Source organism: Malus domestica, chromosome 15 (genome assembly GCF_042453785.1).
Source record: "Malus domestica chromosome 15, GDT2T_hap1".
Classification (NCBI taxonomy): domain Eukaryota; kingdom Viridiplantae; phylum Streptophyta; class Magnoliopsida; order Rosales; family Rosaceae; genus Malus; species Malus domestica.
The window spans coordinates 35,794,204-35,854,454 of record NC_091675.1 but is presented as its reverse complement, the minus strand read 5'-3'; the positions used below and the strand labels follow the sequence as shown (position 1 = coordinate 35,854,454).

General features: G+C 37.9%; 1 protein-coding gene and 3 long non-coding RNA genes across 4 annotated transcripts; 3 read left to right on the top strand and 1 right to left on the bottom strand.

The window, feature by feature from the left end:
• Positions 1-29,936: 29,936 nt before the first annotated feature.
• On the top strand, positions 29,937-32,622 carry LOC139192332 (uncharacterized). The gene is made up of 3 exons (XR_011576415.1): positions 29,937-30,860; positions 31,480-31,537; positions 32,430-32,622. It is a non-coding gene; the product is annotated as an uncharacterized lncRNA (long non-coding RNA).
• Positions 32,623-32,759: 137 nt separating this feature from the next.
• LOC139192331 (uncharacterized) lies at positions 32,760-39,109 on the top strand. The gene is made up of 3 exons (XR_011576414.1): positions 32,760-37,347; positions 37,967-38,024; positions 38,917-39,109. It is a non-coding gene; the product is annotated as an uncharacterized lncRNA (long non-coding RNA).
• Positions 39,110-41,346: 2,237 nt separating this feature from the next.
• On the top strand, positions 41,347-44,782 carry LOC103445655 (L-ascorbate oxidase-like). The gene is made up of 5 exons (XM_008384672.4): positions 41,347-41,754; positions 42,758-42,850; positions 42,989-43,207; positions 43,308-43,496; positions 43,598-44,782. Exons 1-5 carry the CDS (start codon positions 41,455-41,457, stop codon positions 44,552-44,554), a joined length of 1,758 nt encoding a protein of 585 aa, XP_008382894.3. The 5' UTR covers positions 41,347-41,454; the 3' UTR covers positions 44,555-44,782.
• A 996-nt stretch (positions 44,783-45,778) lies between these two features.
• On the bottom strand, positions 45,779-48,808 carry LOC139192328 (uncharacterized). The gene is made up of 2 exons (XR_011576412.1): positions 48,001-48,808; positions 45,779-47,755 (listed from the first exon to the last, which is right to left on the bottom strand). It is a non-coding gene; the product is annotated as an uncharacterized lncRNA (long non-coding RNA).
• Between the last annotated feature and the right edge of the window lie 11,443 nt (positions 48,809-60,251).

Genomic DNA, 60,251 nt, shown 5'->3' with positions numbered 1-60,251 from the left:
TAGAATTTGGAGACATTACTTCCAAAGACTTGTTCATAATGTCACGTTCTTGTTGAGCCATCATTTCTTCTCTAAGCATCTCCCTTTCTTGATTAAGTCGTTCTCTTTGTCTCTCATTAGCTGCATCATGTCTCTTGGTAGCTGCTAAGATTGCTTGCATAGTGGCAGCTTTAGCCTCATCTCTAGCCGCGTCCCACGCCAAGTTTAGTTCACTTTGGCGAGCAAGTTCTTCCAAATATTTTGAATACTCACTCTTGGAAGAACTCCATTTTTTCTTTGCAACCCTTTTACCATGAGGCCTTAGGGATTGACGAGTTGATTCCGGCACTCCTTCAGGGGTCGCTTCCAACACCTCAAATGTGTCGCCTTCTTGTTGGTGTGAGTCTTACTTCTAGTGAAGAGTGTAGAGGGATGCCATGCATGACAACTTCTCAACTGAGTGGCACAATTCTATATTTAGGACAATGTTTGACAACATTCCAACATTCCCAGCGGTTGAATGATTTGTTTTTATTTTTCACATTGTACCAAACTTGTGCTTAAAGTGTCTATAAAATGCGGGAGAAGACAATATTATAATCAAACTAATTAATGTCAATTTGGGTGTAATACAAATAAATAAATAAAAATATTGTCACCTGATCTGCTAAACTTTCACCACTACTCTGATTAGAAATAGCTTTAGCGATGGCATTTTTCCAACTAGTAAGAGATTGGTTGATGTTTTTCTAGCGACCTTGAAGACTTGTTCCGTTCTTCTGCCGCCAAGCTTCTCACAAAACAAGGTACGAATCGTCTTCCAAACTTCTCACAAGTGCATCTCATTACTTGTAATCGGGTCATGAGTAGCTTGAACCCAGCATTCACATAACGTAACATCTTCGACGACCGACCAATTCAGACATGCTTCATTAGCCATTTTTCTGCAAACAAAAGTATATTGAAATGTAGTGTAAGGTGGAAGATGATGGTTAGGTATTTATAAAAGAAAAAAATAATTTTTTTGTTTTATTAAGTTAATTTTTATAAATTTTTTATAAATTAAAAACTAGCCGTTGGAAATCCAATAGCCATCGCCACGCCACGTAGCCCAAGTCCCACGTCCTCTTAGTGCGCTTGCAGCGCAGGCCCTCCCCTCTGCACGCTGTCGGGAACGCGCGCCCACGAGCCTAACGCAAAAAAATAGTCTTCACATGGCTGACGTCAGCGGGTATTGGATCAATCAATTTTCAGTTAGGTAACTTGCTGGCCTCCCCTGGACCCCATTGGATATGGTGGGGTGGACTGGGTTTTTTTTGGGGAGGGAGGGGAGGGGAAAAATGGATTGTTGCCCAGCTAAGGATGGGATGGCTGGACTTGCTCTTAAGAGAATGGGTGATCAAATAAAAAGGGAAGGATTGAAAACTTATAGAATAGGAGAGGACTTGGCTGGAACTACAATCACCCTTTTTATTTATGCAATAGTAAATGTATAGCTAAAAAAACATTGGCCTGAATTGAAAGAGCATTATTGCACAATCAAATGCTTATAAACCCCTTTAATGCATCAGTTTTGGTTTGCAAACAAAACTAAAATTAAAAATTAAAAAAAAATCATCAGGAATGATATTAACATGATCAATAAACTCTTGACTGATAAGTTGTATTTTCTATTTTGAAATACCGAATAAAAAATTTCCAACAAATATCAGGTGGTTTCCTAATCATTTTATATTCTAATTCATGTCCCACAGATGTGCAAAGTCGGAATAAGAAAAATTAATTCCTTCTCCAAATATGACACACCCCGATCCTAGAATCAAGGCGTGCTGGCCGTCACGTGAGTGTGACGTAACCAAAAGTGCGATGCGGAAGCAAAGGATATGAGAAATATGAAGGAATTTAAAAGAACTACTAGCAATAATATCCAACTAGCATGCTAGAGTGAGTTTAAGTGTGCAGTATATAATTTCAGAGCATAAAAACTAGGTGCAGTCAAGTAGGACTATAATTAAATTACAACACCTGCAGGTGAGTCCTACATGTAGGAAGTCTGTCATAACGCCGAAGAAGACCTCGTGAGCCACCAACTGCTAACTAGAACCTGGAGGAGCATAAAAACAAAATTGAGTGGGTCAGTAAAACCAAAGTTTTCCAAAACATTTCATTTAAAACATTTCTAACCCCTCACTGTAAAACCTGTATACTTTGCCAGAAAATAACATAATAGTATATAAAACCTCATATGTCACAAATCACCAATCTATCACAAATCCAGGAATATGCCATGCCATAAATGTCAATAATAAAACATGGATGCATCAAAATAACAGGTGACATAACGAATCAACCGGAGACCCTGCAGTTGGTCCTGTACGGTTAATTCCATAGCTCAATATCCAACCCAGCCGGAGTCACCATGGTGACCTGTTCGGCACTACTCTGCACATAAGTCGGAACTACCTGAAGTAGTCTGTACAACAAGAATGGTGTAATGATACGCTCTAGTGCTTCTCTCATTAATCATCTGCGCGCATAATCTAAGGTCACCTACTAGTCGGAACCACCTCTAGTGATCTGTACGACTAGCATGTCGGAACCATCTCATGGTCTGTACGACATGCACCTACTTGGATCCAAGATGAGCGTGCGGTGCGGTGAATAATATAAGCACTAACACCAGGGGTGCAGGTTATGAGCTCTCAACACAATTCACATCATCAAGGATTCACATGAGTAACATAAAACTCACATGATACTCTCCTGTGCGTCCACAGCACCAATTCACATATATATATGCATCAATATCAATTCATATAATTCATAGTATGCATGCATGGCATTTGAAAACATACTTTCATATAAATTAAATTTATGGGAAAATCAATAGTATATAGGTATATACTGAAAACAAAACTGCCCACTCATTGGTAAGTCGATGGGTCGTAACCCCCGTGACGTCCCTAGATGCACTCGTCCCTAGATGCCCTAAGCATGTAGTTTCACGTTATACTACTTTAAGGCTCTAAAAACCACAAAATCTCACCGAAGAAATTCCAAGAAAACCGGCCAAATTCGAACTCAGTGATCCCGACGTCCAAAACCTTTAAACGAAGCACTCCGAGCTTCCTTGGGACCTCACTAAGCTCACTACAAGCTTAAAATTCCCTGAAAATCGACATATTACGATTGCATGAATAGTGACATAAAATGGGGGTTCGGGTTTCACGTGATATCGAGGGTTCCAAGTTCTAAAAACTGCACCAATGAACTCACAAGGTTGCAAGGATTCCCAAACTTACCTTTTTGACGTCGATCCGTGAAAGTTGGAGGGTTTTGGTGCCTCGTCCGTACGAGTCGAGAGGGAGAGAGGAAGAACTGAGAAGGGGAGAGAGATAGAGGGCACGGGGAAAGGGACAGGGTGTCCCGTGTGTGTGTGTGGTCCCTCAAAACCATTCCACCCTTATTTTCCTAACCACATAAAGTACAAACCAATTTTAATCCAACTTAAAATATTTTCCAAAAGCTTGAAATATATGAATTTAGTCCAAATAATATGTCACACACACACACACACACCTTAATACCCGTCAAGGGTAATTCCGTCATTTCACGTCCCCGATATAAAGAATCCCGGGACGGGATGTGACAAAATATTAGGAGGTTTCCGAATCTATTTCATAATCTAATAGGGGTGTGATATCCACACACCCCATTTTACTTCTCACACACCCTTCTAATTTTCGACCGTCGGATCGGATGAATTGAAGAAGATCAACGGATAGAAATTAACAAGGGGTGTGTGAGAAGTAATTTGGGGTGTGTGGATAGCACACCCCATATGATATAGCTGACTACCTTTGAAAATCCATTTTCTAAGAAAAGTTCATTTTTACTACCTCTATTCATTAAGAGACTATAGGTTGGTTTGGGGTTGTGGTGTTTCTAATAAAAGCAACTTATTACAAAATTTGGAACACCAATTGTGTTTGGTATGTTTGGAACACCATTTAATGAAATTTTCAAATGATAAGTATAACTCCGCATATTTTACAAAATTTTAATATATCTCTGCATTATTCTCTTTGACAATTATTATATCACATTCATACCATATCATTTATATTCATTTAACATATCCACAACGATTTTATATAAAAGTTTATTAAACACTCATCCACTATTTTTTTATAGCACTTTTAGAAAAGAAAAAAAAAAGTTTACAAACACACTCTTACAGCACACCAGAAGTAATTTTTTTGTAAAAAGCACAGCACTATCAAACTAGTCATATATATATATATATGATTGTCATATCTGGAGGCCTAAAAATTGTATTGGGCTATCTTTTTTATCCTTTAAAATATTTTTTAATTATCGACAGTAGTACAGGGCTATATATTAGTAGTTCATTGTATTTAGAGAGAAGGCTAAATCGCGAAAATGATCCTTAAGATTTGTATAACACATCACTTTGATCCTTGAGATTTCAAATCAATAGAAGTGGTCCCTGAGATTATCCACCATCCGTCATATTCGTCCTTCCATTAAAAACTCCGTTAAGTGTACCGGAGTTCTTGGTCGGAAGTTTGGGCAATTTTCAAAGCTTCATAACTCAATCGTTTCTTAACCAAATTTGACCCATATATCAAAATGAAGATAGGAAAGTGTAGAATAAGATTATATCTATTTGGAAGCCCAATGGTTGCCAGATATGGCCGGAAAATAGCCTTAAAGTTGACTGGTACGAGGGAAAACTAGAAAACTCGCCAGAAACTGGGTAAATTATAAACATTCATAACTTCTTCAATACTCAACAAAATCAAGTGATTCAAAAACAAAAATCATACTTCTTGACGAGACAAAGAGAATGGTACCTTTTTTAGGGGCTAACTCGTTGTGGTTTGGCCAGAAAACGGCTCAAAAGTGATTGTCTTGATCTTGAGTTAGCCACTTTCGAGCCATTTTTCGGCCAAACCACTGTGATTTAGCAGTAAAAAAATGTACCATTCTCTTCGTCTCTTCGAGAATTATGATTTTTGGGAATCACTTGATTTCGTTGAGTATTGAAGAAGTTATGAACGTTTAAAATTTACCCAGTTTCCGATGAGTTTTCCAGCTTTTCCTTGGACGAGTCAACTTTGAGGCTATTTTCCGACCATCTCTGGCAACCATTGGGCTTCCAAATAGGTATAATCTTATTCTACACTTTCCTATCTTCATTTTGATATATTATGGGTTAAATTTGGTTAAGAGACAATTGAGTTACGAAGCTTTGAAAATTGCCCAAACTTCCGGCCAAGAGCTCCAAGACACTTAACGGAGTTTTTAACGGAATGACCAAAATGATGGATGGTGGACAATCTCAAGGACCACTTCTATTGATTTGAAATCTCAGGGACCAAAATGAGGAGTTATGCAAATCTTAGGGACCATTTTCGCGATTTAGCCTAGAGAGAATGATGCAGGACGAGCTAGCAGGCAACAGAGCTTGCTCTATATTCCTAATCGTCGATTCACTCAATACTAAACAAACCAAACGCTTGTTTAAAATGAACTCTTCTCAGATTAATCCTAACTTCCTTAAATGTGAAGCCCTTTAAAAATGGATTAGGGAGATACCTTACAATTATATGAAAGATAACTATAACTAAAGATAACAAATTATAGTTACAATGCAGCCTAATTTAGAAAACTGTAATCGTGTTCTTTGAAGACTGAGAAGTCACACCAGTCACCATACATTCATGTGACCATATTAATTTATGACTGGCTCTATCCCATTGAACATGTAGGCCCTTATGAAATATTTATATGCCTTTTCAGAAACAAATCGCTGGCTTTTGCTTATCAAATTTGTCACAATGTTCCCCATCAGTGGGTCCCGATGGTATACCAATTGAAGTGTGGAAGGTCTTGAGAGAGACGGGTATATCATGGTTCACAAATTTTTTGAAAATGAAGAAGATGTCAAATGAGTGGTGAAAAAAATACATTGGTGCATATTAACAAGAATAAAGGCAATATACAAAATTGGATGAACTATAAGGATATTAAGTTAATAAGTCGTATAATGAAGCTTTGAGAGATAATTGAGCATAAGGTGCGGCAAAAGACACATGCTTTAGAGAATCAATTCGGTTCATGCTAGGGTGCTCGCTTATGCAGGCAATCTATCTCTTACGAAGATCTATGAAACAATATGAAATATGCAAAAGGATTTGCCTGTGTTCTTTATAAAATTGGAAAAAGCATATGATAGGATTGCAAGAGAAATTTTTTGGAGGATTCTAGAGAAGAAAAGAGTACGAGTGCCATATGTCCAAGCAATAAAAGATATGTATGATGGAGTAAAGACTACAGTAAGAACTCATGAAGGACAAACCAAAAGCTTTCCTATAACCATAGGGTTACACCAAGACTCAGTTTTAAGTCCTTACCTTTTTGCCTAGGTAATGGACAAGTTAAGGCGACATATTCAAGACGATATCTCTTGGCGTATGCTTTTGCAAATGATATAGTGATGATATACGAAACACATGAGGAAATAAATGCAAAGCTTAACCTTTTGGCGGGAGGTGTTGGAATCTAAAGGTCTTCGCCTAAGTAGGTCGAAGACAAAGTATATGAACTAAAACTTCAATGAGAATGGTGGTCTAAATTAGATAGTGGTGAGTATTGGAGATCAGAAAGTAGTAAAGAGTTAATGATTTTGTTATCTTAGATCTATCTTGCAAAAGAACGAAAAATTAGATGAAGATCTAAACCATAGGATTCAAGTGGATGGATAAAGTGGAAGAGTGCATCAGGTGTATTGTGCGGTCGTCATATGCTACTAAAGTTCAAGGAAAATTTTTATAGGATGACAATACTACCAACATTGTTTTATGACACAAAATGTTGGGCAGTCAAAAATCAGCACGTGCAAACAAGGCGTGTAGCAGAGATGAGAATGCTTCGTCGAATATGTGGGCACACGATAAAGGAAAGAATTAATGACGAGGATACCTAAGGTAAAGCAGGAGTGACTGCAATTGAAGATAATATAAGAGAAAATTGGTTAAGGTGGTTTAGACATGTGAATGAAGACTTATAGATGCTTCAGTTAGAAGTTGTGGCTATGAGACGGAGGCTATTTAGGGTAAAAGAGGTAACGGAAGACCTAGAATGGAGCTAATGGAAGTGTTGGCTCAAAATCGAGCACAATAGCGTTCTAAGATTCATATAGTCAACCCCACTTAGTGGGATAAGACTTGGCTGGTATAGACCAACAGTTCTAGCAATTGACACCCTTCTTTCAAATGGTTGAACATTATTAAGAAAGCACCAAAAATAAATTAGGGAAATACCCCAAAACGAGACAATTTCTTAATCTTGAGACAAAAATAGAACAAACCAGTCATGCACAAGGCATGCACACCATGCACAAAATTGAAATTACTAAAATACCCACATATAAATACTAAAAATCCTCAGCTCATTTCATCACTATCTCATTTGCTAGAAATGGACGTCGAGAGCTCTGTGAGCTCTAGGTTTATAGGTTGAGCTCAGATCTCTGAGCTCCAATTTTGAATAGAGGGAAGTCAAGAGTGAAGCTTCAAAGTGAGGGTTTCTCGTTTGCATCAATGCTGCATCCTTAAAGATATGATTTTTGTACCAAATTTTGCATTTTGGCTGGAAAATTCCATTATTTCCAGCCAGTGAAGCTTCAACAGCCATATTTCCACTACCATCAGGTTCGTCTGTCTGTCTCTTATCTCTTTCTCTCTCTAACTCGGTCATTGTCTCTATTTCTGCAACTAATTACTTGTTTGTTCAATTAGGTTTTTTTGGACTTGCAGAGCTGGGAAGTCAAACAAAAGAGGGATAAGGAAGAGAGGGCTCGAAATGTGTTATGGAAATCTTTATGGGTTTTGTTATTTTAGATTTCTGGCTTTTAATCTTAGAGTTTTGCATTTTAATTGATGCTCAATATTTGTTAATTTTGTTATGAACTTGCAAATGTTTGTGAATTCGATCTCGAATCGGTGTTTTTTTTTTTTAAGTTTGTGAATTAGAAGCCTTAGTACAATATGTAAGAAATTATACACGAAATGCACACTACATACACACGGAATACACAATTATCTTACTTATGGCATTTGTGTTGGTACAATTATCTTACTTGAGCCAATCTCTTTTGTGTACAAGTTGGATGAAGAAAGTAGGAAAAGGGAATGTCAACAATAAAGTTGTGGGATCTTAGTGTTTAACCCAGTTTTGAAATCATGCAGGAAAGATATTGTCGTGCAGTTTCCTCTATTGTATATGTTTTTGCTTACCTGTACAGTTTGTAGGCATATGATTTGAATGTTTTTATTTTTGTTTCCCAACTATGATGGTAAACATTATAGTTATTACTAGTGAGACACTAGAATTGTTAGTCTTTTGTTTACATAGGCAGTGATACAATTGTCAGTCTTCCATAAGATGTTGTATCTTTCGAAACCAACTTTATGTTCTGCTGAATTTGTCCATTTTTCACGTTGCAATTATGTTGTGGTTCTTGCTGATTGTGATAACTTGCATGTTTGAAGAAGAGAACTTGATGATCTCTTAAGTAAGGTATCGCTAAATGGTATTTCGCTACTGGTACTACGTAACGAGACTGACAAAAATGAAGATCCGTCTAAAGAAGGTTTGTCATAAGACATGTAAGTGAACCTTTTCATACTTTATATGGAATACGGTTGCCCATTGTGGTGGTTTACTTTGAATAGATCAATGTTTGTGTTATTTGTTACATATGAATGTGTTTGTTTTACATATAAATTATGTTATTTTTACATACAAATTGTGTGTTGACGAACGTATTTTGCTGTTTAGGGATCTGAAATCCATCACCGATAGGGAAGTTTGTTGATTCATGATATCCTCCAAGAACTCTACAAATATTGATAGTCATTGACCGATTTGTTAAGGATTTGAAGTCAAATATTTGAGTGTTTTCTTGTTGGGACTGATAATATTACATTTCCGAGAGTGGATTTCAACAAAGTTATCGAAGTGGTTGTTATTGTTTGCTCAGATGTATTTGTCGATATCTAACCATCCATGATTGTCTTCTGTTATGTGGTTCAGGCAAACATATTAGGGTTGTTGCAGCAGCCATATGTCAATGTTTTAGTTTACACGTATACATTTTGACTTTGTGAATTATAAAGTACACATTACTGTCGTTACACATGATATGATTATTTTGGTTGACGAATTTAACATTGTGAGTTGTGTAATGTGCAAATTGCAATCTTTTGGATATATGTGATCTTCGTGGATTATGTTGTAATTGTATCCACTATGCGAATAACATGGAGTAAATGGTGTCTTATAAATGGTAGAAACAACTCGCTGCCCAATATCCAATTTTATGCATAATATGTGCATATAGTGTATATTTTTTGTTCTTGTCATGTGCATATAGTATATATTTTATGTGCTTGACATGTGCATTGTATGTACATGCCATGTGCATATCCTTTACATGACGTGTGCACAGTGATATAGTGTTTATGTCTTCTACATTGTACGTACAGTGTATATAGTGCATATTAACATATTTCATACTCTTCACATTAAGGTACTTTAGGACATGGAACATGACTCAGATAACAAACACACATAGTCCTTATTGTTTATTATCATATAATAGTTAGCAAATACTTTCCACAATATGGTTATCACCGTATTATAGTTAGCAAAACGAGGTTGTACCACTATTTTAACTCGGTGTTAAAACCTTCAGTTTCATGTCTCTACTTGGAAATTATGTGTTGTGAATTGTTTTGGCTATCTGAAAAGTGGAATGCCTTTTTAGCATGATTTGGATCAAATGTTGTAGGAATCCGTAGCAGTGCTTTTTTGTCCCAACTTCAATGTTGCTTCCAATTTGGGGAAAGAAAAAAGTATTCCCCTTCTTTACCTTAGATATAAGGTAACATATCACTAAGTATCCAAACAAAACCCATTACCTTTATATTATTATTGAGGGACCTTTATAGGTTTCCCTATCTTTGTACATGGTTTTTCGGTTTTGGAAAGAACCCAAGTTGACAATAAAGGTGACGAGACATAAAGGTGAGGTGGTTAAGATAATCCCTAGGCCCATAGCTCATTGTTCCAAGGTTTCCTTGTTCTACCCATTTTTCTCCCTCTTGTTTTTGCGTTAGCAGAAGAAGTTCTTCCATTGCCAAACATAAGAAATTCTTCTGCCGACTAAAATTTTATCTCTTCTGACGACTGAAGGTTTGGCAAGCACATTTATTCTCAGTTTTCGAGGGTACTGAGGTAGGGTGTTTATTTCCAAGTTTCTATATCAATAATTTATGGATATGGTGGGTATGTTCCAATTTCTGTTTGAAGTGTTGAATTCCATAGATTTGATTTTTCCATGGTGTGCATATGGTGTGTATATGTTGAACATATTTTGTGCATAGTTTGGGCATATATTGTGCATATGGTGTGCTTGTTTGTACTTTAATATCACAATCACGATTGTTTACTAGTTCTAATGCACCTATGCTATGTGTAATTTCAGGTTTGTGGAACAAAACATGGGGGAAGTACTTGTAATGATTTGTCATAGTGGGATGTGGGTTACATCCGATAAGGAAAAGGAGTACATAGGCGGTGAAGAGAAAGAAGTTGTTGTGTCTAAATCTATAAAATTGCTGAAGTTTTTAGAGATTGTTTCGAAGATTGTGTGTTTTGGTGCTGACATGGTTACTCTTGGCTACTCAATTCCAACAGGGTCCCATGCAAACAAACTTGTGTTCATTGGGGACGATGGTGACATGCAGTATTTTTTGGAGAATAGCTTGGTAGTTATTGGTACGAGGGTGACACCTATATATGTATCCATGCTCCACATCTCATGCAGTATGAAAAAACCTTCCACTAAAGTCCCACTATGGTCGGATGAAACGTTTGAAGTAATGAGTACTTTAGCTGGCAAACAAAGGGTTTTGGGTACTACAGATGTGCCTTTTAAAGATGGCGATGACATAGATTGGGTTACCATGGTGGATTTTGAATCGTGGCAGTACAGATTTGATTCAACTGTCATGACCACTTTTACAACTCAAAATGTGATGTCCATGGCTAACAGTAATGAGGTACAACCAAATGGACGTGTACGTGTCGAAAATCAGAAGGGTAAGAAAAGTACGGTTGCGGAAGACATGAATGAATCTTACCGTCAAATTTTATGTTTACGTGAAAAAGCCTAAGCTATGGAGAGAAACATGGATTAGCAACCGTATTTTAAAAGGGGGTACCTTTTTGCCGACAAGCAAGATTTATTGAGAAAGCTTCAATTGAAATGATTAAAGGGAATTTTCAATACAAGGTTGATACATCTTTGAAGGGGCATCTCATTGTTAAGTGTAAGGATGCCCGATGTCCATGGAGAATTTTCGAGGGAGTTTAGGATTGCCAAAGATGAAGTCTTCCACCGGTGTGATTTGGCTTTGTTGAAAGACAGACACCCGCAAGTCAACACACGGCTTATTGGTCACATGATGAGGGAAAAGTTCAATGATCCCAATATGGTGTACAGCGCCAAAGATGTTGTGGGTGACGTTAAAACCACTCTCAGGGTCACAGTTAGCTAGAAGTCAACATCTCGGGCTAGAGAACTGGCATTGGCATTGAGATTTGGTTTACCTGAGGACTCATATGCCAATCTTCCTTCCTATTGTGCCGAATTTGAGAGGCTAAATCTCGGCAGCAAGACAGTCATTCTAACCAATGAAGACCATCGTTTTTGGTACTTCTTCTTTGCAATTGGTGCGTCAGTCAGAGGTTTCTTTTCATGGATGCGGCCAGTTATTGTGGTTAATACATCTCATTGAAAGTCAAAGTACAGAGGTTTCCTCTTAGTCACGACAACGTTCGACTGCAACTGCAACATTTACCCTTTGGCTTTCGGCATAGGCAACACAGAGAACAATGATTGCTAAGAATGGTTTTTCAAGAAACTACATGGAGTGATTGGGGATGTACCGAATTTGGTTATAATTTTGGACCGCAATGCAAACATCGCAAACATGGTCGATAAGGTTTTCAAAAAAGTGCAACATGGTTTATGCATGTATCACTTGAAAGGGAATATTAAGGCCAAGTTTCGCTTAAAAAGAAGGACAACTTTTTCTACCACTACCACAAGGCAGCTAAATCCTATTCCTATGCTGAGTTTAACACACACTTTGTTAAGTTGAGAGACTTGGTAGCAGAGTGCCTAAATGATGTGGGTGTAAAGAAGTGGTCGCGGGCTCGAATGAATGGGAAGAGGTACAACGTAATCACCACTAACATTACCGAGAGCATTAATGCTATGTTATGCTTTGTGAGGGGGTAACCTATTCTGATTCCATATACCAGATATTCCCCGCTCTGTATTGGAATGCAAAACGTGTAGCCAAACGCACGTTAATCTTACCTCTAACAAGGAAGGTACTGGTCGAGAGACCAAAGAAATAGCGTATCTTGTCTCGAGAAGAAGATATAGTCCATTGAAAATGCAAGCGTTGCCGGAAGCTTGGTCATAACCAACGGACTTGCATGGAACTTATTGATATCCCCAACACCACATGATTGTTTCCCTTGCTTGGGGTATCCCTGTAATGTGCATGTCATCGTATACTTGGATTAAAGTATTTTTTTTTAATGGTAGAAACAACTCCTTGTGCATGAGTGGTGCATATACTGTACATCCATTTAGTCGTGCATTTGTTTTGCAAATAAGAAGGATATTCAGTTGTCATGTTTATAACCCACACTGAATGGGATGAGGTCTATGTCAAAAAAGGATATTTATACAAGTTCACCATGATGTGGGTGAAAACCCTTTGGGTCAAGTTAAGTGGCCAAATATAACCCTAATTAAAACCTTTTTTTTTTAGAACATATTATTATTAAAAATTTATGAGTTGACATGAGAAGAAATGACATCTTACACATTTACATGGAATGCACACCTCACGTAGATTAGGACAAGACATAGAGGTGAGGTCATGTACAACACATGTACAATTCTTCTACCTTGTCTTATTAATCAGGTTATGAAGCCAACCAATAAATTTGCAAACAAACCATGGAAGCCAACTTTTGCTAACCAATTTCCACATTTTAGCTTGGGATTTACACAACTATGAGGATGGTGCCTTTTCTAATAAAAGAAACCTTAAAATAATGGGGTAAGTATCATCCTATTTACCGCCAATTGTTGAAGAGAATCCAAAATCGTACATTACGTTGCTCTTTAACACATTTTCTGTTAAAAAATTGGGGAAAGTATCCCACCAAGGTATTTTTTGGGGCCATGTATCCATCCTTTGTTTAGGGAACTAGAACAATTTGCTGGCGCCATTTTTTACCTTTTTAATAGGCAATCATGTCTTTGTTCACCTATTAAGTCACAACATTTCACAATACTTACTCCACACATGCACACACACACATACACACACATACACACACACACTGAAATAGTTCAATAGTGTATGATTATACGACACTAACTGGGGAATATGACCACGAGAACGAAGTCACTAGCAACTTTGAGTTCAATCCGGCAAACCTCGTGGCTAGGGAATAAGCCGCATTTTTCAAGACTCAGATCGCCGACATTGAAAAGGAAAATAGGCATGTAGGGCATGAATTGAGCTATTGAAGTCTATCGATGATGGCCACAGACTCTGAGCTTTGAGGAACTACTTCAAGGTTAAACTCCAGAAACACAAACTGAAACAGCGTTTGTATGAGGACAGTGTTAGCTGGTTCAAGGTCTCCAAGGAGCTCGAGATGAAGAAGAAGAAGGTCTATGAGGGAGGAGTTGAGTTGTTTCAGGCATACGCCAATCTTCACAGCGGCTCCAAGGCCAACAAAGATTGGCTTAATGTCGACGTGACCGACAAGCGCAACCTCCTTTATAGGCTTTTGTTCTAGGTGTGGTATTGGTCATCCTTTTTTGTAGACTGTGAAGGTCCTTTTTTTGTGTAGTCTTCCAAAGTTGAAACTTACAGAGATTTTCTCAACTTCCTGCACCACTGTCCTTCTTCTTAAATTAGGACATTGGCACATCAAGATAATAGTTTTGATCACTTTGATGTAATATGCATTGCCGCTTGTTGTAGTGAAATGGGATTAATGGCTACTTCCACTTCTGTTTTTCACCATTTAGTGTACCATGCTTTTAGCTATCCTTAAAAGAAGTTAAGAATTTTTTGACAAAAACTAAAGAACTTAAGAAAATATACGAAATTCTATGTGGACAATCTGCATATAATGTGCACATCATGTGCATACCATGTACATATTATGTGCCTAGGACGTGCATTTTATGTGCATGGTACATGCATGGAAAACTCATATGTACTATGCATGGGACGTGCATAAAATGTGCACAAAAATTATAAATACTAAATTTTCACATTTTTTCTAGGCGGGAAATTCAAACCACAGCCAAAATTTGGGGCCCAATTTTTAATTTTTGGAAACGTACGAGACACCTCATTTTTTGAATTTAGTTGTCCTTTGATTTTGGTGATTCTGGTGATTTTGGGTATATAATGAAACACAAAACACCCCGTCCTCTCATCCCTTTAACGATGAAATTCATACCACAGTCAAGCAATGAAACATTCATCTTCCCGTTCCCACCCTTAGTCCCCTCGCACTTCCCCCCAGAAATCTTCTTTTTCCTTTTCCCACTCATGCTCACCTCCCTCCTCCCCCCAAACGGAAGACATAGTCTTGTTTGAGCCGCATAAGCTTGAAACAATTGTGGGGAGGATTACTAAGCATAAGGAAGATCACACGAAGAACATCACTTCCTTGAAGTAGAATTTGAAAAGGGCACGTCTACCTGTGAAGATGTTAACGGCAAAAGAGATCGAGAAGTTCATGTCATCCGAAGTGTACAATCATGCCATGGTTGAGCAATACAAACAAGGCTTTCGGTCAGGACTTAGTGTAACGAACCATCCCGGATTTTTACGAAACACGGAATGTCAAGGGCAATTTTATAATTTTACTTTGGTTAGGATATTTATTTTAAATTTTGTCTTTGGTGGATCTTGTTTGGTGTGCCAGTAGGGGCAACCCATTTGTGTTGGTGTCCCAGTCCTTTCCGTTTCTTCCATTAGGCCTTTCTCTTCTCTCTATCTGTTAACTTTCTTTCTTTCTTTCTCTTTCTCACTCACCTTCCCTCCCTCTCCAAGAACCACCACAACTTGTTGTTTTCGCGAGCACCTTCGCCAACCACCACCACCACCACCTTAAGGCCTTCTTAGTCATGATCTCGAACCCAGGCCAAGGTCGTAACACTCGACAGTGGCTACCACTGTTCACGTTTCCTCCTCGATGAATTTTGGCGTGTTTTCATCATTTTTCACTTGGGACATTTTTGAGTAGTTTTGGTTGCTGTTAGACGCAGAAACAACTCGAGGGTAATGAAACCAGTTGTCGGTGAGGGATGCCATAACTTGTAGGCCATTTTCGACCAACTCTGGCCACGACACATCTCCAAATTGGTACGAACCTCTTCTTCTCATTCTAAGCTTCAGTTCCATAGCTAAAACGTCAAAATGGTGAAGAAATGAGCTCAAATGGAGCTCTAGAACCTTTGCCCAGATATCAGCCAACCAACGGCCTTAAACCAGGTCGACCTGACTCGCAACCTAAAACCGGATCCAAAACCTAACTACCGGCCCGAATTCGACCTGACCCAAGCCTGGTTCCCATATTCTGAAGCTCGGCACCTAGACCGTGCATGAAGGGCTATCATAGCCGACACGTGGTTACACGTGACTCTGCCAGAGGTATTGTGCTTCACCACCATCCATGGCGACGCCAACGACTTTCCAGCCAACTTTTTCAATGACCCATCGTAGCGCGTGGCGGCACGTGGAGGAATTCGAGGTCTTCTCTTAGGTTTTTCAATGTCCTGAATCTGATTATGACATTCGTTTTCCCAAATTCAATCATTTTAGTATAGTCTTATTAATTGGTCCCTTTATATGCTTGGGTGAGTTTGTTGTAACGACCCTGTCGTCTCTAGTTTGCACGGTTCTTCGACGACGGAGTATCTGTGAGTGGACCTCTTCCAAAATACATGATTTAATTACTAGAAATGCATACATGAAAAGCATGATTTTTATGACTATGTCTTACGAAATGTTTATAAGTAAATCAGATTTACGCTTTATGAAATATCATGCTTTATAGAATTTATGTTTATTGAGATATTTATGAATATGACTTATGATATGATGTTTAAGCTATTGAGCTCCGAGGAGATATATTTTGGGAAGACTATGTTAATGGTTTTACTTGCTTACTTAGTGGATATTCATTTATATATGCCTTCAGGCGGGTGATATAGGGCTTTTGGGCGAATGATACTTATATATGCCTTCGGATGGACAATGTAGGGCCTATAGGCAGAAGATATATATATGCTTTCGGGTTGGTGATGTATGGCCTACGGGCGGAATATTTATATATGCCTTCGGGCGAGTGATGTAGGGCTTTCGGGCGAATGATATATATTTATGCCTTCAGGATAGTGATGTAGGGCCTTCAGGCGAATGATACTTATATATGCCTTCAGGCGGGCGATGTAGGGCCTTCGGGCAATTATGATACCACTACTAAGCACACTATATATGATATATGTTTTACGAAGGTTTTATGGCATGTTAGGGTTTTCGAAAAACCTATTACTTATTATGCTATATGAGTTTTCTAAACTGGGGGTTAGTACATTGAAGAATAATTGTTTTACTGGTACTTATATATAAACTTGGTCCACTCATGCTTTGTTTTCCATCCCCTTCAGGACTTAGAATCGACGGATACAATCCTGGCGTCAAGGCATTCCCGCATTGGTATCTTCGAGTCTTCTCAGTGTAGGACCCATTCCTTTGTTCGTGCCTTTTCATAATATTCCTTCCACGGTATTCTTGATTATTTGTATGCTCTAAACACGTTCCCACAATTGTGTATTCATATTAGTTAAATTTACGTGTTTTTATTTACATTCGTTCTTTCTTCATAACATGCATACATGTTAATATGGCTTCATCACATTCGGGTGTCGGCCAGCAAGTGCCTACCCTGGTGCTTGGAGGATATAGGGGCCTGGCATGTCAATTTGGTATCAAAGCATGGTTTGTTCAGAGCATACTTAGGATCGTCTCTTACTCTAGTAGTTTGTCGACCTTGATATCATTTGGGTGTCACGGCTTTCATTTATTGGTGCTTTTTCGGCATAATTGTGTAATCTTCGTGTCGAGATTATGCCTCATCAGCGATGTAATTGATTAATGAATGACTTTCAACAATGGACCGATACTCTGCGACATGCGTTCCTTAGGAATAACGGGCACAGTCGGATTTACATTGAAATGATGTGACACTGGAAAATCTTAGTAGAATAGAGTTTTGATAAGACCAGAAGATCTAAATCGATAATGATAATCTATGACTTGCATTCCCTAGGAATGGCGAGTAGAGTCATATCTATATGAAGATTGCTCGAGACATCTGAAGTTCGTGTTGGAGAAAATGAGGAAGCATAAGTTGTAAGTGTAGTTTATCAAGTGTCAGTTTGGTGGGATCGAATCAATGTTCTCGAACTTGTTGTTGCTGCTGAGAGAATTCGTGTGGACCCTTAGGATATTTCTCTGTCATTATCTTATCAACAACATTCTTGCTTACTCCAACAACAAGGTCAAGATCACTAAACATCGACAATCAGCTTTACACCAAATTCTTCAAACATTGTTTTTATTTAGATTAAATACTTCTCTTAGGAGACTCTTTTGTAGCAGACGTTGTTCTTATCAATTTACAAAAAAGTTACGACTGTTGAAAATTTAAATCCTCACAAGGTGTTGTGAAATAGGAAATTTTGGTGACGAAATTTTCTTAATGGGGGTAGATTGTAATGACTTGTCCCTGATTCTTACGAAACATGGAACGTCAAGGGAAATTTTGTAATTTCACTTTGGTTAGGATATTTATTTTAAATTTTATCTTTAGTGGATCTTGTTGGTGTGCCAGTGGGGCCCACCCATTTGTTTTGTTCTCCTGGCCCTCTCCCTTTCTTCTCACTCCCCGTGAATCACATCCCTTATGTCTCTCTCATCTATCCCTTTATTAACTCTCTCTCATTCTCACTCACCTTCCCTTCTTCTCCTAGAACCACCACAACTCATCGTTTTGGCAAGCACCTTCACCAACCACCACCACCTTAAGGCCTTCCTAGTCACGATCTCAAACCCAAGCTAAGGCCGTAGCACTCGACAGTGGCTGCCACTGTTCACGTTTCCTCCTCGACATATTTCGATGAGTTCTCGTCATTTTTCACTTTGGTAAGTCTTGAAAACCATCTAGATCTTTGTAGATCGTGTTTATGAGTGAGTTTGGGACCTTTTTGAGTAGTTTTGGTTGCTGTTGGACGCAAAAATAGGTTTGGAGTAATGAACCCAGTTATCGGCAGGGGATGCCGTGACTTTCAGGCTATTTTTCAGCCAACTATGGCCACGACACAGCTCCAAATTGGTACAAAACTCTTCTTCTCATTCTAAGCTTCATTTCTATAGCTATAACATCGAAAATAGTGAAGAAATGAGCTCAAACAAAGCTCTAAAACATTTTCCTAGATTTTGGCCAACCCACGGCCTGAAACTGGGTCGACCCGACCTGCAACCCAAAATCGTATCCAAAACCCAGCAACCAGCCCAACCCCACAACCTAAAATCCAGATCCTACCTGACCCGAACCCTATTCCCAGATTTTGAAAGTCAACGCGTTGAGGGATGTCATGGTTGGTGCATGGAGCACACGAGCCTCCACCAGAGGTACTGTGCTCTGCAACCGTCCACGGTGGTGTCGGCGACTTTTCGGCCAACGTTTTCAATCATGACGTCTGTTTTCCCAAATTCAGTCATTTTAATAAAGTTTTATTAATTGGTCCCATTATGTGCTTAGGTGTGTTTGTTAGGATGACCTCATCTTCTCTAGTTTGCTCGGCTCTTCGACGACGGAGTATCTGTGAGTAGACCCCTTCCAAAATGCATGATTTAATTACTATAAATGCATACATGAAAATCATGATTTTTATGAAAACGTTTTATGAAACATTTATGAGTAAATCGTGAAGGGAAATCTATGAGATTCATGTGGGATTTCTAATGACTAGCATGCATATACAATTCAAAATTTATATACGAAAGCAACGGAAGCATGTTATCAAATAATATCAAAGCTATAGTCATGCAAATCCCCTTCAAGGTTCATAGGTTTATATATGATGCATCAAAACATTTGAGTAAAGAACAAAGTGTAGGAATAGATCTATACCTCTTGATCTAGATTTTAGACCAAGGATGGACCACCTCCAAGCCCTTTGTTCCTTGAACTCCTTGAGCCTAGCCTCCCTCCTTGCCTCCTCCACTTTGTTAGTATGAGTGCTCCTTTGGTTCTCCTTTAGTCTCCAAAGAGAAGACCTCTAAAGATCCACACCCACTAGTGTAGTGAGATGGATGGAGGAATGACCAAAAGGGTGAAAAGATGATTAGCTAAAATCACCCTTAAGGTGGCCGGCCTTTGGTGTTGAAGAGAGAGTAATTTTCTTTTTCTCTTTAGTTGTTTTGAACACACAAAAACCCTAAGTAAAAATATCTCTATAAAGTTCCTTATATAGACAAAAAGAAACCTAGTCAACAACTTGACTTTCACTCTCTCCCTTTCCCTTTAAGTGACCGGCCTTTAGTGTTTGGTTTGGGCTTTGGGCTTTTATTATTTCAAGTCATCCTATGCTTGAATAAAAGCCCAATGGGTCTAGGCCCAATGGGCCCAATTAAACCCGAACGTTTCTTTAAGCCCAAAATGATCTTATATCGCTTTTATGATTTCATTAGACTTTCTAATTAATCACAACACTTAATTAATCCAATTAATTATACCCATCATCCATTAGTGGTATCACTACAAGAGTGTATCGGTGTACAATCATTTTAGGTTCTAATTAGCAAGGCAGTGAGGTGATTGGCACCAATCTAATTGATTATATTTAATCCAATCACTTAGTGAATTAAAACTTCCTTTTAATTCACCTTCTTCTTTGACTACTACATTTAATCATCTAGAAGAACTCACAAGCCATGAGTGACATCTAACCATATATCATGGCTACCCAAGCTAATGTAGAATTTGTTCGGAGAACCTATTCAGTTGGAATTACAATGTAATTCGATCCTTCTCTAAAACAATACTCTTAATCACATCATTGGGGTATGGATATATTATGTCAAACCCCTAATGTGATTACTCCTTCTTATATGATTCAATTGAGTCGTATAGGAACGCTTTCCTTTATTACGCTCGATACTTCGGCCGAAGATTCCAGAATCATATCTTAGAGTATTCTTCCTCTCTTAACGAAGATTAGAGATTCCTTGTTGCGCATTCACTTGCCTTCACGACTAAGTGGCTTAACCCCAACTATGCCGTGGACACCCGCGAATGAGGTGACTTTGACATAATCAAAGATTAAGTACTTAACCACAAGACAACGACGATGCCTCAGGTCAAATGATTACTTACATTATTCCAACCATAAGAGTTACTTGCTTGACATGTGAGTAGACCTCCATGCAAGTACTCTCGTTCGATTGTGTTCAGTGAACTCATTCCCTTAATGAGCACCTACATACTTGTCTTAGTGTCACTACACGAATGGGATGAGACTTTCCATCCTTCCAATTGAAGCGGACATAGTATGTACCGGTCTATGCATTGTCAGTTTCCCTCCGACAATCCTATGACCAGGAACCTTTTGGACATGATGATTATGTGAAGAAGGTCTCTGTAGTCTAACATCATTAGATTACTTCTTCAATCGATCCATTGTCCATGGATTCACTATTTAGGACATATATCGTTCATTGAGATAGTCCTAATTAGTATCTTTGCCATTTGATGTATAAGAGTCATCTATACATCCATTCATTTGTCCTGAAAGGTTTCTTCCAAAGATTGACTTTCAGGGCATATTTCCAACAATTCGGATTTACGCTTTATGAAATATCATGCTTTATCGAATTTATGTTGTCTGTGCTTACTTAGTGGATATTCATTTATATATGCCTTCGGGCGGGTGATGTAGGGCCTTCAGGTGAATCATACTTATATATGCCTTTGGACAGGTGATGTAGGGCCTACGGGCGAAAGATTTATATATGCCTTCGAGCAGGTGATGTAGGGCCTTCGGGCATAAGATTTATACATGCACAACAGATCACTCGATTCATAGAATTCACTTCCCTATAAGAGGAAGGTCATGACACAAAATGAATCCATACTCAATCCTTATCTTAAATCATTTCCATCTCATGAGATTAATCCGAATTACTCCCGAGACTTGAAGTTCTTGGTCCAGTATACTAGTTTGGATGAGACAATGGAATTGGAATGAGATTATCATTGATGAAGTTTTCACTCATATGGTAGCTATCGACTTAAATGAAAAGTGAAGATATTGAATTATCACCGTTGATTAGTGACAACGTAGAACTGATTGGACAACTGAAATTACAAACCAGGTTAAGCCAAAGTGTGTTTGGACATGTAGTTCCTACATTTCCCAAGGTAACCATGTTGTGTTTGTAATGAGATGAATGAAATAGTGTGATATGATGCACGCTTTATGGTGCAAGATTTCTTTCAAACGCTCTGTGATTGATTGCAGCATTATGAAATGTGGTTAGTGTTTCTCCATAGGGGATATTAATATGGAGATCTACATGTAAGTTCTTGAAGAATTACATGGACTGGTTTAAATAGTTCCAAACCACGGAACACTTTCTCAACTTGTTTGAGGCATTCACTTACGGATTGAAGCAATCTGGCAGATGTGGTATACCCTTCTAAGTGATTATTTGATTAGTTAGGGATACAAATTATGCCCTTGCGTGTTAAACTATGAAGTCTTATTTTGAATTTCTAGAGTTATAGTTTATGTCAAATGACATAAATCTCACAAAGACTCTAGAAGAGCTTGAGAAAACTGTCTCGCACCTGAAGACGAAATTTGAGATGAAGGATCTCGAAAAAAACTCATTTATACCTTAACCTGAAGTTCAAATTTTGTTCTTACGGTACTTTGATCTACTAGTCGAACTACACCCCGAAGGTGTTACCTTTTGATTATACATATGATCTTCATACGCTATATGCAAATGAGACCCTTGAAGAGGTTATAGAATCCGAAGTTCCATATCTGAGTTCAACTTTGCGCTTTGTTATACTTGGCTCATTGTATTAGATAGGACATCTCCTTCGATGTTGATCTATTAGTAAAGATGCAGCATCGCTCCTACACGCATCCATTGAATTGGTATTAAATACGCTTCCAACTACCCTTAAGTTACTATGGATTTCGACTAATTACAATGCATCTCGAGTGGATCCGACCCCCTTGATCATGGGAATGATGCTTGTCGTGTTTGTTATGTTGACGATGGTTACTTACCAAACCCGCACAAAGTACATCCCCGAATGGTTATGTTTTTACCGTGAGAGATATCGCAATATCTTGAAGGTCCACGATATGACCTTAGTTTCGAAATCTTCGAACCGTTCCAAGACTCACCTCTTTTCACTTCGCCATACATGAGACATGGTTGAGAACTCTTGTTGAGCATATTCGAAGTACTTGTTGTTTTCATCCATTGTTGAGTCCCGACAATGATTCATGAACACTATGCCGCATGTATTCACTTGACCAAGACATGATACATCAACGAAGTTAATGCCAAGACATATTGCGTCTACATCACATCAGCAAAGCATCAGGAAATTGAAGTCATGCAAGCCGATCCCAAACAACCTTGCCGACCTCTACATGATGTCACTGCTGAAGTTAACCTTCCAGAAGCTTGTTTGAGAATTTGGTATGCCTAACTATTCATATGCAATGCTTATAGTTCTCATTTGGAAGTTCTGTCAAATTCAAGGGGAGTATCCAGAAGTATACTCACTTGATCTTAATGTACTCTTTTTCCCTAAGCTTAGGAGCATTTTCCCACTGGGTTTTTGTTACCTAACTAGGTTTTGACGAGGCACCCATCCAGGGCTGGTCATACCCTTGAGAGCTTTCTACTTGCATCCAGAAGACGTATAGTTTTGACTTAATACAACTTCTCACTTTTCTCCTTAGTCTATGGGTTTTTATCCCACCTTGGGTTTTACCATAGCGAGGTTTTGTGAGTTTTACCTTTTATGCATTCTTTCGTTGATTTGAGACTTACATTCACTCATTGTGCTGATGACTTCATCAACTGTACTTACTTCATCGCTGAAGACCTGATATGTGATTTAGTTGAGTATTTACACACTCAACGAGAGTGTTGTAGTCCTATTAGATTAAAGATGTGATTGTGTAAATCTTAACATATCTAGATATCCTTATGGGATTCTACCATATCGCTTAGACTAGATATTATCCTATTAGAGTTGTAATCATATTGGGGTAAAGAATTTACCTTCCCTACTACTATAAATAAATGCACAATGGGGTGATATAACACACACCTCACAATTACACATCTCTCTCTTTCTTTCTACTGTGCTGCACCCCCTCTCTCTGTGGCCTCCATAATTGTTCAGTAAATTATGCCTACAACATAAACAACAAAAACCATTGCTTCTAGCTAAATTTCTTGATGATTTAACCAAATTTTGTAAAAATATATGCTTATGTAAATATATATATATGAATATACCACCCTAATAATTTTTTTGCTCCTAATTTTTAAGACCTCGGACAATCGCCCAGCTTGCCCTAGGCCAGGGTCAGCACTGGATTGAAAGAGTCCATGTGGAGTATGTGTGTGAAATCCATTAAAAATGCTATGAAAATATTATTTGAAACCCTGTAACCTCGTTCTACACCCAATGCAAATTTTTAATTTGCAATGTCTTTATTACCTTATTGTACAATTACCATCAAGTACAAGATGAAACCAACAATAAAAAATGTTTATCAATAAACCCACACCCAACAAGATGATTAACAATAAAAAGTATTTATCCATAAACCCACACCCAATAATCAAACCTAACTATCGTGTAGTCTTTCTTCTACGTTCTATTTTGACAAAAATCATAAGATGCTTTCTTAGAGAAAAACAAGCTCTTCTTGAAAGACAGATGCTGATTTTGAAGTTTTTGATCCTCCAACTAAGGTATGAGCCACTTAATACTACAGTCTAGTGGCATTCCTCTTCACTTGTAAGTGAGAGGTCTTGGATTCGATTTTCGCCAAAGACAAATTTGAACCATATTATTGCTAGCCCATTGTGAGCCTAATTCCAACCCCTCCCCCTTATTGTAGATTAAATCATTTGTTGAAAAAAAAAAACCTAAAGTATGAATCGATTCATGCAAGTTTTTCATTTTTTGGTTTCAATTACTTTATGAACCCTAAGAAAAAATGTAGCCAATGTCTAAGAAGCTTTCTTGCACATGTTTCACTCAATGTTCTATCGCTTAGTGTTAAAAGCTTTCACTTTAGGAATTTAATTTGTCCTATTATTTGTATTATCTCTCTAATAAAAGTAGAATTTACCAACATATGTGGGTCCCAACTCTATTAGAAAGATAGTATAAATAATGGTGCAAGTAGTTGGTGTTCAAGTTCATTTCGAGTGCAAATATTAGGATAATATAGTGGCACAAGTAAGGGTGTCAAACCTTAGGGACTGATAAACAACTTAGTAAAACCTTTGACTCTTACATATTAGCATCAGTTAATGACTCCTATTATTTAAAATTGGGGGGTTTAAGTAATTTTGGAAAAGAAATAAAGACAAAAAGAAAAGGAAAAAAATTAGAACTATCTAAAAATAAACCAAAGACATGAAATAGGTTAGAAACATTTTTAGGACATAAATCTGACTTAAAATGAGTTATGGCGTTCCCCTAAACATTCATGAATCAATGAGATGATCTTTTAACTTATCCATTTCAAATGCACAACTAAGATGTTCACATATCTAGCATGGCATATAACTAGATTGTATGAATCCTCACCTTCTTTGCATGTTAGATGCATGGCATATACATCAAACTTATATTTGTAAGTGCAACCTAGCATGGCATATACTCAGATTTAGCACCTAGAAACTCGTTAAGAACGAAGAGGATTATGAACATCACATGAACCCTGGAACATGACATTTATCCTAGATTTTCATGGAATCAACTACCTAACCACATGTTGCTAAGGAATGAAAGAAGATATGGCGGTCATCTTTATCATTCTCAACAGAAAGCAAACATAAACAAGGTAGCTAAGCTTGAAAATATGTGCTTGAAACAATTGAGACAGAAAACTGATTCTAGCTTGCAAATGAAATTGATAAACTAAAACTGCATCATAACATTAATTCAATCATGTCTAGGGCTTCAAAGCAGCCCTAAGTATCCATAACCTAAATTAAAAATATAACAAAATACATAAAAAGTTAGGAAAGCTAGAACCTAGAAACGGCTCAAGGTGGAGGACTTCTCCTCCTCTTTAATGTTGTGTATCTCCTCCTTTTCCTCCTTTAAATTCTGTATATTTTTCTCCTATTAGAAGGCTTAGGAGTTTTCTAACATCTGACACATTTACATCCTTAAATAGATTCTCATTTATAGCTCATTACAATCAGCTTTTAGTATAGGAGTAACTAAAAACTACAAGCTGTAAAGACCATCAGAAAGAAGACTTCCAGGGCTTTCCAACCATATATGGCCCATTTTCTAATTTGTTCTGAGAACTTCGGGGTAAAGCTCGCAAGTTGGCTGTTCTGCAAGGGCCTTTTCTGACGGATCTTGGGCCACTTGTGGGCTATGGTTTGGTCTTGGGTGAGTAGGGCTTCAAACTATCCATTCTAGGCTCTTAGACCATCTCCAACAGTTGGGCTAAAAACCAAATTTTCTAGCCCGAAAAATTTAGCTTTTAGCCCAGAAACAGCTTTTCTACTCCAACCCTTATGGCCTAAAATTTTAGCCCAGGATTATTAAAGAATAAACTTAGGCTATTTTTTTTCTTAAATTAAATTTTTTTTAAATAAATATCTAGACTATCGTAAATTAATTTTATGAACATTTTAATCTAAAAATATTTAAATTCAGATAAATATTGAAAAATCACTAAATTTTCCACAAATCAAGCCTTCAACTTTCACCAATCTTTCAAACCTGGGCTAAATTTTCGCTAACAGAAACTCATGCCAAGCACAAAGCAACATCTTCTCACATGTCCAATTACGACCTCTAATATGCTCTCTTGCCATGTTGAACATATTTGGACATGGAAAGAAATGGTAGAAAGATAAATTGGAAGAATTGTAAGAGAAAATTGAGGTTTGTGTGGATGTTTGAACAAATACATAGGTATTTATAGAGTTTTTGGGTGAATTTTGAGTTAAATCATTTTTTTAATTATTTTAGCAGTTGGATTTAAATTTGGACCGTTAGATCTTCTTTTTTTACCGTTAGATTTGATTATATTCGATCTCAGCCATTGGATTCAATGAATTTTAAAATAACATATTCTAAAAAAAATGAAATTTGAATCTGGACCGTTGGATCAACCAACGGTCCTTAAAGCCCAACCCTTGGATGTGAATTATAGCCGTTGGGAATATGCGGGTGGCCGACACACAACCTGACAACGGGGCCCACTCTGTCGAGAAACCCTTGCAAGCCCACCGTGTAGGGCGTGTTGGCGTGTGGCCAGGGCGAGACTGGCCCAAGTGCCAACGAGTCCACTCGCATGGGGGGAATTTGGTGGGGGGGGTGATTTGGCCCAGCTTTAACATTTGGCTTTTAGGCCAATGTTTTAGCTTGGGTTGGATGGTGTTTGGGGGGAATAAATAGGGAAATTTGGCTTTTAGCCCATTGTTGGAGATGGTCTTAAAATATTCAAAATAAGATTATTCCTTCAAGCCCTTACTTTCATCCTGAAATACAATACAAACAACAAAATACCTTGTGATGCATAGAGATTTTAAGTAAAAAACCTAAGAAAAAGAGGGCGTAAAATTATAACTTTATGCACTCAACAGTTGGTCAATTAATTAAAAGTAAAACGACAGGTGAGAAACTAATTTGAAAAGGTAATGCTAGGGAAACTAAATTTGCAAACTAAACGATGTGTCACCAATGGAAATGAACACATATATCAACGCTTAAGTAATGATTCAATTATCAACTTTCATATCATTTAGTTTACAAAATTTAGTCTCCCTAGCATTCCTCATATAATTTCACCAATAAAAAATACTGAAAATATGACTTTAGCTCCTGAAATTTAATTTTTTCCACATAAAATCCGACATAAGTTTTTTACTCGAATAAAACCCATTAACTAGATTCCACATCAGCAAATTCATTAATTATATTTGACTTTACACATTTAAAAAATTTTTATGCCCAAAACACCCCTATTTGAATGTTTGATTTACACAATTAATTGCATACAAATTGTAAAGGAGAATTAATGATTCCACAAAAATTAAAAAAATAATAAATTCATTGCCTAATATATAATAACAATAAAACATGCCTAATAATGTAGTAATACAAGCTTAGTTAAGTCAATAAAATTATATTTTACATATAAATGTAGGTAAATTATTTCACACACACATATATAACAAACAAACAAACAAAAAAAAAAACATGCTTGATATACAAAAAAATTCATGCAAAAATACTTACCTACATAATAAAGCAAACCCAATATATGCAAAGTACATGCAAAATAATATACCTACATAAAAAAATGTTATTATTTTATTCAATACTAGTTTACCTATTATTTGTACATATAATAATAAAATGTGCCCAATATATATATATATATATATGATGATACATACAAAATAAAATACCTACATAATGGAGATATGTTATTTGATTCAAAATTAATTTACATACAAAATAAAGCAATTGTATTTTATTCAATATTAATTTACCTATTATTTGTACATATATCTTAAAATAATAAAATGTGCCAAATATATGTAATAATACATGGAAAATAAATTACCTACAAAATAAAAGAATATTATTTGATTCAATATTAATTTACCTAAAAAATATATGTTATTTGCTTATCATAAATTTGAATATAGGTAGATTAATTAGTTTAATATGTTTGATCATATATGTAGTACTGTGCATGTGTGTGTGTATATGTGTGTGTGTGTGTGTGTGTGTGTGAACGTATAGTAGTATTATATATATATATATATATATATATATATATATATATATAGGTAAACTCTATATGTGTGTGTGTGTGTGTATATATAGGTAAACTATATATGTATATATATCTATATATATATATATACACACACGCATATATATTGAGCTTATGGTGTGTGTGTGTGTGTATGTGTATATACATACATACATACACGCATATATATTGAGCTTATGATAGTAATATATACATTTGAACGTATATATGTGAGTAATAACATTTATTGATTTTATTTTGAATATTGTGGTACAAATTGTAAATATTTTGTAATAATACGTCAATTACTTCTATACTTGGCAGTCATTTTTAAATTTGAGTTTTATTTGGATTTTTATAACTAGGTGGGTTTTTGTCTAAGAAATAAGAGTTGCAAGAGTTTATATCTAAAAAACCCTAAAAAATAAGAAGGATAACCAACACTTAAATAATAATCAAATCATCAACTTACATGTCATTTAGTTCACAAAATTTAGTCTCCCTCGACAACTACACGTCGACACCTACCGACTCCAAGCCCAACTACACCCCCTCCCTTGACTCTATTGCCCATCACTTTTGTTCCCCAAGCACCCCAAATTTCCCCAATTCTCCTCCCTTTCAAGCCCAACACTTAATATTGATGGGGACGTCAATGTCAATCACTGAAGTTCTGGGAAAATGGGTTCCCTTAGAGCATCTCCAAAGGAGATGTCAAAATCCTAGGTGGAATGCCATTGTGCATATTTGACATCAAAACTCTCCCCAACCAAAGTATTATTTGCTGACTGGATTTGAAGGCTTAGAGCATCTCCAAAAGAGACGTCAATTTCAAAACACCAAATTTTAATTTGATGGCTGACTTGGTAATTTGACATATTGTCAATATTTTTTCCTTCCACCCGATATGCCAAAATTTATTGCTTCATTTATGTTTTTTTTTAACAAAAATAATAAAAGTTGGGTTGTTGTTGGTTTAAGAATGATAAAATATACTTAAATATGCTAGCATTTAAGGTAAGGTGAGTAGAATGCCTTTGGAAATAGCAAAAATCATTTTTGAAGGCAGCTTCAAATTTGACATCTATTTGCCTATGTCAGCTTAGCCTTTTTTTTCATGTCAACTTTGACATCTCGGTTGGAGTAAATGATATGTCATTTGTTATATGTGGCATTTTGATATCTCATTTGGTGATGGTCTTAGATCATCTCCAAATGAGATGTCAAATTTTGAACATAAAATTTAAATTTTGACGACTTATGTGGTACTTGACATCTTTAAAAGTTTTCTTCTCCAACCGATATGTTAAATTAAATTATTATTTTATTATTTTATAAAATAAATTATTAAACTAATTAAAATTTAATAAATGACCTTTAAAAGTTAATAAGTAATCTGTTCACCTTCCTTAATTGAAAAGAAGAAAAAAGTAGGATAATTGCATCAGTCAACTCAACATTAATTATAATAAATGATTAAACTAATTAAAAATTAATAAAATACATTTAATAATTAATAAAAAAAACATTTGAAGTTGTTGTCAAATTTGACATCAACCTCGTGTGCTGCCAATCTATGTCATCGCCACATAGGATTTGGCACTTCTGTGACAGCCCGTCCCTAATTTTAAGAATTTTTAAAGTTTTAATAAAGGATTTTACAAAAATGCCCTTCGAGGCACGCACATCATTCGAGGTTAATCGTTGTGTCGTGCCATCTAAGATTTGTTTTCTTGACATATCCTCGTAGTACTCGTCGTTACGGACGTGTGGGCGCAGACGGTTCGTGATTTGGAGTTATATCGAAGAAGTTATTAACGTTTGAAATTTGGAATTTTAAGGAATTATAATTTTAGTAAAATATAGAAATTCTTTTATTAAAATTTGGATGGCCCAGATTAAAGGATTTTGAAATGGATGGCTGGGATGAGAAAAATGAAAGTTTTGTGTGGGTGTGTGCGTGGGAAGAACCAGAAAACAGAAAAGAGGAAGAGAGATTGGGCAAAAACTGCCCAATCGGAGAAGAAGGAGAGAGAGCGAATCAGAGGCAGAGAGGGGAAGAAACTGACCAATCGGAACAGGGAAAGGAGGAAGGGAGAGAGGGTGAGAAGCGGAGGAAAAGAGGAAATGGGTTGGGGAGAACCCGTGGGTCGTTTCGACCCGGCGGTGCCCACGCCCAAATTCGATGGATTTCGTCCAAATTTCCGACGAATTGAGTCAAGGTACCACTCCTAATCATCATCTAGGCCTTCCCTCTTTACGTTTCACCCCAAGAATCATTGAATTTCGTTGTGATTTCGCGAAGAACACCCCTACGGGTGCCGCGACCCTTTTGTTTAAATTCTCCAAATTTTGAAATGTTTTCTTTCAATTACTAACACCTTTAGCATTCCTTTAGGACCCAGAACAAAGCCCAAGAGGTAATTGAGGCGTTGGAACAAGTTTGAAGGTCGAATTGGAAACACCCAAATTCTAGGGTTCTTCACGGTTTTGGTGAAATTGAAGCACTTCCAGGCCACATTGGCCTTGGTCTCAGGTATGAAAGTTGTTCTACTCATTGAGATCTTCAAATATGCAAATTTTGGTAATTTTTGGAAATAGTTGAATTTTCCGGCGAGCCGGGGGCGGCCAACCGCCACCCGCGGCGGCCCGCGCGGCGGCGCGTGGCCAATGGCCCGCCAATGTCATTATTAGCTTGTGATTAAGGTTCTAGGTTCTGTTTTGATAATTGATGGACGTAAATTGAATAATTGAACCTAAGTTGGTTACGATTCGTGGTTAGATGAAAATGTGAATTGACGATCCGACCGTTGGATCGTCATCAAACTTTGATACGTTGTAATACGTAATATTTGAGGATTATAGGAACTTACGGATTGGGAATCCGATTTACGGATCTTCTGGAATTGAAGTTGTAAGTTCATAAAATAGAATGTTAACCGTCACTTAGTTTTGGAAATTGACGAAGATCCGACCGTTGGATGGTAATGAAATTTTAGGATGTTGTCCTAGAGGTATATTGTGGACCTCTGGAAGTTACGGATTTGAAATCTGAATTGCAGATCATCCGGATCGAACTACGTAGTGACGTGTCTTATATAAGTTATGTATTCTATCGGCAGAATTTCTGAGGTTGGATTTGATTGTTGTTCTAGGCGCTAATCGTCATGACGCCTTGATGTACGGTGCTAGGGAGTTGTGGGCGAACTCCAGGTGAGTGGGCAGTTTTGTTTTCGTATTACCTATATACTATTGTTTTTCCCAGAAAAAATGCTTTTATGCGAAATTATGTTTTGAAAATGCCATGCATAGAATTATTTGGAAAATGTGAATTTCATATGAGTTATATGATTGATATATGATGCATACATGTTGCATGGTGCTGTGGAGGCACAGGTAAGTCAGGTGAGTTCGTTTATTCATTGAATTGTTGTTGTTGAGATGTTTGAGCTCATAATCTGCACCCTAGGTGTTAGTGCTTATATTATTCACCACACCGCACGCTCGCCTTGGATCCAAGTAGGTGGATGTCGTACAGACCATGTGAGGGTTCCGACATGCCAGTCGTACAGACCATTAGAGGGGTTCCGACTGGTGGGTGACCTTAGATATGCGCGCTGATGATATGATGAGAGAAGCACTAGAGCGTATTTTACACCTTTCATCGTATAGACTACCTTACGTAGTTCCGAGTGATGTGCAGAGTAGGGCCGTATAGGTCACTGTGGTGACTCCGGCTTAGTGAGATATTGAGCTATTGAATTAATCGTATAGGACCAACTGCAGGGTCTCCGATTGATTCCTTATTTCACCTGATTTATATTTTGATTTATGGCATGGCATGTTTTTCTTGAAAAATGTTAAAGATTTGGGATTCAAGCTTTGAGATTTCATATGGTTATATATCTATATATATATATATATATTTCTGAAAAGTGTTAAAGGTTTGAGATTTGAGCTTTTTGCTTATATATATGTTATATATATGCTATTTTCTGGGAAAGTATACAGGTTTTACGGTGAGGGGTTATAAATGTTTTAAATGAAAAGTCTTCGAAAAACTTTGTTTTACTGACCCACTCAATTTTGTTTTGCGCCCCTCCAGGTTCAAGTTAGCAGAGCTTTGGTGGCCACGAGGAATCCAACGGTGTTCTGACAGAATTCACAAAAGTAGGACTCACCCTCGGGTGTGTTATCTTAGTAATTGGAATTTTTTTTTAAAGCTTCCGAACTGTGTAAATGGTTACGTCACTCTCACGTGACGGCCAGCACGCCCCCCTTCGGGACGGGGTGTGTCAGTTGGTATCAGAGCCTAGGTTGCAATTCTGGACATCTTGATAATTTCCTAGTGTCTTCTGTCAGAACTATACCGCCTCGTAGCGAGCCACGTAGTTCGGATGAGCCTAATTTCCCTGATATAGTAGTTTGTGGGGAAACTATTGCCATTGTGATTCAGTCTATTATCTAAAGGGACCTTTTGAGACTGGTTATAAGTTAAATTTGAATCCCTTAGGGATATGAAGGACCTAAGGGAGCAGATTGATGGCTTAATCAATTGGGAAAAGGCGTTTCAGATTATGCAAGGTTAAGGGAATTTTCCTCCCGATAGGTAGGTCGAGATGATTACCTAGTTTTTGAGTGATGAATCTGCATTTTGATGGAGATAGGAATGTTATCCGACAATATCGGAAGGACAACTGTTTGGAAGTTGTTTAAAGAATTGTTTAAGAAAAGTTTATTCCCCCGGCATATTGTGATGGTAGTAAACAAGAAATTGCAAATGTGAGACGAGGAAAATGACGACAGATGAATATTATAGAAAGCTTACAGACTTGCCTTATTTCCATTCTGATGATGTTGTTAATTCGGTCGAGGTGTTATGTCGTTTTTGGCTGGATGATAAGAAGAAGTTGCGTTCTTTGGCGATCACTATCCATTGTACTTTTTACCAAGAGTTTACGGGATGCTGTTGGGCTTTGAAGACTTTGAGAATATGATCAGCGAGAGTAAAGAGGAATAAGAAAGGAATGAGAATCAGAATAAGACGATAAAGTTAAAGATTCATCATATCAAAGACCTCGGAGGACTCAGAGCTTCAAAGGAAGTGAAATTAGAGCTAATTTTCCCAGCTTAAGTTTTACTGCCACTGGTCAGAGGCGAAGTGATAGACTTACTAGTGATCCCAGATTTCTGAGACAAGATGACTCTGGTAGAGGAAATGTATAATTGTGTCAAGCTAGATTGCTATGGGGAATCAGTTAATTTTTGTTGACCTGGATGACCAGAGGTTACTTTTGGGGGTAAGTAAAGTGGAGTGAGTTATGCCATTATTCCTGTTGAGAGAGCAAAGAAGATTGTTATGAAAAGGCTGCCAAGATATTGAGTTCATATGGTGCTAAATGATGTTGATCCTAATAGTATGGAAGATGTAAAGATGGTTAGACATTTTCTTGGTGTATTCCCAGATGCCTTACCTAGATTGCCGCCAGGCAGAGATGTGGGTTTTATTATTGAATTGTTTTTAGGTACAAATCCTATGTTAGAGATTGGTTCAGGTTGAGTTAAAAGTTCCATTCAACTTATTATATCACATTGGAAAAGCTCCGGGTTATTTGTGAGGAAGAAAATGGACATTAAGGCTAGGCATTGATATTATGTAATTGAATCGGGTAACGATTGAGAGCTGTTATCCATTGTTGTGTATTGATGATTATTTGATCAGCTCTGAGGCGCCTGGGTACTTTCTGAGATTGACTTGAGGTCTGAATGATATTAGTTGAAGATTAACAGTGGGGATGTTCATAAGACTGAATCCAGGACTCGTTATGGTCATTTCAAGTTGGGAGGCCATACGGAGTGACGAATGCACCTGCTACTTTTATGAGTTTGCTGAAGGAAGTATTCCAGTGATATCTGGACCGGGTTGTTATTGTTTGCCATTGACGAGATTGATAAGATTAGAGCAGTGCATGCTAGATATTTAAAGTTGGTGTTGCAAAGATTGAGGGAACGTTGATGTATGCTAAGTTTAGCAAATGCTAATGTTGGATAAATTAATTATATCTACTTAAGGTATTCAAATGGATTCTTAAAAGAGTAGCAACGATTGAGAATTTGGAACAATTGCGAATTGTGACTGAGGTTCAGAGTTTTCTCGGATTAGCAGGATATTATCGATAGTTCGTCCAAGATTTTAATTATTGCTTCGCCCTTGGCGAGATTGATGAGAAAAGAGGTTAAGTTTGAGTGGGATAAAAAAAAAAAAATTGTGAGTAGAGCTTCAGCAAGTAAAGTATTCCCTCACTCATGCATCTGTTTTCGCACTCCCAGACGATAGTGGTAATTATGTGGTCTATAATAATACTTCTTTGAATGTACTTGGATGCGTGTTGATGCAACATGGTAGGATGATTGCCTGTGCTTCATGGCCATTGGGATCTCATAAGATGAATTACCCTAATTATAATTTGGAATTAGCAGCTATCATCTTTGCTTTGAGAATTTGGAGACATTGTCTTTATGGGAAGAAAAGTGCATGATTGTTACAAATCAAAAGAGTACCCAATATCTGTTTATTCAGAGGTATCTTAATCTTAGGCAACAAAGGTGGAATGAGTTGCTTAGTGATTATGATTGTGTGACGAGGGTGGTCAAGCTAATGTTGTGGCTGATGCATTTAGTAGGAAGACCCCAGTGAGAATTAATGCTTGGTACGCTTGCTATGTTCATCTTCTTGTGGATTTGAAATCTACTGGAGTAAAGTTGAGTATCAAAAATCGAGAAGAAGCCTTACTTGCTAATTTCTAAGTTGGACCCATTTGGTAGATCGTACTCGATACTCGAGCGTTTGACGAAGAAATTCAAGAATTTATTTAAAGCAAGGAATAACGGGAAAAAGAAGGACCTTAGAGTTAGAGAATCAGATGGCAAGCCTATGCAAAAGAACAAAGTGTTTATGCCTAATGGTGTGGAATTAAAGAAAGCAATTTTGACGATGTACATTATTCCACTTCTACAATGCATCCCAAAAGTACTAAGATTTATCATACCGTTCGTTCATGTACTATTGACGGGTATGAAAAGAGGAATGGCGAAGTATGTTAGTAGGCGTATCATCAGTCATCAGGTTAAAGCAGAAAGAAATAAGTCTTTTGGAATAATGTAGTCATTTCCCATTCCACGGTGGAAATGGGAGAATATTACTATGGATTTCGTGGACAAGCTTCCTCGTATACAAAATAGTTAGGTTGGAATTTGAATAATAATTGATCGGCTGGTGACGTCAACGTATGTTACTTCAGTATGAGAACACCAACCTTTCCAGACAAGCGCAACATTTATTTGTTTGTTTTATGGAAAAAGAGATTTGGGATCTGTTAAACTTCTTGGGTATGTTGGTCCCTTCAGTTTGTTCCCTAGAGTAACGCCATAAGGCCGTGTAAAGCTATGTCTTGTGTTTCGAAATTGTTAGAATTGGGGACGGATAGTATTCAAGGCCCTGAGTTAGTGGATGAGACTATTCGGAATATTCAAGTAATTAAGTCTAACCTGGAAGTGGGCCAGGATCGGCTGAAGAGCTTAGCAGACAAACATGCCACTGACCGGATGTATATGTAGGTGATCGAATGATTTTGAAATTATCACCTTGGAAAAGTATGATTCGTTTTAAAAAAGAAAAACAAGTAAGTCCTAGATACGTCAGACCATCTGTGATCATTGAACGAGTCAGTGAAGTTACGTACGGGCTGAGTTGCCTCCAGAGCCGATGAAAGGGCATGATATGTTTTATGTTTCGATACTTCGACATTAAACCTCATATCCTTCACGAGTGATACCTTCTCAACCTTTGGAAGTCAATATGGATTTGACGTATGATGAGGAGCCAGTGCCTATCTTGTATTAGAAAGATGATGTACTGAGAAATAAGACTATGAGTTTGGTGAAAGTTTATGGAGGAATCTTTCAGTGGAAGAAGCTACTTAGAAATCAAAGAATCGAATGAGAGAGATGTGTTTCGGGCTGTTTCATGGATATTGATGGATTGTAAAGATTGTGTAAATTTCGAGGACGAAATTTCTGTAAGGTGGGTAGATTGTGACAGCCCGTCCCTAATTTTAAGAATTTTTAAAGTTTTAATAAAGGATTTTACAAAAATGCCCTTCGAGGCACGCACATCATTCGAGGTTAATCGTTGTGTCGTGCCATCTAAGATTTGTTTTCTTGACATATCCTCGTAGTACTCGTCGTTACGGACGTGTGGGCGCAGACGGTTCGTGATTTGGAGTTATATCGAAGAAGTTATTAACGTTTGAAATTTGGAATTTTAAGGAATTATAATTTTAGTAAAATATAGAAATTCTTTTATTAAAATTTGGATGGCCCAGATTAAAGGATTTTGAAATGGATGGCTGGGATGAGAAAAATGAAAGTTTTGTGTGGGTGTGTGCGTGGGAAGAACCAGAAAACAGAAAAGAGGAAGAGAGATTGGGCAAAAACTGCCCAATCGGAGAAGAAGGAGAGAGAGCGAATCAGAGGCAGAGAGGGGAAGAAACTGACCAATCGGAACAGGGAAAGGAGGAAGGGAGAGAGGGTGAGAAGCGGAGGAAAAGAGGAAATGGGTTGGGGAGAACCCGTGGGTCGTTTCGACCCGGCGGTGCCCACGCCCAAATTCGATGGATTTCGTCCAAATTTCCGACGAATTGAGTCAAGGTACCACTCCTAATCATCATCTAGGCCTTCCCTCTTTACGTTTCACCCCAAGAATCATTGAATTTCGTTGTGATTTCGCGAAGAACACCCCTACGGGTGCCGCGACCCTTTTGTTTAAATTCTCCAAATTTTGAAATGTTTTCTTTCAATTACTAACACCTTTAGCATTCCTTTAGGACCCAGAACAAAGCCCAAGAGGTAATTGAGGCGTTGGAACAAGTTTGAAGGTCGAATTGGAAACACCCAAATTCTAGGGTTCTTCACGGTTTTGGTGAAATTGAAGCACTTCCAGGCCACATTGGCCTTGGTCTCAGGTATGAAAGTTGTTCTACTCATTGAGATCTTCAAATATGCAAATTTTGGTAATTTTTGGAAATAGTTGAATTTTCCGGCGAGCCGGGGGCGGCCAACCGCCACCCGCGGCGGCCCGCGCGGCGGCGCGTGGCCAATGGCCCGCCAATGTCATTATTAGCTTGTGATTAAGGTTCTAGGTTCTGTTTTGATAATTGATGGACGTAAATTGAATAATTGAACCTAAGTTGGTTACGATTCGTGGTTAGATGAAAATGTGAATTGACGATCCGACCGTTGGATCGTCATCAAACTTTGATACGTTGTAATACGTAATATTTGAGGATTATAGGAACTTACGGATTGGGAATCCGATTTACGGATCTTCTGGAATTGAAGTTGTAAGTTCATAAAATAGAATGTTAACCGTCACTTAGTTTTGGAAATTGACGAAGATCCGACCGTTGGATGGTAATGAAATTTTAGGATGTTGTCCTAGAGGTATATTGTGGACCTCTGGAAGTTACGGATTTGAAATCTGAATTGCAGATCATCCGGATCGAACTACGTAGTGACGTGTCTTATATAAGTTATGTATTCTATCGGCAGAATTTCTGAGGTTGGATTTGATTGTTGTTCTAGGCGCTAATCGTCATGACGCCTTGATGTACGGTGCTAGGGAGTTGTGGGCGAACTCCAGGTGAGTGGGCAGTTTTGTTTTCGTATTACCTATATACTATTGTTTTTCCCAGAAAAAATGCTTTTATGCGAAATTATGTTTTGAAAATGCCATGCATAGAATTATTTGGAAAATGTGAATTTCATATGAGTTATATGATTGATATATGATGCATACATGTTGCATGGTGCTGTGGAGGCACAGGTAAGTCAGGTGAGTTCGTTTATTCATTGAATTGTTGTTGTTGAGATGTTTGAGCTCATAATCTGCACCCTAGGTGTTAGTGCTTATATTATTCACCACACCGCACGCTCGCCTTGGATCCAAGTAGGTGGATGTCGTACAGACCATGTGAGGGTTCCGACATGCCAGTCGTACAGACCATTAGAGGGGTTCCGACTGGTGGGTGACCTTAGATATGCGCGCTGATGATATGATGAGAGAAGCACTAGAGCGTATTTTACACCTTTCATCGTATAGACTACCTTACGTAGTTCCGAGTGATGTGCAGAGTAGGGCCGTATAGGTCACTGTGGTGACTCCGGCTTAGTGAGATATTGAGCTATTGAATTAATCGTATAGGACCAACTGCAGGGTCTCCGATTGATTCCTTATTTCACCTGATTTATATTTTGATTTATGGCATGGCATGTTTTTCTTGAAAAATGTTAAAGATTTGGGATTCAAGCTTTGAGATTTCATATGGTTATATATCTATATATATATATATATATTTCTGAAAAGTGTTAAAGGTTTGAGATTTGAGCTTTTTGCTTATATATATGTTATATATATGCTATTTTCTGGGAAAGTATACAGGTTTTACGGTGAGGGGTTATAAATGTTTTAAATGAAAAGTCTTCGAAAAACTTTGTTTTACTGACCCACTCAATTTTGTTTTGCGCCCCTCCAGGTTCAAGTTAGCAGAGCTTTGGTGGCCACGAGGAATCCAACGGTGTTCTGACAGAATTCACAAAAGTAGGACTCACCCTCGGGTGTGTTATCTTAGTAATTGGAATTTTTTTTTAAAGCTTCCGAACTGTGTAAATGGTTACGTCACTCTCACGTGACGGCCAGCACGCCCCCCTTCGGGACGGGGTGTGTCAACTTCGGTTGGAGAATATTAGTTTGGTTTTTTTTATTGCTATAGCTGATGTGTACATTTTAGCATCTCCTTTGGAGATGCTCTTAGTGATTTAGAGTCAAATTTGACATCAATGTCAAATTTATTTTTAATTCATTTTAATGGTGGGTCCCTTATTCCACTAACATTTCAACCAATAAAAATTTTGTTTCAACATTTTTTTTAATAATTACAACCATTTAAAGTTCTATTTAAATAATAAAATAACATTTGACCGTTCGGTTGAGAAAGTACAAAATTTGACATAAGACTTTAGATTACCACATCAACTATCAATTGTAATTTGATTCTTATAATTTAACATCTTATTTGAAGATGGTGTTAAACCATCTCCAAAGGAGATGTCAAATTTTGAACCTAAAATTTAAATTTGACAGTTTATGTGGTATTTTGACATATTTTCATGTTTTACTCTCCACCCGATATGTCAAATTAAACTATTATTTTATTACATTTTTTTTCTTAATTTATGTCTTATACTTTAAATTTTACATATAAATAATTCACAATAAAAGTCATATTAATTTATGTGCCTTCGAAGCATCAGTGTCAAACCGTAATCCGAACCCCCCACTTTTCATGGTGTTGGAGTTGAGCTCCATGGCAGATGGGTCTTCGTCGTTGAGAATCTGGGTGGGTAGCCAAAATGTAAGTCGTCTAACATATCAGCCATATGGGTAGTCCTTGAAATAGCCAAGAAAACTAGAGAGAGAGAGAGTGAAGTGGAGAAAAGAGTAGAGAGAGAAAGTGGGGTTTGATGGGTTTGAGATATGGGGGTTTTGTTGCTTGGTGAAGGTATAATAATGGCCAAGCCAGTTGGGTTTTATGGTCCTACAGAGAGACTTACAGGGACCCAACAGATATGGAGAAGTAGAGGTTAGTGAGAACGAGAGAACGAGAGAACAAAGGAGGAAGATATCTCTGGGACGATTAGAGGCTTTATTGAAAGTTGAGAGGAAGCCCCTAATAAATGACATTAAAATATTAATAAAAGACATTTAATAATTAGTAAAAAAAAAATTAAAGTTGTTGTGAAATTTGACAACAAGCCCCTTTGCTGTATTCCATGTCATGCCACATAGAATTTGGCATTTCGATTGAAAATACTTAGTGGCTGTCTTTTTTTTACTATTATAGCTTATGTGGACAATTTAACATCTCATTTGAAGATACTCTTACAATTCATCTTTCGTCTTTAACTCTCTTTTCCGTTCCAAACTTTTGTTTTTTCTTTTGAATTCTTTTTTTATTTTATTCTTTTGTCTTTTTTTTTCTTTCTTTGTTTTGTTGTATTTCCCCATGTCAAGAGATGGGATTTTGTCAAAAGGAAGATACTTCCTATTTGAGGACAAATCTGACAAAACGCGTTTGCATCATTTTGATCAATATATAAATTGTCACCTCATTCTTGCATTGTATGCACTTTCATTTGTTTTTACTTGTCATATACATCCAGTCAAAAATTATAAACAATATCGTATACAAATGCAACACAAACTCGGTCGAAAAAGAAAAGTCTACGTGGAGAATATTATGATTTGACCAATTAGAAATTGGAGGTTATCTATGATACAATGTTGTACGTATGTTAGTGTAATAGAAAATACGCATGTTAAATAATGCTTAATAATAATTTAATCATCAACATTTACATAATTTAATTTACAAAATTTAAATTAGATATTTAGTGTCCTTATCTTACTTTTTCTATATTCTCTAAGGAAGAGGAAGACTGAACTTATTACATTAGCACAACTATTATATACTATACATTGTACACACAATTTTCTTAGAAACCGAGATGAAGCATTATATACATATAGAGGGGAAGAGACTCTAATCACGTCTTTTACACTGGATTAGAAATGAGTTTGATTCTTATTTTTGAGTTTAATATATTGAACTTATAAGTGTAGTTTCTACACAAATGACTCACGGTGATTTCAATGTAACAATAGTGTAATCACTCATAAAACAAAACAAAAAAAAAAGAGTAGTTGAAAAATTAAAGTCAAGGAGATGATCAAAGACTACAAAATTTCCTACCTTCCACGCTGTTTCCAATATGAAGAACATGTCAAACTGTTAGTAGATAGAACTCGATATATGAATTAAAAAGGACACAGAGAGAGAGAGAGGAAGATGCCCAGTAATTTAATTTGTTTAGCCGAGTTTGATTATGTCTTATTCAGCACAGTTGACAACAACAAAAACTCATACTATATAACTAAGCTGAAGCGGAAAGCAATAAAACAAAACCAACATTTCATCAACTTCAAAAATTTAGTCTGCAGTTCCAAGACAGAAATGGCTGAGCATTTACAGAGAAATCACGGTGTCGTTTTTAAATCGGCGGTGGCTCTGTTGGTATGTGTTCTGTGCTTGATTATTGAGGTTCCAGTTGTGGAGGGTAGAATTAGGCATTACAAATGGGAGCTCAAGTACGAGTACAAGTCCCCTGACTGCTTCAAGAAACTGGTTATAACCGTCAATGGCATAAGTCCTGGGCCGACCATACATGCCCAGCAGGGCGACACAGTCATCGTTGAGGTTACTAACAGTCTCGGGACAGAAAATACCGCCATACATTGGCACGGAATCCGACAGGTACGTACCTAGCTAGTACACATACAATCAGCGGTTTTGTTTGATTTTTCGTGTTTAGGTGTTAATCCTTTCCTATGATGCACGGATACTTTTGTTTGATCCCGTATCCAATACTTGATCGGATACGATACTTGCCTGATATTATTGGATACTCGTTCGACACGTATCCTAGTTGATGGTCATGAATTTGACATGATGGATACACATATCCGGCTATCCGGCTTTTAGGGTACATTTCAACTTTCAAAAAAGGTAATGAGGAGGAGAAAATTAATATGAGACATCTATAATTGAGCGTTGCTGAATACAACGAGTTCCCTCTAATTAAAACCATGAATACGACTCTCACTTCTTCTACTTGTTGAGAGTTGTTTCACATTGGTGAGGGACAAGGTATGCTATGTGCTTATATGGTCTTGGGTTACTCCTCATATTGCTAATTGGTTTTATGGTGGAATCTCAATTTCATCATGGTATCAGAGCGGGTTGTCTTCGTGTGAAGCCAAATGGCCACACCCGCTCCACGTCACCCAATTATTGTCCACGAGGCTTGAAAATCCGCCACACGTGCGGACGCGTGTTGAAAGTTGTTCCACATCAGTGAGGGACAAAGTTTGCTATGTGCTTATATGATCTTATGCTACTTCTCATATTGCCAATTGATTTTATGGTGGAACCCCAATTTCATCACTATTGTATAAAGAGATTTGAACTTTTCTCTAACAACTCAAATGTACTTGAATTTGACTGATGAATTACGTTTTAAAATGTATATATTGTTGCTATATACATTTTTATTTGCTGTATCCATAGCGTATAGTATCTTAATTTTTAGAGATTTTCCGTATCGCCGTGTCGTGTCGTATCACCGTATCCGTATCCGTATCCATGCTTCATAGATCCTTTGCTTCTCCTTAAGTTTCTCTCGTGACGTCAAGGTGTCTTTTGAAAGAAATAGAAAACAACGTGACTGGTTTGTGTATATTTGTGTTTTATGTTGCAGATTGGAACACCGTGGTATGATGGAACCGAAGGGGTGACTCAGTGTCCAATACTGCCTGGAGATACCTTCAAGTATCAGTTTGTGGTTGATAGGGTAATTAAAAGTTAATTATATTATATATTATCCATAGACTGTTGCTTCTTGTTCTTGAATTGGATTAAAAATTATACTTGAATTTATAATGACTGATTCACATATATAACTAATAAATTTCAATTAATTAATTTGCAGCCTGGGACATACCTGTACCATGCCCATTACGGAATGCAAAGAGAAGCTGGCATATACGGTTCAATCCGCGTAGCACTTCGAGATGGAGAATCCGAGCCCTTTGCTTACGATTATGATCGAAGCATCATACTCAATGACTGGTACCACAAAACCACTTACGAACATGCCGTTGGGCTGTCCGCGCCCATCCGTACGTTTGCCTTTGTTGGGGAACCTCAGGTCATTACGTTACTGCATTCCTCTACAACTATAAACATTCACTTTTATTTTGGTAACAAATGCTAATGATTTTTCCTTTTCGATCTGTATAAAATTTCAGTCGCTTCTGATACAAGGTAAAGGAAGATTCAACTGCTCTTCTCTGACTACTCCAAGCTTAGATCCCGGTGTTTGTAACGCAAGCAACCCCGAATGCTCTCCTTATGCAATGACAACGGTCCCCGGCAAAACTTATCGACTCAGAATTGCTAGCTTGACTGCTCTATCAGCCCTCAGTTTCCAAATAGAGGTAGTTTAATCAACCTTGATACATATAAGTATGTGAATTAATTGTGGCCTTAATTACTAGCATGTACTAAATTAACTTCAATTCTCGTCTCCATAATGCAGGGCCATAACATGACGGTGGTGGAAGCGGACGGGCATAACGTTGAGCCATTCACCGTAAAGAACCTCTTCATATATTCCGGTGAGACATACTCTGTGCTAGTAAAAGCAGACCAAGACCCCTCAAGAAACTATTGGATCACAACCAATGTGGTTAGCCGCAATGCCACCACGCCACCAGGTTTGGGCATTTTCAATTACTATCCAAACCATCCTCGGAGGTCTCCTCCATCCGTACCACCAGCAGGCCCTGCTTGGAACAACATTCGCGCTCGACTGGATCAAAGTCTTGCCATTAAGGCACGCCAAGGCTTCATCCACACGCCTCCTGCAACTTCAGACAGAGTGATTGTGCTTCTCAACACACAAAACACCGTCAACGGCGTTGTCCGGTGGTCGGTGAACAATGTGTCCTTCAATCACCCTCACGCGCCTTATCTGATTGCCCTCAAAGAGAATTTGACCGACGCATTTGATCAAACACCTCCACCCGATGGGTATGACTTTGTAAACTACGACATTTACAAAGTACAAAACAACACAAATGGAACCACAAGCAATGGAATTTACAGGCTCAAGTTCAATACAACGGTGGACATAATACTGCAAAATGCAAACACCAGGAGCGCAAACAACAGCGAGACGCATCCATGGCATCTTCACGGGCACGATTTTTGGGTGCTCGGACACGGAGAGGGAAAGTTTGACATGTTCAATGACCCAAAAAAGTACAATTTGGTGAATCCAATCATGAAGAACACGGTGCCGGTTCATCTTTACGGATGGACAGCATTGAGGTTCAAGGCAGACAATCCAGGGGCGTGGGCGTTTCATTGCCACATAGAGTCTCATTTCTACATGGGAATGGGTGTGGTGTTTGAATCAGGCATAGATAAGGTGGGAAAATTGCCTTCCTCCATTATGGGTTGTGGTCAAACCAGAGGAGTCCACAGGCCATAGTCAATAGAACATTTGATTTGGGTGATCCGGTAAATATCACAAACAAAGAGGTTATAATGAAAGGAGGAGAAAATTAAGAAACAAGATTAAGAAACAAGTATACATTTTTATTGTAAAAATCCAGCTTAGGGTTGAAATGTCCCAAAATTTTTAACTGTATTGTATTTGTACCTATATGTAAATCTTTACTAAGTAACTAGCTTATTTTGAAAGGAAATGATTTCTGAACTCCGTTTAGTTCACTTCCCGCAAAGTATTTTTTTTTTATCCATTATATTTAACAAATAATGAAAATTAAAGGAAAAAAAAAAGGGATGTGTAGAAAGCTTCTTCTTTTGAAAAGTGAATCCTTGTTACCTATAACTTGATTTATCGATGTTCACACTTCATTTTTATTAAAGGAAAAATTGACACACGTCAACTTGGATATCTAGGTGGACACCAAAATCAAGGTGTGATAGCCAACATCTGGGAGTGCACAATGCAGATATACCCATATTACAAATTATGTAATCGTCAAAGCATAGCAATAGTGGAGTAAAAGTAAGAATATTCTCATCCTGGTAAGATGGATATTACACAACTACAAGAATTAAAATTTCCTACATTTATTGGCTTGGATGTCAAAACCACCAATGAACCCTTGCTGACCATATAAATCCAGCTATGAACTCTTAGAGGGATGCAAAACATAAAGTGTGAGTGGGCAAAAATAAGGGTTTAATAAAACCTTGTTTTTCTCAACACAATATCTCTTCGTTGTAAAACCCGCATAGTTTCCAAAATCATAATACATATAAGTATAAAAATCAAATACCATATAAAATAATTAACTCCAAGTATACGGTAAACCACAATACCTCAGCAATATAAAATAATATGTTTGGCTCATGTCATACTACGTAAGAGTATGAAAATCAATTATCGTAAAATTTCAATTTTTAAATGTACGATAAACCATAACATCTCAACTATATAAAATAGCATGCTCATCACAATTATACAAACACACAACGTGATGCAGAACGTAGCTACATGGATCAGGCTAGGTGTAATAATCTACGCATAAGTATTACATATGCATAAAGTTGGCGCTAAGCGCATCACATATGAGTCCTAGTTGCCTATTGCAAACTAGTATAGGCTAGCACCTTCAATGGATCCATAATGAGCGTAACAATGCAATATGAACATACACGTGAAGTTGGCCTTGGCTCATACGAGTACTATAATCACCGGTGTAAGCATGAATTGAACAGATAAAAATATGTATAAACATGCCATAATAGTCCCATAAATGTCAACATCCTCAATAAATACTTATAATCATAAGTAAAAGCGTGGCATGGTATAAAAGCATTCATCAAAACTAATCAATGAAAACTATATATATATATATATATTGTCTTCAGAGTCTTCCTCTTATAGACTTAGAAAAGGAGAATTGAATGATTGAGTTCTATACTGTTGAAGTACGGGGATGGAAGATGACTTGTTTTTACTGTTGATAAATAGTGAACTTGTCGGAATAATTTTTGCTTTTACTGTAGAACATGCTAAGTGATTCCTGTTGACTAATTGATTCCTTGCTTTTACTGTGCAAATAACGTCTGAATGATTCACATGGTGTCTTGAAATGATGACCGAATTCTTCGCATGGTGACTGGCATGGTGACTGGCTGCGTTCACATGGCTTGACTTGTTGATTCAAATGGCTTTATCAGTCAACAATCCAACCCATAAACAGAGTCATCCAGCTTGCTGATAAATTCTCAGATGAAATCATTGACAAAACTCAACTCCAAAGAGTTCTAGGATCGTTAAATTATGTTGCAGAATTATACCCAAAATTGAGAGAACAATGCAAACCATTATTTGACAGGCAAGACTAATCCCCCATCTTGGTCTCCTACTCATACTTTCATGGTCAAACAAATCAAGTCTCATGATATTACCTTGTCTTGGTATTCCTACATTCAATTCATTCAAAATTGTTGAAATGGATCCCTCTGAAATTGGTTACAGAGGTATTATTAGACAGTCAACTCATCTCGGTTCTCCTGAACAAATTGTTCGTTTCCATTCAAGAGTTTGAAATTCAACTTAAAGTAATTATAGTACTATTAAAAAGGAAATATTATCTATAGTACTATACATATCAAAATTTCATGATTATGATTGGTAACATAATTATTAGCAACCATAGATACATGTTGTAATTTGTTTAGAATTTCTTGTTCGAATAAACCATTTATATTCTATTCATAGAGTTTATCTGCCGACATTGATTAGAATTGACTTTGGAAATTTCTTTCTTCAAATTGAATATCCAGAGGTGTTGGCCTTGGATGCCAATTATTGGTAAGACTGGTTGGAATTATTTTGCCTTTGTTTGTTATTCTTTTCAATTCGAAATTTTGGAAAGCTTCTTCCAATTTTTCAATTGCGTTAGTGTCTTCTGATTCTAAGTTTTCAGATGTTGTTTTGTGATTCTTGGTGTCTTACTACATTAATGGTGTTTTGTTCCCGTTTTAATTCCTTCAACATTTGGTCTATTTTTTCACAAGTAGAGTTTGTTTTTAGAGAGAGAGAGATATATATATATATATATATATATATATATGTGTGTGTGTGTGTGTGTGTGGCCTTTGAAATCAGTAGAATGAAAAACAAAGCCCACTCACTGATATATAGTTGGGCCGTAGCCTCATTGTCTTGCTTGGCCTTTGAAATCCTCTGGATGGTTTTCCGAAAGTAAAACCATATTTACTTCGAAAATTAGTTGAAAACTATGAAAATGAATAATAAACAGAGCTCAAATTACTGCAATCCGAGTCCAAAAATCCCTGATCCCCACCCTACGCACTGCCATGCGCCTACAGAAGGTCGCCACATACAGGTGGCTGAAACTGTCACCAAAAATGAAATATGCCGTCACCAAACAAAATATTTTGTTACCAGAAGTGCATTTTTTGTCACCGGAAGGAATATTCTGTTATAGTTAATGGTAGAGTTAACGATATATACTTGGAATATTTCGACCAGAATTAGGAAACGGATCGGGTTGTAGGGTCGGATCCATGCTAATGGGTTACACCAGGTTTGAATCGTGTTGGATTAGTCTTCGGGTCGAGTTGGTACTGGGTTCGGGTCGAGTTAGTACCGGGTTCAGGTCGATTGACCTAAAACTGGTTCAAGTTACTGATGCAGCTTGTCGATTTTAGGAAATTTTAGCCAACAAACTTTTAATCGTTGTTGCGTCACCATCGTTGCTTCAATGTCCAAGAGGCATATTTGGACTCCAGGAGTTTCCTAGCCATTTGGCTAGAATCCCTCGTCGGCCTTCAAAAAACTCGCTAGAAAACTGGGTTTTCTTCCCCCACTTCAATCTACGACAATTCTCAACCAAATTACGCAATCCACCTTATGTACACAACAAGACAAACCGAATGTTAGTGGTAATGAGGCTTACCTTTCGCTCAAAACCAGCAAAATTTGGCCAAGAAAAGTCCTCTGTGTTGGAGCCTTCTGTTCGACGACTTAAGTTTGAGTTTAACGAAACAAAACTCATGGTTGAGTTCGTGGTGATGGGAGGAAAGTGATGGTGGGTACGGAAACTCGATTCAAACAGGGAAGAAGAAATCAAAACTAAAACCAGAACATCCAGAACAATCAAAACAAAAACCCTCAAGAAAAACCCACACAAAAATGAAGAAAGTAAGAGAACCCAGAGCAAGATTAGAATTTGGAAGAAACCTTATTTGAGAAAAGCCCACAAAGATGAGGAAAAGTAGCATCAAGATTAAAAGCAGAGCAATCGGAACAAAACCCATACGAGAAATAACCACAAAGATGAAGAAAAAAAGAATCTTGGGGTTTGGGATATACCTGAATGAAGCAGTCATGGAAAATGAGGCGCAGCAGCTGAGCAGAGACATTCTTCTGGTGGGAGTAAATCTGCGCCATCGTCGACCTCACAATGGTCTCAATTTCTGGGCAAGTCTCGCGGTAGAAATCGTATTCAAGATCCGATTGACCCTCCATCATCATCTCCTCCATGAAGAAATCTTGGCCGCCATCGGAAGAAGCCAGAGAAACCAGATTGACCAGTGGTTCTTGAGCGAAGGAGGAGGCTGAGAGAAGCAGGGAAACACGAAGGATTGACGCAGGGAGAAAAGCACAGAAACAGAGAGGAAGAGAAAGGGAAAACCGACGGAAGAAAATGGAAGAGCCTTCGAGCACCTTTCCACAAAACTTTTACTCATTTGACAACAAAGTAATAGGGCAAAGTTAAAATAATAAAAAAGAAGCAGGGGTGAAAATGGAAGAACACTGTTAATGAACGGTATTTTTTGTGTTGAGTTTTTAGTATCTATTAGAAATTTGTATCCAAACGATGCTGCGTGAATGAAAATCCTATAAAATATTTTATAGCTTCAATTTTCATAAACAATGTTTGAGTAAAAAACAGAGAATTACGAATGGCAATGCAATTTATACGTAACCTTATCATGAACGAAACAAATTTTGATACCAAAAGAAAAATTAAAAATTGTTGTAAACATTCCTAGAATAAGTATGATTGTGTAAATCATAGATTAGATTTGATTCTAGTTATCCTTTCCTATTACAACTTGTATTACTTGGAGGAGAAGGAATATCTTCTCTCCCTTTACTACTATAAATAAAGGCACAATGTAGGAGGGATAACAACACACACATTCCCCTACAATTCTACAAACACACATCTCTCTCCTCTCTCTCTCTGCCGCCGGCCCTAGTCTCTCTGTCAGATAAATATAGACCACAACACGTTATCAGCACGCTCCTACCGCTGCACTTAGGAATCTGACGTTGGAGATTTTTTTTCTGCATCAAACCAGTTCATCCATATCATCACGCAATCAGGTTCTTTCCAAACAACGGTTTTTAACTCGATATTTTGCAAGCCCTGATAGCATGAACATTCACCATGATGTATGACCCAACTTTACGTTTAACGTATTTTAGATTCTACATAAATTGTGTATGCTTCATAACCAAAATTGCTACAATTATGTGAATTTGATATTTGTCATGAATTGAATCTTACATATGTACATGCATTGAAACTATTATTTGCATATGCATCAAAGTAAATATGTGATTCATTGAATTATACATGCATATAATATAATTGAATTAAAAAATAAAAAATAATTTTTTTTTTGCGATTGGGGAATTAGGGTTCTTCGAACCCGTGCCTTTGCATCACGCAAGGCTACAACACAACCAAGCCCGCAGCCTGCGATGGCTAGCCCATCTTCTTGCAAGGCCTGCAGCCTGCATCCCCATGCTTTCCCGAGCCGAGAGCCCGACGCCTATCGCGTCCCCAGCAAGCCAACCCCGACACCTTTCATGGTGTCCATTGGCCACGGCATGGCCTGCAGCCATTGCTTTGAACCTCTGGTTCATGTCGACGACTAGAAGTCGTCCCACATTTCAAATTGAACTGAGATTCACCGGAATCTCGTCGGATTTTTTTAATTCGATTTCAATTTTTTTTTAGGGTTTTATAGTTGTTGATACGTTGAGATTTCCTTATCTCCGTGGTTGTCCACGACAACCGTGACTCACTCTGAGCTCCAACAACCTCGACACGACCACCTGCAGTGGCGCCGTCCACCTTTTTCCGGTTTTTTTTCTTCCCCTGCCAAGCACACCCAGCACGGCTGGGATTTTTTTTGGACCTTTCCCTGAGCCTTATCCGGGCTCTGTCTCTCAGCCCCATATGAAAAAAAAAAACAAATTTTTGCTGGGCTCGCTTGCAGCGGCCCAGCCCGCAAAGACAAAATTTTTTTTTGTTTGTTTATTTCCTAGGCTCGCCTGCTGCGGCCCAGACCGAAAAAAAAAAAAAAATTTTAATTTGGCCACATTTTCATTTGGCCCCGAAGACCCACATAAAATTAATTCAATTATCATTATACAATATTTTTGCATATATTTGTTGCATATTTGTTTGCATATATATTTGTGTTTGCCTGCAGGAATATATGAACCTGAAGTTCATAATTACTTTGAAACCCGAAGTTTCTTATAAACATGCCTTGTTTGAAAACCTGAAGTTTTCTATTAAACATATCACCCATGAAAACCCGAAGTTTTTCATGCAAAATTAAACCAATACATGTCTATTAGAACCTGTATGTTCTACTCCTATGTGAATGGATTGATTTTTCTCCATTACACTAACCACATCTTGTCCATCTATTTGTGATAGGAACATGTCGAATTTGAACAAACTCGACTTCACCGCTTTGGAGGTCTCTGGAAGGAACTACCTCAAGTGGGTTCAAGATGTGAAGCTCCACCTCACTGCAAAGAACTTGCGTCCTGCTATTGAAGAAGCAACAGATAAACCTGTTGGCGAAGCTGAAAAAGCCACTGCTATGATCTTCATCTGAAGACATATTCATGACGCTCTGCAAACTGAGTACCTTGCTGAGGAGGATCCACGTGCATTATGGGTCGCTTTGGCTGATCGTTTCGATCACCAAAAAGACATATTCTTGCCTGAAGCAAGACACGACTGGCAGCACTTGCGCTTCCAAGACTTTAAGTCTGTGAATGAATATAATTCTGAAGTTTGTCGAATCCGATCACTTCTCAAGTTTTGCAATGAAACTTTGACTGAAGAGGATCTCTTGGAGAAAACCTACTCGACCTTTTCTGCTTCTAATATTGTCCTGCAGCAACAATATAGAGCTCATAAGTTCACTAAGTTCTCGGATTTGATCTCTATTTTACTTCTTGCTAAAAAGCAGAACCAGCTGTTGATGAAGAATCATCAAGCTCAACCTACTGGGGCTACTGCTGTGCCTGAAGCACATTATAGCACTAATCAGCACCCAAAACACCAAAAGAGGCGTGGTAAGGGCGGCCAGAAGCCATCCCACCAAGGTCAACAGAGTCAAGGCTCATCCAAGGGAGGAAACAAAGCCCAGAAGCGCCCAAACCTCGCTCCCAAGGCCCCGAACTTCAAGAATAAGGGCAAAGCACTTGCCACAATGAATGACGATATGTGCTATCGTTGTGGTTCAAATGACCATTGGTCCCGTATTTGCCGTGCTCCCAAGAAGGTTGTAGATGAATATCATTCTCGTCGTAAGAAGTTTGAATCAAACTTCATTCAAGTGGACAAACCGGAGACTACAAAGATGGAGGTTTCTGACTTTCAGGAGGATACCACTCCTAGGGAAGATTAGAATCTTAGACATAGACTTTTTTTTAGTTGAAATAAGACAATTGGGGCCGAATTCCACCTAGTGGCCGCACCCCACCTTGTTTTTTGGTTGATTTTGAACAATTTTCCTTTATGTTTTGGATTATTAGTTGGCGATTTATTTTGGATATTCAGTTTTAATCCTTGAATAAATGAAATTATTTTGAATTGATACTTGTTTTTATAAACTTTTATGCATGTGACCAATTCAAATTAATTTTTCATTCTAGGTATGACTAGTGGGAAAGTTAGTTGTCTGGCAGATAGTGCAACCACGCATACTGTTTTGCGTGAACTCATCTATTTCACTAACTTCGTACCTAAGAATGCACCTCTGACAACCCTCTCAGGCCCATCCAACCTGATAGAAGGATATGGTAAGGCACGTATAATGTTGTCCAATGGTACAATCTTGACCATTACTGAGGCACTCTATTCTCCACGTTCCGGAAGAACGTTACTAAGTTTCAAGGACATTAGAGATAACAATTACCACGCTGAAACCCACGTAGAAAACGGAGTTGAATTTCTGTGCGTAACTTCCTACGAATATGGCCAGAAGCGTATTCTAGAGAAGATGGAGCGTAACCCGAGTGGTCTGTATACTACGACCATACGCCCCATAGAATGCCACTATGTGGCCGGCCCTACCACAGGGACCGGGCACGAAATTACACTTTGGCATGATCGTTTGGGACATCCTGGACGAATAGCGATGCGCCGTATCCTCAAAACTTCACACGGGCATCCATTAACCCGAAGCTTAGGTTCGATCCATGAAATCGCATGTCAAACATGTTCTATGGGAAAGCTGATTACTAAGCCTTCTTATGACAAGATTCGTTCGAATCCTCCCATTTTTCTACAACGGATTCAGGGGGACATTTGTGGACCGATTCAACCTCCCTGTGGACCATTTAGATATTTTATGGTTTTGGTTGACACTTCTACACGTTGGTCACATGTGTGCTTGCTGTCCACAAGGAACACTGCATTTTCCAAACTGTTGGCTCAGGTTATCAAGCTCAGGGCTCACCACCATGATTATCCGATCAAATCTATTCGATTGGATAATGTTGGAGAATTCACATCTAAAACTTTTGATGACTATTGCATGTCGGTTGGGGTTGAAGTTGAACATCCTGTACCCCATGTTCACACCCAGAACGGCCTGGCAAAGGCTTTCATTAAGCGTTTACAAATGATTGCTCGATCGTTGGTCATACGTACCAAGCTCCCGATCGCTGCTTGGGGCCATGCAATATTGCACGCAGCAAAGTTGGTCCGCCTGAGGCCTGTTGCGACACAACCATTTAGTGCCCTTCAGTTGGTCACCGGATGCGAACCCGACATATCGCATCTGCGCGTTTTTGGTTGTGCGGTCTATGTGCCGATTTCGCCGCCCTTTCGTACAAAAATGGGGCCTCAGCGAAGGATGGGAATCTATGTCGGATATGATTCTCCTTCGATTATTCGTTACTTAGAACCTTTGACAGGCGATCTGTTTACCGCTCGTTTCGTGGATTGTCACTTCTATGAGACAGTCTTCCCACCGTTAGGGGGAGATAAGAACGTCAACGTTCCTAATGAACGACATGAATTATTATGGACGACTCCCACTTTGTCTCATTTAGATCCCCGCACCGCTCAGTCTGAAGCTGAAGTGCATCGCATATTAGATCTCCAGAGCATAGCTCAGAGCATGCCAGATGCTTTCACCGATCTAGCGCGCGTGACAAAATCACATATTCCAGCTGTGAATACACCTGCAAAGATAGATGTACCAAATGTACGACGGACTACCCTTCTGGAAGCCCGGGACGCCAATTCTGGTGATTTAGGTACATTAGCGGCTAGCCAATCATCTGCCCCTACACAAAAGCGTGGCAGACCCCTTGGTTTAAAGGATTCACACCCCCGGAAGAGGAAAACCACGGCACAAGGTCCTGAAGAGCCTACTGTGAATCCGACTATCGCTTACTCATTTTACCCAACTCATGAGGAAATTCTAGATTATGGAAGCGTCCTTGAAGAGACGAATCCTCCTCCCGAGAATCGTGAGATTTCGGTCTATTATGCTAGCTTAGATGATGTGTGGCGTAGAAATGAGATGATTGTCGACGATGCATTAGCATTTGCAGTAGCTACTGAGATCATGTTGAGCGATGACATTGAACCGCATTCTGTTGATGAACGTCGACGTATAGCTGATTGGTCAAACTGGAAACAAGCAATCCAAGTCGAACTTGATTCACTTGCGAAACGTAAGGTGTTTGGACCTGTAGTTCCTACTCCTCCACATGTAAAGCCTGTTGGCTACAAGTGGGTTTTCGTTCGGAAGCGTAATGAGAAGAACGAAATTGTGCGTTACAAAGCTCGTCTTGTAGCACAAGGTTTCTCACAACGCCCCGGGATTGACTATGACGAAACTTATTCACCCGTTATGGATGTGATTACTTTTCGATACCTTATCAGTTTGGTAGTTTCCGAAAAACTGGATATGCAGCTGATGGACGTAGTAACCGCGTATCTCTATGGGGATCTTGATACGGAAATTTATATGAAAGTTCCCGAAGGACTTACATTGACTGGTTCAAATATTTCCAAACCCCGGAACACGCTCTCAATTCGGCTGAGGCGTTCACTATACGGTTTGAAACAATCCGGAAGAATGTGGTATAACCGTCTGAGTGGGTATTTGACTAGTCAGGGATATGTGAACAACGAACTATGCCCTTGTGTGTTCATTAAGAAGTCACATTCCGGATTTGCGATTGTTGCAGTATATGTCGATGACATGAATCTTATCGGAACTCCTGAAGAGCTCGCGAGAACTGCTTCGCACCTGAAGTCGGAATTTGAGATGAAAGATCTAGGAAAGACTCGATACTGTCTCGGTCTCGAGATAGAGCATTGTTTAGATGGAATCTCAGTACATCAATCGAACTACACCCAGAAGGTGTTGCGCCGTTTTAATGAGGATAAAGCGAAGTCTTCGAGTACTCCTATGGTCGTTCGTACGCTAGATGCAAAGCAAGATCCCTTCCGTCCGAAGGAGGATGATGAAGAGATTTTGGAGCCTGAAGTTCCTTATCTAAGTGCGATAGGCGCTTTATTGTACTTAGCTCAATGCACTAGACCCGACATCTCCTTCGCTGTTAATCTTTTGGCAAGATACAGCAATGCACCAACACGCAGACATTGGACTGGCGTGAAAGACATCTTCCGTTACCTTAAGGGTACTACGGATTTGGGCTTATTCTATCCCTACGAATCCTCGAGTGATGCCGCACCCTATGCTCATCGGGTTGATTCTCTCCTTGTTGGTTATGCCGACGCTGGATACTTATCTGATCCGCATAAGGTGCATTCTCAAACGGGTTATGTCTTTACCGTTGGAGGCACCGCAATATCTTGGAGGTCAACTAAACAGACCTTAGTTGCCACTTCGTCTAACCATGCTAAAATTCTCGCCTTACATGAAGCAACTCGGGAATGCTTTTGGTTGAGAGCAGTAATGGGCCATATTCGAAGCTCCTGTGATCTTCATCCCGCCGTTAATGCCCCAACGACGATTTTTGAAGACAACGCAGCTTGCATCGAACAGCTCAAGAAGGGTTACATCAAAGGAGACAACACCAAGCATATTGCGCCAAAGTTCTTCTTTACACATTAACAGCAAGAGCATCAGAAGATTGAAGTCACGCAAATCCGATCACAAGACAATCTGGCCGACCTCTTCACCAAATCACTACCGAAGGCGACGTTTCAGAAGCTTGTTCATGGAATTGGTATGCGTAAACTTTCTGAGTTGTCACTTTGCTATTTCTCTTTGGAATTATGTCAAACTCAGGGGGAGTATCTTCTGGATACTTGCTTGATCTTAATGTACTCTTTTTCCCTACGATTAGGAGCATTTTTCCCACTGGGTTTTTGCTACCTAACTAGGTTTTAACGAGGCACCCACCTTGGGCTGATCATAATCCTGATGACGTCCTGTAGACGTTTCTTTTGACTTTGCATTTCTCACGCATTTTTCCTTAGACTATGGATTTTGTCCCTACTTGGGTTTTTGCCATAGCCTTAGGGTTTTTTAGTGAGACTTACTACTTATGCAAGTTCCTACCTTATTGAGAATAAGCGTTGTTCCTTGGAATCAGTGCCGACGAGTCGACTTCCTCAACTTCTGCATGATGCTGAATCTACCTTGAGTATTTACACACTCAAGGGGGAGTGTTGTAAACATTCCTAGAATAAGTATGATTGTGTAAATCCTAGATTAGATTTGATTCTAGTTATCCTTTCCTATTACAACTTGTATTACTTGGAGGAGAAGGAATATCTTCTCTCCCTTTACTACTATAAATAAAGGCACAATGTAGGAGGGATAACAACACACACATTCCCCTACAATTCTACAAACACACATCTCTCTCCTCTCTCTCTGCCGCCGGCCCTAGTCTCTTTGTCAGATAAATATAGACCACAACAAAAATCTATTTTTCCAAAGTGTGAAGAGAAAATTGTTTATTCAAAAAGTTGGGCCAATAATAACTGCATAAATTACAAATGCAGTATTGAGAGTATACCAGTCAAACTAAGCTTGTTACAGGCTAAACAATGTTGAAAAACATCATTAGCTTTTTCAAGTTTTATATGCAATGAATGTAATTGGATACTAGACTCGTTCTAGTTTGAGGTGTTTCCAAAGGAAAATTCTTCTACTCTCTTGGAGAGTTGGGAATACAACTGCAACAGATAATAAAGACAGTTAGCCAATGATTAAAAAAAACATATGCATAGAAAGTTCAAAATTGAGTTTTGGGAGAGAGAGTGGAGAGAGAGGTGAATTCACCTTATAACCGGAGATTTAAAATGGAGAGTGGTAATTCAACTTGTGAAATTCTGAAAGCAAACATTTAAATAAAGTTTAATCAAAATTTAGTACGAAATGTTAATTAGAAATGTGTTAAAATGGAAGTAAAAAGGATTGAAACTTGCCTAACGTGGCGTGTACAATTTTACCATTTGTTTGTGGAAAATATACTGATGTGACATGCCATATGTTGATCTTGCCTTCTTGGAAGTAATATTAGTCGTTGATTGCCAGGTAGCATAAATATGTACAATATTTTCTAAATTATGAGACAAATTATTATGCCAAAGTTGTGTGCTAAAAAATAATTTATACTTCTATATTGATGAAAGTTATGATTTTAATTTGTATATACCTTGGTGGAGTCATTTTGTGTATGACTTTCTTATATTCATCATCCATGCTATGTGAAAAACTTATTCCAAGTTCTGCATAAAGTCACAAAGAAATGAAATATAAAATTGGAGCGAAGATTCAATTATGCAAATTTACACTTCTAAACACATAATATTCAAATAAAGAAAATTTGAATAAAAAGGCACTAACATTCCAACGCTGATTGTTTGGATGAAATGAAATTCTCAGAAATTCGTGGCAAATCCTCGATGACATACTCCTAAAAGATGAAAACATATAATTTTAAACAGAAAAAAAAAAGGTACAAAAACTACCTCAACAAATCGATTGAGGTGGATGATCTCAACATTTTCTCTTCCCTTTATCCTCATACTCTTTACCCACGTTCATGCATGTGCAATGCTCAAACACAACCCAAATTAATTTAAAGGAAATATGCACAACCCAAGAGAAATTAATTAATTCAAATAATTATTCACTTCCTCACAACCCAAATTAATTTAAAGGAAATATGCACAACCCAAGAGAAATTAATTAATTCAAATAATTATTCACTTCCTCACAACCCAAATTAATTCAAACGAAATTTGCATAACCCAAAGTAAGAGATCAAACGAAATATGCACAAGCCAAATGAAGAGATCAAACTCTACCCATTATTCCTAATGCCAACTTTCTTTTTGGCACTGATAGGAGCATATTTATACGACTTAGTTAGCTTGTTTTCTTGCATTTTCATAATTAGTTTGTGCTTATTTTAGTGTTTTAAGCTATTTTCGTGTGTTTGTAGGTCCAAATGACAAAGTTGGCAAGAAAGTGCAATTTGGAGCATTTTGAATCAGTTTTGGGCATCAAATGGATAACACATATGGATGGAGCAAGATGGATGGACGAATTTGAAGACCAAAGATGTCAAGGAATGTGCTAAAGAGTTGAAGAAATAAATCCAAGACAAAGAAGATAAGGAATCAGCTAAAATAAAGGAACATTATCCAAAATCTTGTCCAACTTTATCTTATCCAAACTAACATTATCTTATCTTATCATATCCTACCTTAATTCCAGCTGCAAGGGGGACTCCTTATCACATTAGAATACCTAATATCTAATTCTAGAAGCCCTGAAACAATGCAAATAACTTGATCCTTTTCCCCCTAGAAATCTGACGAATTTAATCCCTTTCTAGAAGCTTTGTGCTGAATGTCCTAGTCCTATTCCTCTAGGATTGTGTAATCCTTCTCCTCCACTACTTTGCGCAAAACTCTAGCCTATAAATACATATTTTCTGCCACAATTCAATCCACCACCCTCTACCATATTTTTCTACACCATTCACCACAAATTCGTGCCATACATCCCTCTAGTGCCGCAGCTGTGCAAGGAAGGAGAAGAAGGAGCCACCTAGAGCTGTGCTTGTCATTCAAGACATTGGATTGTTGGAGCGTTTCTAGGTGTATTCTATCTTTGTTTTCAATGTTTAAATTTAATTGTCCTTGTTTAATTGCGAACATGAGGAACTAATTTTTTTTATAGTTGGAGGTGAATTTGAAGCCATGATTATATGTTTTATATGAATTGATTACATCCAATTATTATTTCTTGAGTCTTGAATGTGATTTGCTTATCTGAGTTATTAAAACTTGTTTATGTATGTTGATTGAGGATGCATACTTAGTTTGCATGCATGAACTTGATGCTAGAGTATAAGGGAGTTTCACCTAATCGTTATGAACTTATATTCACAAGTAGTGGAAGTCACTAGTCATGATTGTGTTAAGTAAATCCTTGGCAGGAGTATCATGCTTTTCATAGTTACGAATGCCTCGTTAATGCTTATTATTTTCAAAGAACTTAATGACTTTTGATATGTTTTCTATCGAGCTTTTCGTAGTTAGGGGACTTGAGAAGGATAATTTGGTTGTGATGCGTATCCCGTCCAATTCAATGAAATAAGGAAAATCTGATGGTTAATTTGTACTATCATGGTTAACTTGGGGTGTTGTCATTCATGGTTTAAAGGAATAATAACTGGAAATTGGTTTGTATGCATATATCATGTGTGAAGAAGGACCCTCTAACTAGCCTTTCACCATTTTCAATTCATCAAATTCGTTTTCTTAAAGTGTTTTATGCAAAGATTCTGTTTTAAGTTTTAAATTCATCAAAAACAATCTCCCTTTCATTAAGTTTTGTTAGTTGAGTCATAATCTATTTTCTTTTAATCTTTTGAGTCAAGTTGAGTCTTATTTTCGTCAAAATCACTTGTTAGGTTTAGAATTGAGTCTTTTTTATTGTTTGTTGCTGTTTTGAGTGTTTTGAGTCAGTTTTAAGTCATAAGAGTTTAGTTTTCTATTTTAGAGTCTAGTTTAGTGTTTTTGAGTCTTATTTGTGTTGATTAGCATCCCTAGTTAATCTCCAGTCTAGAACGATCCCTACTTACATCTTTGCTACAATTGTCAACAATAGGGTTTAATTTGTGTGTCAAGTTAATTTTCACATCAGGCACCCTATCCATTCTGTCAGCAACCGATACAAAAACAAATAAGGCCATAAAACATAAATAAACCCAAGAAGTATATGTACACAACACACCAATCAGTGAACTTTATTTAAATAGACCAAAATGAGTAATAAGTCATTGAACCCTCACTTCACCATTCTAAGCTTTTCCATATCTCTCTATGTATATATAAGGGTAGACATTCAACCCTCACTACTTTCCTTTTTGAGAGTTCTGCATACTAATTAGAGGAAACCAAGGAATTCGAAGCTTTTCCATACCTAGGCTTACATTTTGAAGGAATTTAATGTGTTCTTGGAAATTGGTAAAAGTGAATGTGGAGTAATAGGGGAAGAGTCCATTGTCACATTCCAGCCCGAGCCCCTACCACATTATTTAAATAGACCAAAATGAGTAATAAGTCATTGAACCCTCACTTCACCATTCTAAGCTTTTCCATATCTCTCTATGTATATATGAGGGTAGACATTCAACCCTCACTTCTTTCTTTTTTGAGAGTTCTGCATACTAATTAGAGGAAACCAAGGAATTCGAAGCTTTTCCATACCTAGGCTTACATTTTGAAGGAATTTAATGTGTTCTTGGAAATTGATAAAAGTGAATGTGGAGTAATAGGGGAAGAGTCCATTGTCACATTCCAGCCCGGACCCCTACCACATCTCGGGCTCAACTCCGCCGTAGC

Coding starts and splice junctions, on each gene's coding strand:
- LOC103445655 (XM_008384672.4), top strand. CDS start 41,455: ATGGCTGAGCATTTACAGAGAAATCACGGTGTCGTTTTTAAATCGGCG. Junction 42,851..42,988: donor ATCAGTTTGTGGTTGATAGG/GTAATTAAAAGT, acceptor ATTAATTTGCAG/CCTGGGACATACCTGTACCA. Junction 43,497..43,597: donor CCCTCAGTTTCCAAATAGAG/GTAGTTTAATCA, acceptor TCCATAATGCAG/GGCCATAACATGACGGTGGT.